At 41.3% G+C, this 72,089-nt stretch overlaps 3 protein-coding genes across 4 annotated transcripts; all 3 read left to right on the top strand.

Moving 5' to 3' along the window:
• Window positions 1-1,645: 1,645 nt before the first annotated feature.
• Window positions 1,646-7,301, top strand: zgc:153993 (uncharacterized protein LOC767645 homolog). 2 transcript variants are annotated; one of them, XM_038969650.1, is made up of 6 exons: window positions 1,648-1,986; window positions 2,721-2,769; window positions 2,859-3,020; window positions 4,772-4,904; window positions 5,468-5,572; window positions 6,677-7,301. In XM_038969650.1, exons 1-6 carry the CDS (start codon window positions 1,920-1,922, stop codon window positions 6,773-6,775), a joined length of 615 nt encoding a protein of 204 aa, XP_038825578.1. In that variant the 5' UTR covers window positions 1,648-1,919; the 3' UTR covers window positions 6,776-7,301. The 2 variants fall into 2 exon arrangements, with proteins under 2 accessions (XP_038825579.1, XP_038825578.1); XM_038969651.1 differs by lacking the exon at window positions 5,468-5,572 and having other exon boundaries at window positions 1,646-1,986.
• Window positions 7,302-46,356: 39,055 nt separating this feature from the next.
• On the top strand, window positions 46,357-49,212 carry LOC120025076 (fibroblast growth factor 3-like). Its single transcript, XM_038969512.1, has 3 exons — window positions 46,357-46,636; window positions 48,031-48,134; window positions 48,832-49,212. Exons 1-3 carry the CDS (start codon window positions 46,360-46,362, stop codon window positions 49,210-49,212), a joined length of 762 nt encoding a protein of 253 aa, XP_038825440.1. The 5' UTR covers window positions 46,357-46,359.
• An 8,364-nt stretch (window positions 49,213-57,576) lies between these two features.
• On the top strand, window positions 57,577-61,625 carry LOC120024689 (fibroblast growth factor 4B-like). The gene is made up of 3 exons (XM_038968930.1): window positions 57,577-57,871; window positions 60,650-60,753; window positions 61,449-61,625. The coding sequence occupies exons 1-3, from the start codon at window positions 57,577-57,579 to the stop codon at window positions 61,623-61,625; spliced, it is 576 nt and encodes a 191-aa protein (XP_038824858.1).
• The last annotated feature ends 10,464 nt before the right edge of the window (window positions 61,626-72,089 follow it).

Here is a 72,089-nt window from a genome sequence, read left to right as displayed (position 1 = left end):
GAAAAGGGCAAATTAATCCCAGAACAACAGCAAAGGACCTTGTGAAGATGCTGGAGGAAACAGATACAAAAGTATCTATATCCACAGTGAAACAAGTCCTATATCGACATAACCTGAAAGGCCGCTCAGCAAGGAAGAAGCCACTGCTCCAAAACCGGCATAAAAAAGTCAGAGAACGGTTTGCAACTGCACATGGGGACAAAGATCGTACTTTTTGGAGAAATGTCCTCTGGTCTGATGAAACAAAAATAGAACTGTTTGGCCATAATGACCATCGTTATGTTTGGAGGAAAAAGGGGGAGGCTTGCAAGCCGAAGAACACCATCCCAACCGTGAAGCACGGGGGTGGCAGCATCATGTTGTGGGGGTGCTTTGCTGCAGGAGGGACTGGTGCACTTCACAAAATAGATGGCATCATGATGCAGGAAAATTATGTTGATATATTGAAGCAACATCTCAAGACATCAGTCAGGAAGTTAAAGCTTGGTCTCAAATGGGTCTTCCAAATGGACAATGACCCCAAGCATACTTCCAAAGTTGTGGCAAAATGGCTTAAGGACAACAAAGTCAAGGTATTGGAGTGCCCATCACAAAGCCCTGACCTCAATCCTATAGAAGATTTCTGGGCAGAACTGAAAAAGCGTGTGCGAGCAAGGAGGCCTACAAACCTGACTCAGTTACACCAGCTCTGTCAGGAGGAATGGGCCAAAATTTACCCAACTTATTGTGGGAAGCTTGTGGAAGGCTACCCGGAACGTTTGACCCAAGTTCAACAATTTTAAAGGCAATGCTATCAAATACTAATTGAGTGTATGTAAACTTCTGACCCACTTGGAATGTGATGAAATAAATAAAAGCTGAAATAAATCATTCTCTCTACTATTATTCTGACATTTCACATTCTTAAAATAAAGTGGGGATCCTAACTGACCTAAAACAGGGAATTTTTACTAGGATTAAATGTCAGGAATTGTGAAAAACTGAGTTTAAATGTATTTGGCTAAGGTGTATGTAAACGTCCGACTTCAACTGTATGTCCTGGAAAGAGCAGGTGTCCTTAATGTTTTGTACACTCAGTGTAAATACCACTATCCCCAACACACCCCGCCACCCCTTCCCACTACTTTGACCCAAACAGATCCTACACCAGGCCGTCGGCCTGGGAGGCTGGACACCCTTCTCTCAAAACCCCCTGTAGTTCTTTCGCACTAAAAAATGAGGACATATAGACTGACCAGGTGAATCCAGGAAAAAGCTATGATCCCTTATCAATGTCAATTTTTAAATCAACTCAATATTAGGAAGATGTTCTTAATGTTTTGTACACTCAGATCAGGTCCTCAGGGGCCGGAGTGGTGTCACACGTTTTCCCCATCCCTAGCAAACACAGCTGATTAAACAAATTGCATTCTAAACTGAAGATCATGACTAGTTGAGTATTGGAGTCTGGTGTGTTAGCTGGGTCTGGGGCAAAAGTGTGACACCAATCAGGTCCCCGAGGACTAGAGTTGCCCATCCCTGGGTTAGATGGTGGTGCAACACATTTTCTTTGAGAACGAATGTGCAATGCACTTTCCAAACTGTGAAAGGCAGCAATACGCAACATATTGTCTAGTCTGCCGGAAAAACACACGAAGAAGAGGCGCAGTTTAGACACACAACAAGCAGCCCAGGGCACGTACACAACCCACTGTGTATTTCCGTGTTACTTCCTTGTTCTGTTTTATCTCTGGTATTTTTCTGGAGAGAAATGTGTAGACAGCGGTAATTTTTTATTTATTCGGATACTTATCAATGCGAGCGACACATACGTCTAATAACTGTTTTCTTTAGATCCCCGCCTTGCGGTTACTGATTCGTCAAGACCCGCTGAGGTGATCAGGAGCTGTAGGACTTCTTCACCCCAGTACTTCTCGTCGATGGCAGACTCCCGAGAAAGAAGGAAAACAGGCGAAGATGAGCCTCAGGGTGCAGTTGGGGGTGAAGGTAAATATTAATATGCGCTTGAGACTTTGCAAGATCGTCACCTGAATTTTTTAAATCTAAAATATTGTCAACTAACACAAAGTATAGGGTCCCGTCAGAATCCTTGGTTGTGGTCGAAGCTAGACTTTGTTTTCCCCCGATCTTTCAGCATGTAGGCGTAGTTAGACTAATTAGCGAAATGGTGAAAACAGTATTAGTGAGGTCGGCTATTTCAACATGTAAAAATCTAGCACTAAAAATCTACAACTATTTTGGGCTACACACTTTGAGCTTGGAAGGCCATAGGAATGTCCTCTGACGTCACTTCACTGTAACAATGAAACAAAAAGTGTAATACAAGGTCAAATCAACATCATAAGGTCGGAAAGTCTAGAAAGAGGCCCGAGTCCCCGAGTTGGATGACTGTTCAAGTCGATTTTTCCCAGTCGGGGGTCGTTTTTTTCCCGAGTTCCCAGTTGTTTTGATCGCACTGAAGTTGGAGGTTAAAGATTTCCGAGTTCCCGAGCTTCCAGTTGTTTTGAACGCGGCATAACTCTAACCCCCAAGTAAAGTGGCATACAAAGTCTACATCATAAAGGAAACATGCAGGTCCTGGGAGTGAGAAAAAGTCTCTGCCAATTTGAATTGGAGCGCAATGCGTGATTAACACATCTATCTTATCACCACAATAAACTGTCATGTCATTAAACATTGATAATACAAACATAAAATCACTAACAACATTTTTGTAACAGATGTCATCGACGACAGAATTATGGAACAAGGAGCTGTTGTTTTAAGAGGGTAAATAAACTTAGCACTACCATAAGTATCCATCCTGATGATCACATTATCCATTTTCACAAAATATTTGTACATTTTTATCCATGAAGGTATGTCATAGAGAGGGTCAGTGCAGAAAACCCAGAGAGGCGTTTGACTCCAGAGGACCTTGGTGGCAGACCCAACGAACTAGAGGACCACCAAGTCAAAGACGTGGTTCACCAGCTGCTGCTGATCGCTGATGACCTGAACAAAAATGCTGAGCTACAACAGTATGACATTATTTTCTTCTGAATTAGCATATTAGATACAGTGCCTTCAGAAAGTATTCATACCCCTTGACTTATTCAAAATGTTGTTGTGTTTCAGTCTGAATTCAAAATGGGTTAAATTGTTGTTTTTCTCACCCATCTACACACAATATCCCACTTGACAAAAGTTTTTATTTACATTTTCTATGTTTGCAAATTGATTGAAAATGAAATACAGAAATGGCTCATTTACATAACTATTCACACCCTGAGTCAATACTTTGTACAATCACCTTTGGCAGCGATTACAGCTGTGAGTCTCTCTTGGTAAGTCAAAAAGCGCTTTCCACACCTGGACATTTCCCCTTAATTATTTTCAAAATTCTTCAAGCTCTGTCAAATTGGTTGTTGATCATTGCTAGACAACCATTTTCAGGCATCGCCGTAGATTTAAGTCAAAACTGTACCTCGGCCACTCAGGAACATTCACTGTCTTCTTGGTAAGCAGCTCTAGGTGTTTTAGGTTATTGTCCTGCTGAAAGGTGTATTCATCTCACAGTGTCTGGTGGAAAGTAGACTGAACCAGGTTTTCCTCTATGATTTTGCCTGTGCTTAGCTCTATTCCATTTCTGTTTTATCCTGACAAACTCCCCAGTCCTTAACGATTACAAGCATACCCATAACATGATGCAGCCACAACTATGCTTGGAAATATGGAGAGTGGTACTCAGTAATGTGGTGTATTGGATTTGCCTTAAAAATAACACCTTGTATTCAGGACAAAAAGTTAATTGTTTCGCCACATTTGTTTCAATATTACTTTAGTGCCTTGTTGAAAACAGGATGCATATTTTGGAATATTTTTATTCTGTACAGGCTTCCTCTTCCAAAGTCACCATTGGCCTCATGGGGAAGTGGTTTCCTTCCTCTCCGGTAACTGAGTTAGGAAGGACGTCTGTATATTTGTAGTGACTGGGTGTATTGATACACCATCCAAAGTGTAATTTATAACTTCACCATGCTCAAAGGGATATTCAATGTCTTGTTTAGTTTTTTACCCATCTACCCTTCTTTGCGAAGCATTGGAAAACCTCCTTGGTCTTTGTGGTTGAATCTGTGTTTGAAATTCACTGCTCCACTGCAGGTCCTTACAATTATCTGTACGTGTGGGGTACAGAGATGAGGTAGTTATTCAAAAATCATGTTAAACACTATTATTCCACACAGAGTGAGTTCATGCAACTTCTTATGTAACTTGTTAAGCAAATTTTTACCTCCTGAACTTACAGTATTTTGGCTTCCTATAACAAAGAGGTGAATACGGACTCATGACATCAGCTTTTCATTTTTAATTAATTTGTAAACATAAAAAATAAAAAAAACATAATTCTACTTTGGCATTATGGGATATTGTGTGTAGGCCAGTGACAAAAAACATCAATTTAATCCATTTTAAATTCACACTGTAATGCAACAAAATGTGGAATTAGTCAAGAGGTGTGAATATTTTCTGAAGGCACTGTATTTGGCTGGTCTATGTGATTGTGGTGGTTTTATGTACTATTTCACTCAACCAACAAAGAATATAAGCCTGGATGTGAACACAAATGAGTATATTCCCATATCCTATTGTAGTGGTTTGGCAAATTGGCATCAAATTAAGAACTTTATTATTTTATCATTGTTTCGTTTCCTTGACAACAAGAAACATGGAAAGATAAACTCTTACTTTTCCTCAGTTTCTAATTATTTGTCTTTCCTTCCTCTGACAGCCTAATAAGCACAGTCCAGGTAAACTGTGCCCAGGATGTGTTCTTCTCAGTGGCCAGGGAAATCTTTGCAGATGGTATCAACTGGGGCAGAGTGGTCTCCCTGTTTCACTTGGCCTACAAGCTCATTTACAAGGTAACACTTGGAATGTGCCTGTTACTGAATATGAAATCATTGAAACTTACAAATGTAAAGTTTTTAAATGCCAGCAGCATACAAGCCTGCATCCCACTGCTGGCTTGCTTCTAAAGCTAAGCAGGGTTGGTCCTGGTTTGTCCCTGGATGGGAGACCAGATGCTGCTGGAAGTGGTGTTGGAGGCCCCCCTTTACTCTGGTCTAAAAAAAATATCCCAATGCAGTGATTGGAGACATTGCCCTGTGTAGGGTGCCGTTTTTCGGATGGGACGATAAACGGGTGTCCTGACTCTTTGGTAACTAAAGATCCCATGGCACATAACCCCGGTGTCCTGGCTAAATTCCCAATCTGGCCTTCATACCATCACGGTCACCTAATCATCCCCAGTTTACAATTGGCTCATTCATCCCCCCTCCTCTCCCCTGTAACTATTCCCCAGGTCGTTGCTGTAAATGAGAATGTGTTCTCAGTCAACTTACCTGGTTAAATAAAACATGAGTAAAATAAAGCAGAATGAATCTCCCCTCACACTATATGTATATTTGTTATCCCCCTTTCCAAGGCACTGACACAGAACCACTTAGAAATCATCAAGAAGGTTATTAGCTGGGTATTACAGTTCATCAGGGAAAATGTCTCCTCTTGGATCCGACAGCAAGGAGGATGGGTGAGTACCCTGCTGGAGTATACCAACATGCCCACCCTAGAAGACCACCGCCAGATGTACAATGAGACTATATTTTACTTCAAAATACCACAAGAGCAGAGACCCTATCACAATCAGTACATGCATGCAGTAAAGAGATTAATTGAAAACAGACAGTGGGGGGATAGAGGACTGACGTTGTCAGTGGTGCCCATTTTTTAAAAAAAAAAAAAAAAGCTGATCTAACAAAGTGGATATTTGTCAAATCTGTCAGGATGTATGTTTTCGAAAAGGCCCACAATGTGCTTACTAAAATCTGATTTGGTGCATAATATTTAATGTCCTTTTTGCATGTCTGCTAAATGTCAACCACCGTTCGGATAAGCTGATAGAGTAGCTAGCCATATAGCAATTAGTGGTGGTATTTTTAAGTTGTTTTTAAGTGTAATGCAATTGATTGGTAAAGATGACGTGAACATGTATTGCGGGTGACATACATATAAGCGTTGTACACTTTTCTTTTTTTTTACACCGACATGGTGTCAAATACACATGTAAACAATAGCTTAAATGTAGGCCAACTTTGATGGGCGGTAATGAGGAGATTCTGGACCTATCCCCCACAGCGTTTCCATGGCCTGTCCATTGTTTTGGACAAACTCTTATTAACTGATCTATTCAAGAATGCACATCTGACAAGTATAGCCTTAAGTCGCACGCCCGTCTGACCAACCAAAATGTAAACGATGCTAGTTGATAAGTTCTTGTACATACTACGTATGGTGACTCACACATGCATGCACATCAAGAGGAGGAAGCGCTCACTCCTACTCAAATACGACCATGCACATGTGTGTACTCGATGGCCAATGCAGGCAGGCAGTTCCGATGTGGGCAACACCGAGTTCAACTACCTGTGCCACGTCGCAGTACTGTCAGTTCATAAAGCTAAGCTTGTTTGATGATGAGTAACCTTGCCTCACGCCTATAGATCCCAGAACTAGCACTAAGGCTTTAGCTCAGCAGGCTGAATGGTATTGAGTCCAACCTACGACTATGGTTAGTACGGACAATTGTGATGGTTCCACTGTTGTGTGATTTTAACTTTTTGCTTTTTGCTTCCAGGAGGCGGTTGTTAGCACCGTGTCACATTGGCGTACTGTGTCGCTTGTGGCTGCAGTGGCTTTCGTGACGGCCATGGTTTACTGGAGGAAAACACGCTGACATCATCTCAGGAAGTGCCCTTGGTGAAATCAAAGTGCCCTTAAAATGTGGACAGTTCTCTAGGAAGACGGGTTAATGTGTTATGTCCTGTGCAGTTGATTTGACTTTGGGGCAAAGGTGACCTAGTAATCTTTTTTTTTTTTTTTTACATATATATATATATATATATATATATGAATGAATGATGAATTGATCTGAAAATGGAGAGTCTAGAGGCTTTTTGGTACTGTACTCCACACTGAGCAAGTATTTATTAGTACCAATGTGAAATGGAATTTTTCAAACATATTTTTCTATTGCTCAAAAAAGAACCTTGTAAGGTGTTTTATTAAATGATGTTTTATTGGACATTAGATGTTTTATTGAATCCCTAATCTATTGATTTTGGAATTAAAAGTAAACCACTACTATTTTTTTCACAGCTCTAAATATGTATTATTTCTATGTATCTGAATGGACCAAATGTCTTTTTAAATCGTGGCAAACATGCACGCATGTTTAATAAAAATACCTTTGCCAAAGCTAAGTAATATTGAATTTGTAATTTACTTTTAAGTGTTTGCTCGTTAACTCCACTTCCTGAGTAAACTTTAGTTTGGGACCATACTAACTCTATCATGGTTTGACCAGATCCCTCATTCACTAATATGTTTTAAGACAGACGTTTATGGTTCTTTCTCCTCAAACCTGAAAGAATTGCCCCATCCCAAGGGTGGGCAATCTTACCCAGCAAAGCCTGGTGTGGGTGTACTCTTTTGTTCCGGGTTTACTCTTTTGTTCCGGGTGTACTCTTTTGTTCCGGGTGTACTCTTTTGTTCCAGCCTAGAGGTAACACACCTGATTCCACTAATCAATCTTGTATAATAGAATGACATGCAGTACTATGCTTAAACCTCAAGATGTCGTAGTACTCTTATGAGAAATATGTTGGCGTATTGTCAACAAAATTGGAATTGTACATAGTTTAGACTATTTCACAAACTGAATTTAGTCTGCGGTATAAATGATAGAAGCCTTTCACCCAATCCTTTCTTACTTCTTATAACCAAGGCCATGATGACCATTGTGGATATTTCTTATTCTAACAAGTTTACCTGAGCTGTAAACCCAGACACTAAAAGCAAATTGACATTCGGGTGGGATTACAGATTTTTTACCCCCCAAATTTTTCCACCTCATCATTTATTGTATTAATATTACCATGAATATGGTATTATGTCATTGGGAAACTGCCATCATACAAGATGAATCATTAACATCACATCTGCCAACCACAGAACTGTACCTTTTCAGGATCTATTGAGTGTCACCTACCTTGGCCGGGCCCTAGAATGTATTTTATTCTGCTCTCTGCAGTGTTTATGCACAGTTAGTGATTCTGTTGTTAGTCCTTCACCTTTCTGACAAGATGAACATGCTGGGTTATATAGACACGATCAATGATATTACATAACACATGCCTCTCAATTAACCTTATTAGACTGCTCTGATTGCAAAAATGATGAACATGTATTATTAATCATGTATTAATTGTCTCAGTGTAAGTGTAATTAACTCTATTCTCAACCAAGGGCCGGATTCAATCAAGACCGCAGGAAACGGACACTAATGAAACATTCTGTTCCCTGCGCAAGGGAAGGTTTTTGTTTCATTGTGTAAACACTCACCAATAAGTGTGTAAAAATCTTATTTTATGCCACTGGCGCAATGTGATTTTTATTCAATGCAGGTTCCCACAGTGTGAGTCTGATTGAATTCTTCAACGCCAGTATTTTCCATTGCGTCACATTGACAGTGTCCCTTGCACGTGACGATTTGCCACTGTCTTCACCTGTGTACTGCTTTGCCTGGCCCATCTCCAACAGACACAGCTGTGCAAATTGCACCTGTCTTAGCACAACATACAGACAAAAAAAGCGTGGGGATATGATAGAGCACCCAAATGTTGTTCAGCAGCACAAAGAGGAACTCCTCCGCGGTGGTTACACAATGTGTGAGTCCCAGACATGTGCGTGGCATCCTCTTCTACAGAATTAATTATTTGGGCAGTATTATTTACAAGTATGCAGCATCCAATTATTTTTGAAGAATATTGGGTGTGCACATTTTTTTCTACCTCATGATTCCTATTTTTACAATTAGTCATTGAATGTCCAACGGTAACTGGGGTTGCCGATTTCTGGGCCTGGGGAAAGATTTAACTTTAATTTCCCCCTCCCTATTGGTAACATACATTCTGAATCAAACCACAAAACGCCTGCTAGATCACATGCTCAACAGGCGTCTGGCATCTCACTCTAGTCAGCTGACATCTTTAGCCAATCTGCTGAACATGGCTGTCACTGCCGCGAGGTAAACACAGGGCTAATAACCAGTGATCCACGCGACCTCTAAAAAGTGAAGGCAACCAAATATCACTCAGTGGTGCAGTAGATACAGAGGAGAAACCCTGAGTGACATCAGCCCAGTCCTCACTGTGTCGTCAGAGAGGCTAACAAACTGACAGTGGACTGGTCTCTGCACTTTACTAGATCTCACAAAACATCCTGCTGTACATGCGTATTGCCATTTGTAAATGGATGGTTGTTTACAATTTAGGTCATTTCTGTAAAATATCCTTTAATAGTACATGTGAACTTTAAACCACAGTTACCCCCTCATGTGACATCAGCCCTCTCCTATGACAGAGAGTTAATAGTTATGATGTGGTGATAGCTAAAGCAAATTTAAAACTTCTAAAGACTGCAATAGGCGAGGATTGCTCCATGACACGGAACAAAAGCCGGTGTGATCCCACGTGGTCCTCAGTAGCTCAGTTGGTAGTGCATGGCTCTTGCAATGCCAGGATAGCGTTGGGACCACTTAAACGTCAAACATGTATGCACGCATGACTGTAAGTTGCTTTGAATAAAGGTGTCTGCTAAATGGCATATATTATCATGGTAGCTAATGGCATCCTAAAGTAGGTAAAGAAACAATAACCATTTCATGAAGTGACGTACTTCAAGCTTCAAGGTCCCCAACTCAAAGGTGAATGGCATTGCTGTGATAGTCAAAGCAAACCGAAATGGGCCAATTCTAAACTTAATTCTAAGTTTCTCTGACTTTTAGAGCAGATACAAACCTTATTTAGGACTACTTAGTCATCTCGGTGAGAGTCAACCACCTATGTGTTCCCTTCTGCACCTGTTCAAACCCCAGGGTCTCCTGACCACAGTGGATGCCAGGGGGGAAGAACACAACGCAAACCACTGGCACGTAGTGAGGGCTGGAAGAAAACAAACACAGAAAAGGAGAAAAAAAGCTGAGCACATGTTTATAATTGTATTATCAGAAAAGTTGCTTTACTATGAACAAATAGGCCAACTTTGCCTAAATTCCAACTGGACAATGTAATTAGCACATTTCACACTGCAATAGTCTTCATGTGGACATATTACATTAAAGCAGTGTCCTTGATCATCTGAATGTATAGCTAAACAACATTGAAACAAGTTTGGCGATGGAAGTGTACATTGGGAATAGCTACCCTCTCCATTAGGAAAAACTCAAATAGAATGAGATTATGCAATTTAGTAACAGATAGTATTCGAGCATCATAATGAGCGTCTACATCAGAGAATGTTGTAAGACTGTTGATAAGGTGATATTTTGTGCAAAGAGAGAAGACTTTTGGTCTGAAGCCCAGTATGTACCCTGTGTTTGTGTCACAGCACCTGGGCATTAATTTACCCTTTTTCAATGGATAAAATACTTTTTTGTGTTCAATACTTTTTTTAAATTATATTTCTCCAAACTTACACAAAGGTAAAAGTAAATTAGGTCCCACTTTAAACAAACAACAGCACCAGGCTTAATGAAGCATTCATAAACAGTTTAAGGCCTATGCATCATATAATTTATAAGCATATATCATACTATATAGAGGGTAAGTGAATGAGACTATAAAGGGTGGCGGGCAGTGGTCTAGGGCACTGCATCGCAGTGCTAGCTGCGCCACCAGAGTCTCTGGGTTCGCTCCCAGGCTGGGCTGGGTTCGCGCCCAGGCTCTGTCGCAGCCGGCCGCAACCGGGAGGTCCGTGGGGCGACGCACAATTGGCATAGCATCGTCCGGTTTAGGGAGGGTTTGGCCGGTAGGGATATCCTTGTCTCAGTATGTAAAATGTAATATGTAATATGTAAAACAAATAAAAAATAAAATGTAATAAAATGTATGCACTCTACTGTAAGTCGCTCTGGATAAGAGCGTCTGCTAAATGACTAAAATGTTTTTAAAAAAATGGGTGGCAAAGGGCTGATGTCACTTTTGGAAAGCACCAAATGTAAGCACCTTTAATCCCCCATTATGCTCTATGACTTATAAATGATTTGCGAGGCATATATATATATATATATATATATATAGTGCTAATGAACACTTTATGAATCTACTGTAATGGACATTAGAGTTCTTGGCAGTAGAAGGGCAAAAGTTTGAGAATAAAAATAGTTGCCCTCTGACGTTTCTATGTAGTTAGATTCTACCCCACCAGATGTCAGTATTCTTTGTTTGTAGCTTAACTGTTCAGTGTTCCTATTTTTCACAAGAGACTATTAATTTACCATGCATGATAGCATTGTTGCAATTATAAACACTCTATTGTCACATTTAAGAATAAATATGTTTTAATCAGTGGAGAACACAGCTTGGAAAGAATCTCAGCACCAATACTTGGCAGTATCTTAGTTCTCTTCTTGAGATTTAAACTCTTTGCAACTTTTCAATCCCCACCATTTTAATATGTTTGATTACCACTGACATTGCATGTATACCTGATAAATATTTCATCAGTGACAGTATCATGGTAGATAGATATATTATATGAAATCTTATTGTGCACACCAGGAATATATTATTATATCATTGCAAGGAGAACATGTCCACCTGGACAGAGAAAAAAGAGACAATGCCATTGTAACAAATTTCCATGTGCGGCTTTCTGAAACATTTAGAAACACAAAAATGGTGCGCTATATATGACAATGTATAAATACCCCTCTTATCTTTATTAATAGGGAACCAGTGAATGGTTGTGCCACTGTTCCATGGTCACTTCAAATTCCATTCTGACAGCGAGGGCACTTAAAGCACTCTCCAGTGCTCATTCATGATCAACCTACAGCAATGTGAGGTTCAGCCAAAGCTTTTTTTAAGTTGAGCGGTTCACGGCAGTTATTCTAGACAAATTATCAACACTGAGGGATCCTTCAACTCCGATGTCGTCTAAGGAGGAACCTTTAACCCATTGTGTGCCTTTAATCCTCAACTCCCACCCCCGTGACCCCCGTTCACATCTCTGCTGCAGGGGAGGCCAACGACAGGGCAGCCAGACTCTACACTCATTAGATAAATCCTCATCACTCATTGTGATTATATTTTACGATGTAGACATGTGTACTGAGCAAGACAACACCAATAAAAACATTGTCCAAACATTAGGCCCTAAAGGAAGAAAGGCATCAGACCACTGCATGGCCCAGGCTGCTGTGCAGTGCTGTTCAGCATCACCTAGTGTTTCTGTGGCTGGTTGGGTTAAAGCTTAGAGGGAGTTAATGCTCCTCCTGTGTGACCTATAATCCGCTGCTCCCTCTCTCTGGCTCTCCTGTTCAACTGAATGGAGAACTTGGGAGGTGGGTGAAAGGGAACAATTGTTATAGCTGGGGTGAACCTGCCTTTCAGACACTGTCTGTCTGCCCCTTGCCAGCTGTGCAGTTAGTGTTAGGGGATTTGTGATAATTTTCCCCACAGGGCCGTGTCCTCAACTCTGGTGAGGGAGTACTAACGGCTAGACTATGGGGAAAATGACCCCCTGCCTCTTGCAATAGGCCTCCATGGGGCTAGATGGGAGGCAACACTCTGCTCAGTGGTCTTACCCAACCCAAGGCCCCTCTTAAGGAATGCCTGAGAGAAGAGCCTTCATTGGTGATACAACTTACTTTTTAAATGAGTGTATTTACAATTTTATTTGACCTTTATTGAACTAGGCAAGTCAGTTAAGAACAAATTCTTATTTACAATGATGGCTTACTAGGGAACAGTGGGTTAACTGCCTTGTTCAGGGGCAGAATGACAGATTTTTAACTTGTCAGCTCGGGTATTCAATCCAGCAACCTTTCGGTTACTGGCCCAACGTTCTATCCACTAGGCTACCTGCCGCCCCAAATACAAACCATAATTGAATGACCTTTTCCAAAATTGTAAAACTATTGACTGCCATATTAGAACCCATCTGTTAAATAAAGATTTTGTCTAAAATTAACTAACCTGGGAATGTAAAAGGGAAATCATTACATTATCCCAGTTTGAACATATAAATAGATGTGATGTCAGATGCCTTGTCTAGGAAAGCTGACCAATCTACCCTCTGTGACTATATAGTTTTGCTGTGATTCTCTGTTGCAGCCGGTTTGTCTGGGAAAGGTTGACTTGCATCAACCACCTCAAATAGGATAAATGTCGGTGTGGTAGGGTTCTTAACCCGTTGTTTCTAGTTCCCATCTATATGATCCTAGGCTCTAGATCCACCTGTCTCACATCTGGTCAGTTTCATCTCCAGTGACTGACCAGGTCAAGGACTGGCCTCTTGTCCCACAACGCCAGACTAAGATAACTTTGTTTTCCCTGGTGGTAAAATTAGTATTTATAGAAATGCCAGCTTCACACGTTAAAACACTATAGGCCTTCTGACAGGACGGGACAGGGCCTGTAAAAGCATCTGTCTTATTTATTTTAACACTGCTGGCCGGCCGCCCTGCATGCTGTCAGTCTGTCCTGCAGCAGGCAGCACACAGGACAGTTTTCAGGATTACAGAGGGAACTTAAGGTGTCCCACAGATATTTTCTCAGCTAAGGGATCACTGGAGCTGGCATCAGACTGAGTGTAGGTATGTCATGACTGTGGTTGACATTATAGGAGGCTCCATGAAGGAGAGAGATTGATTATCGCCCCAGATTGTGGAGTGAGCATTCGGATTTCCATGAAGAGGGGCACTAATGTTTTATTCCTCCTTATTGAACTGTTGGTCATAAAAACAGTCACATATTTCATCACGGGATATTCATTGCTGGGATATTTATGGAGTTTAAATTTAGAGAGGGCTGTGAAAAAATGCCTCCCTCTGAGCACTGGCAGACAGTATATCACTGAACCCCAGCGTTTGTGGCCCTCAGATCTCTGTAACAAACTGACGCTGATCCTCCCATGAACATTTATAACATGTCAAGTCAGCAACCTAACATTAAACAACTAAAATGTCTTCAGAGAACAAGACACAGACAGAGGTACAAACATGGTAAGCTGACGTTCTTGTGGGATCATTTGCAGCATCCCTCCTCCTCCCCTGAACCACCACTACCAACCAACAGCTTACTTACGTATCTGTGAGTGACAACACTGCATGGTTCACTGATATAATAATGTAAGCCGTGGTGATGGATTGGATTTTGTTCACCGGATATGTTTATCTTGTTGCTTTCAAAGCATCCGCCTGACCCGCTGACATGGATGAAGGTGGCACCGCGTGCACCGGCTACCACCAAATACTAACAGGTCACGACCTTGACAAGATCCGACGAGAGACTGAGAGTTCAGATCACAACCCTTACTCACCAAGGTACTAACCCCCCCCGACAAAGACTCGCCGCTCAACAAAGACGACACAATTGGAAAACAGGAATGCAGGGGGTAAAAAGAGGGGGGGGGGGGGGGGGGGGGGGTAAGAAACAAATCCCATTTGATGCAAAGTTGGTCAATGGCTATTTAACTCAGAGCATGCTTTGAGGAGTATATGGACTGTGACTTTCAGGCCCTGTTTGCACAGAAGTGATGCACCTTTGAAAAGGCTCTGAATTGACAGCTTTTTCTCGCTCTGTGTGGTTCAGGCCAGCCCTGAGACACTCATATCACTCGGGTGTGACGGTAGAGAGAGGAGTTACACTTTGAAAACACACACAGGGTCCTCGGCCCTGGCTTTTGTTCCTGGTTGCGGTCCACTGTTCCTGCTCGTCGCAAAAAGACAATAAGGGGGCAGCCATTGGATTGGCTGCCTTCGAATCAAATAGCGAACAGCCGTCGATGCAGAACTAATCTGTGAAGAGGTCTTTCCTGTGTGATAACCATTCAACCCTCCGTCCTCAAACCAGAAACCTAATCTTTGATGGGAAATGACAAAAAAAGTAACCAGCTTTAAGCATAGCTAGATTTTTTTCATTAGTTTCGAAGGCTCTCATTTGGGATGTTCCTACTTATTTGATGTGGCAGCAATTAGTGAGAGACTTTTGTGCTCTGTGAAGATGGAGCGGCCCACTTCAATGATCACATTTATGCTCTGAATAGAAAACAAAAAACCAAAGAGGACAGATAACATGTTCACATCAAACAGCAAACCGCTTACACTGTTACTGTTATGGTTCTCTTGTCCTTTATGATGACAAGAAGAAGTGTTACTTTTCCCATGAGAAAGCTTGTCGGTGGTCTGCGCCCACCTCCAGACAGTAGGGTGCTCCCATTTCTGTGTGCACCTAAGTCCATCACTGCCTGCTGCTTTGATTTCGCCTCGCTTTAATGGACCCATTGAGCAATAACAGCCATTAGGAGCCCTGTTGGAGGCCATGCTTTCACTGGCTCAAACTGGGAGGTGATCTTTCATATAGCCAAAGGCACAAGTTGCACCTCTGCCCACGATCTACTGGACACAAATTCATAAAATAGGCCAACTAACTCTGATACTTGTAGCCTACATGTGAAAATGTATCTCAAACTCTGCATCTATTGACTGATACTTGATGACCAAAAATGTAATATTAAGTATCCATATTATATCAAAGCGTCCTAACTCCTATTTAGCTGGTCTAAGTTTCTAAAAATGTGACAGTAGTTGTTTTCCGTGAGTTATGTTAAACACATCCCAGTTGTTCAATCACTCTGGATCCAATTACAGCCACAGAGGCACATGCTGAAAGATTCATTTGGCTCCTGAGAATTCACAACACACAGAACATGTTCCCTGTCTTTGTTTTAGCTGTCAGAAGTGTGTGTGTTCTCTTACCACTGGGTGTTCTGCTCGTTGTAAAACTGATTTGTTAATGGACACACAATGTAATAGCGGGTGATTATGAGAGTGAAAGACGTTGGTGTAATAAGAAAGTAATCACACCCCTTGACTTTTTCACATTTTGTTGTGTTGCAGCCTGAATTTAAAATGTATTAAATTAAACATTTTGGGTCACTGGCATACACAGAATACCATATAATGTCAATGTAGAATTGTTTTTCAAAATTGTTACAAATGAATTAACAATGAAAAACTGAAAGTCTTGAGTCAATAAGTATTCAACCCCTCTGTTATGGCAAGCCTAAATAAGTTCAGGAGTAAAAATTTGCGGAACAAGTCCCATAATAAGTTTAACATGATTTTGGAAGGACTACCTCATCTCTGTAGCCTATACATGCAATTATCTGTATGGTCCCTCAGTCGAGCAGTGAATTTCAAACACACATTCAATCACAAAGACCAGGGAGGTTTTCCAATGCCTCGCAAAGGGCACCTATTGATAGATGGGGGGAAATGAAAAAAGCAGAAATGTAATATCTCTTTGAGCATGGTGAAGTTTTTAATTACACTTTGGATGGTGTAAGAATACACCCAGTCAATACAAAGATACAGGCGTCCTTCCTAACTCAGTTCCCTGAGAGGAAGGAAACCGCTCAGGGATTTCACCATGAGGCCAATGGTGACTTTAAAACAGTTACAGAGTTGAATGGCTGTGATAGGAGAAAACTAAGGATGGATCAATAACATGAGAGTTATTTCACAATACTAACCTAATTGACAGAGTGAAAGGAATGAAGCCTGTACAGAATACAAATATTCCAAAACATGCATCTTGTTTGCATCAAGGCACTAAAGAAATACTGCAAAAAATGTGTTATGTTTGGGGCAGATCCAATACAACACATTACTGAGTACCACTCTAGATATTTTCAAGCATCATGTTAGGGGTATGCTTGTAATCGTTAAGGACTGGGGAGTTTTTCCGGATAAGAAATAGATGGAATGGAGCTAAACACAAGCAAAATCTTAGAGGAAAACCTGGTTCAGTCTGCTTTCCACCAGACACTGGGAGATGAATTCACCTTTCAGCAGGACAATAACCTAAAACACAAGGCCAAATCTACACTGGAGTTGCTTACCAAGAAGACAGTGAATGTTCCTGAGTGGCCGAATTACAGTTTTGACATAAATCTACTTGAAAATTGATGGCAAGACCGGAAAACTGTTGTCGATCAATGATCAACACCCAATTTGACAGAGCTAGAATTATTTTGAAAAGAATAATGGGCAAATGTTGCACAATCCAGGTGTGGAAAGCTCTTAGAGACTTACCCAGAAAGACTGACACCTGTAATCGCTGCCAAAGGTGCTTCTACAAACTCAGGGGTGTGAATACTTATGAAAATTAGATATTTCTGTATTTCATTTTCACTACATTTGCAAAAATCTCTAAAAACATGTTTTCACTTTGTCATTATGGGGTATTGTGTGTAGATGGGTGAGAAAACATGAGTTTCCATTTTGAATTCAGGCTGTAACACAAGTCAAGTGGTATGAATACTTTCTGAAGGCACTTGTAGCTCTAACAACACTATTTCTAATGTTCTTGTTGACAGAGGACATTATCACTGCTTCAATACCAGTATAATTTACAATAAGTAGGCAATCCTTTATTTGGAATTTATTAGCATCTACTGTGCATAATACCTCGAAATCTGATGAATGTCCTTGCATGGTTTTCATGAAACTGCCTGGTGATTTGTACAAAGTAAGTAGTTTGAACCATTTCATATGGATGTTTAGAGTATAACAGCAAACACCTCAAAGGCCCATTGCAGCCGGTTTATATCAATATCAAATATTTTCTCTGTAACATTTAAGTACCTTACTGTTTTCCATTAAATGGAAAATTAAGTACCTTACTGTTTTCCATTTGTTTTCCATTCAAATGGACAAAAATATACAGTACCAGTCAAAAGTTTGGACACACCTGCTCATTCAAGTGGTTTTCTTTCTTTTTACTATTTTCTACGTTGTAGAATAATAATGAAGACATCAAAACTATGAAATAACACATATGGAAACATGTAGTAACCAAAAAAGTGCTAAACAAATCAAAATATATTTTATATTTGAGATTCTTCAAAGTAGCCACCCTGCTTTGATGACAGCTTTGCACACTCTTGGCATTCTCTCAGCCAGCTTAATGAGGTAGTCACCTGGAATGCATTTCAATTAACAGGTGTGCCTTGTTAAAAGTTTGTTTGTGGAATTTCTTTCCTTCTTAATGCGTTTGAGTCAATCAGTTGTGTTGTGACAAGGTGGGTGGTATACAGAAAATAGCCCTATTTGGTAAAATACCAAGTACATATTATGGCAAATATAATTCATGCAAACAGGCTGATTAGAAGGTACTGTGTAGATTGTACTTATTTCTTTTCATATTTTTACAGTGTTAGTTTCATCAGCTGTTGTACAATATGATACAAAACACAGGAAAACATAATTTTTACTGCACTGGGCCTTTAAAGAACCTGTTGATAGATGCTTTCATTGAATCCACCTCCTTCCTATGGAGATTCATTCAGAAATGTTGACCTACTGTAAGTGAGGAAAACACAGACACTGTCAGTTATTAGCCCAATAAAGAGGAGAAACACAAGTCTTCAAAACACTTCAGGGAAATGGAAAGTCAGTGAAAACTTGTCCTAGTTGATCAATAAAGTGGGTTGCAGCATTGTTGTTTTACAGTTAGCAGGGGGTTAGGGAGTGGGGCAGGGCCTTTAACACCTTCATTGACAAGGAGATATCTGCAGGGAGCCTCTCCAGCGTGATTTAGAACAGCAATTTGCCACCTCATTACCAGCTGGATTCACATAGACAGTGTGTGACTGACTCTATACTGCTCTATGTCTGTCACTTTGGGCCTGGCTGTCCAGCGGTCTTATCCCTCTCTCTGGCTCCCATGATGGATGACTGAAAAGGAGGGATAATACAATGCTTAACAATGGGCCCTGAGGCTTATCCTGCTGTTTCTCCTGAAAATAGATGGAAACATCACATTTCTCAATGAGAAAGTTAAACGCGAACATATTTATGATAGCCTATAACTACAGGGTTGAATATCATGATGATGTAAGACCTCACCTGCAGTACTTTGTGTTCATAACACATAGCATACGTTGAACATTCAACACATAGCATACATTCAACTTTTTAGCAGTAATAATGCTCACTAGGGTTTTGAGCCAAGCAATTTGCATCTACAGTCTACATTGTTGATTCATTTTCCTTTTTGCTGTACAGGAAACGTATGAAAGCACTTCTCAGCAGCCACCCCCTTGCAAAATGCAAAAATACAATAGGAATTTGGTGCAAAATAGGTACAATATAGTTCAGTGAATTCAATAGAATTTTGCAACAATGGCAGCCACAGAGCATGTGGAGGGTCTGGACACAAACAATAGCACTGTTCTCAGTGGCAGAAAGTGTTATTATTTTTGAACAAACTGTACTGTATTTTTCTGCTCACGAATCATAATGTGAGATCTGCATGTGTATCTAAGACTTTTCTGTAAATAATGCCTTGATTTCAATGGTAGTGTTGCTGTCACGGCCTGACCGTAGAGAGCTTTTTATAATCTCTATTTTGGTTTGGTCAGGGTGTGATTTGGGTGGCCATTCTATGTTCATTTTCTATGTTTTGTATTTCTTTGTGTTTGGCCGGGTGTGGTTCTCAATCAGAGGCAGCTGTCTATCGTTGTCTCTGATTGAGAACCATACTTAGGTAGCTTTTTGTGGGTAGTTGTTTTCTGTTTTGTGTTTCTGCACCTGACAGGACTGTTTCGGTTTCGTTCATTCTCTTTGTTATTTTGTTATTTAGTGTTCAGTTTTAATAAAAAGCATGAACACTTACCACGCTGAGCTTTGGTCCGATTCCTGTTCTTCAGACGACAAAAACTGTTACAGTTGCGCTGTAATAATGTATGGTCACAAGAATAGTGGACCACTTGCAGCCACAATACAGCCGTCGTCTCAATGCACTAGCAGTAGCCAGCAGACGCCAAAGTCTGTCCATCATCAGTACGAATTAAGCATGGCGGTCTCTACATTTTCAACATAGAGTCAGCACTCCACTAAAAGTGGCTGGCATTCTTCTATGGCAGGATACAAGAGCAAATGAAGGACTGGAAGAATAAGAACATGATTGAGCCTATCAGAGCATCTGTAATGAGGGCCATATGATCCCAAGTTTACCCCTAAGTGTTTTCTCAACAGCTACAACAGCAGAGGCTCTATGGGCATGGCAAAACACACGTGGATCAGAAAATGTGCACAGCACACTGGGAAATGACATGAAACAGATTTTGCAATGAGCTTTAACTTAAATCAAATCAGTAATGATTTGGCCTTTGGCTTGTTATGGATACAGTGTAAATATTAAACATGATAAGGTTAGACGACGGCTATAATTATATTATTGCTGCTGAGATGTCGAAAGAAAAGGATCCTCAATTGGGAGTCACTGGGAGTTTCACATGAAATGATGCACACATAAATCAAGACCGAGCTCTCGTGGCTGCACTACGGACGTCCTTAGATGTAACAGGATATTGACATAATGGGGTTGACAGGACAACATACTGAAGTTTCTAATTATAGTCCTCTATAGCAACCAACGCACTGCCATCAGTATGACAGCTTCCTCAAATTATGAGATGGACGAGTACATAGACTGAGGGGGCCTGGTGGCTGCTCACATCAAACGAGTGCTGAACACACACACACACATGAGATATCTGAATCTTGGCTGTTTTGTTTGGTCCCCGTGATGCATGTTTGGTTCTGAGGTTTAAGTTGCTTTACATCTGAGGTCAGTTAAGGACAGCTGGAAACGCGTTATAGAGGCATTGATTCCATCAAGTTAGTCCGTCTTACTGTTCCTCCCCCTTAACAACAGAAGCTGCTGATTATAGGGCCAAGGGAGAACTGTGGGAGTATCTCCCATGTTTCTATATTTTCATTGTCTTCAGTTCATATTTTGCTATAGTCACTGAATTATCGGCTGTAGGATACTATCTGTTTGTTCATGTCATGTCAATAGCCAACATTTAACAGAGGAGCTACATGTCAAAAGAGGACTTTACCGGGGTAATAGTCAAAGCAGATAAATCCATCTCCACGTGACCCACATTAGGAGTCCTTTGTGTTCTTAATTTCTGTACATTTCAGTATTCAAAATGTGGCCTCTGTCTCCAATAAAGAAGTGTGAGGTCATTCAGTATGTTCTAGTACTGCTTGAATAATCCCACCAGGTCTTTCTACAGCAGACAATGGAAGTTTGGGAAAAAATGGCATTGAGTTACAGGTGGTCGTATCTAAACTCCTTTGATGAACAGTAAGTATAGGGCTACCTTTGAACGCAGATAAAAGGAGAAGAGATATCTGGCTGGGTGCCAAAAAGGGACACACTCATTTCTCCATTGGCAGTAGTGCATGAAAATGGGAAGCTATGTCAGGAATCTCCTACTTTGTTGTCCCCTTTTTCTTTCTTCCATTGATGTGGAGAGAGGACCCTTCGTGGGCTGCAACGGTCACTCTCCCATGCTAGCTGGGTGTGAGGCATCTTGTAGGACAAGACTGATGACACGGCGAGGGGCACCAGGGTGGGTGGGGGAGAGGATATGGGGTGCACCATGACCATTCCATTCAGCCCATTTCAATGCAATCTGCTGATCGATTAGTGAAACAAGAGGCACACCAACTCAACTGTCTATAGGACCCTTCGCCCACCACACACACACACACACACACACAATCTCATCCTTCTCACACATACAAACCAATCCCACATGAAATAAACATCCTTAAATCATAAAGACCAGACATAAAGCTGCACTCAATTACCATTGCAGCTTAACATTTCTCTCCATCAGTACTACTTAAGTAGTTTTTGGGGGTATCTGTACTTTACATTACTATTTATATTTTTGACTACTTTTACTTCACTACATTCTTTAAGAAAAAATTGTATTTTTTACTCTTTACTATATTTACTTTTTTACTCTATTTACCTTGACACCCAAAAGTACTCGTTACATTTTGAATGCTTAGCAGGACAGGAAAATGGTCCAATTTACACACTTATCAACAGAACATCCCTGGTCATCACTACTGCCTCTGATCTGGCGGTCTCACTAAACACACAGGCTTCGTTTGTAAATCATGTCAAATCAAATCAAATGACATGTGTTTAGCAGATGTTATTGCGGGTGTAGCGAAATGCTTGTGTTTCTAGCTCCAACAGTGCAGTAATATCTAACAAGTAATATCTAACAATTTCACAACAATACACACAATACACACAAATCTAAAGTAAAGGAATGGAATTAAGAATATATCATATTTGCATGAGCAATGTTGGAGCGGCATAGACTAAGATACAGTAGAATAGAATAGAATAGAATACAGAATATATGAGATGAATAATGCAAAATATGTAAACGTCATTAAAGTGACTAGTGTTCCATTATTAAAGTAGCCAGTGATTTCAAGTCTATGTACGTAGGGCTGCAGCCTCTAAGGTGCTACTGATGACTATTTAACAGTCTGATGGGCTTGAGATAGAAGGCCTTTTGTCTGAATGTGGAGTGTGCCCCTGGCTATCCGTAATTAATTTTTTTTAAACAAGAAAATGGTGCCATCTGGTTTGCTTAATGTAAGGAATTTGAAATTATTTTTAATTTGACTTTTGATACTTAACTATATTTTAGCAATTACACTTTATTTTATACTGAAGTATATTTTAAACCAAATACTTTTAGACTTTTACTCAAGTAGAATTTCACTGGGTGACTTTTACTTTTACTTGAGCCATTTTCTATTAAGGTATCTTTACTTTTAAGTATGAAAATTGGGTACTTTTTCCACCACTGATTATCATAATGAAAATGTGTGAGGGCTTTGTAATAAAATTATATGATGGGAAAAATAAAATATTAGCTACTCCCTGCACTATACTCCACTCTAACAAATCAATATACTTAAACAGATACAATAGTCAATATCCAATGCTCACCATAATGATGAATTATTAAAAACTACTTTTTTTTCAAGTACTACTAATGTCCTTAAAATCAAATATTAGCAAGGCCTATGGACTAATAAGCATTGATTGGTCATTACTATGCAGTACAGAGAAGCAAACGTATGTTTTAAACGTTTTTCTAAGCTTGTGTACAGAATGCCACCCCTTTTGATCTTGTTTTTTTGCAGGCTGTGGTCTCGGGCTGCAAAGCAGATCAAGTTTGCGTTCCCAGGCTCGGCTGGTTAGCATTGCTTAGCGCTCGCTCATCGCTAAAACTGTAACACGGCGACATCAAACACATGCCGCAAAATTGCAACGCGATACCAAACTGCCTCCCTGCAAATGACCTCTCTCCACAGAAGTTAGGAGCACATAGCAGAATGTGCTCCTCTGTGCTCCACTGGGAGAGGGAGAGGGGAAAATAGAAAGAGTGGGACCCTGGGATATACTGTTGGCTAGGGTACTGTGTGTGTGAACATGTTTTATAAATCAGTGGTGCTTACTTCCAGGCCTTTGGTCTTGGAGATTTTGACTGCATCCATGGCTTGGTTGCGTGCAGCATTTCCAACAACATTAGAGGTGATAACTGTGGGTACGATACTCATGGGTTAAAAGGAATATAACCAATTACCACTTATAGTGCATTGACATTTGTGCACACAAGCTGAGCATGGGATCTCCCTGCCAATCCCACCCCCTCTTCGTTGGCTTCCCTTGCTGACTGCGTTCAAGCAGAATACTGCCTTGTTTTCGTAGAGGCTGGATGTCACAAGGGAGGCCAACGCAGGTTAGCGTTTTTCGTCATGAATCTTGTTCTGGAGGCAGCTCTGCAGTGGTCACTAGCTGGCACAGCCACAAAGTCATAAAATTGGATTTTAAATCTAACCTTAACCCTAACCTTAACCACACTGCTAACCCTAACCTTAAATTAAGAACAAAAAGCTAATTTTACAATATAGCCAATTTTGACTTTACAGCTTGCCTGGCTAAGGCCAATCACTCAATTCTGCCTACAGAACAAGACTCATGACAATAAACGTCAACCTGCAAGGCCAACAGAAGAGAAAAAAGGCCTTGTTCTCTGCCTTGGTCTTTAACTGTGTACTTGTGAAGGAGGTCGGGTTATGTGGTCTATACATTTAAAAGCTAAACAGACGGATACCACCCCATTGTTGCATGGTGAAGTGGGGGGCGCTTAGCGCCTGGCCACAGGCGTGGGACACATGGGCTCCCGAGTGGCCAAGCTGTCTAAGGCACTGCATCTCAGTGCAAGAGGTGTCACCACAGTCCCTGGTTTGAATCCAGGCTGTATCACATCCAGCCGTCATTGGGAGTCCCATAGGGCAGCGCGTAATTGGCCCAGCGTCGTCCGGTTTTGGCTGGGGTAGGCCGCCATTGTAAATAAGAATTTGTTCTTAACTGACTTGCCTGGTTAAATAAAAATAAATTACCTCAGTACGCTGCCAGGGAGAAACAAAACCCTGCTGGTTGGAGAAGCCCGTCTGTCACAGTGGGGAGATGATGATCCTCTTAAACGATGTGCTCTGATCCCCAGATGAGACAAAGATGTGCAGAGCAGACACCAATAGGGGACGGAAATGAATCTCCCTATAGTATCTCGCATCTTGTGACACTCACAGAAATCAGTCAGTGATCCAACTTTGTTTTAACTATTCACGACCTTTGAAAGTGATTTTTTTTATGTCAGAGTACAATTGGATGAAAAGCTAAATGATCTATAGCTGACACAATCCATCAGTAAACAGATCCAATCAATTGTCTTTCCATGAACAATTCTCTGTCCTTCCCTCACCTCGAAACAGAGCAAGAGCTGTGCGACAGAGCAGTTAAGGGCATGTCACTGAAGGGTGTCCCACACTGTGTCTTTCTCGTCTTTCTCTCTGTAAGATAACACAGTGTCCCAGTGATGGAGTACTCTCCATGTTGGCGGCCTTTGTTCCTTTGTGTATTTGTTCACTTCTCTGTAGATGTTTATACAAAGATCTCGGATCCCTCACTTTCAAAGAGCCGTGTCAGTTTGTTGCCACGGTAAATAGGTAACCGAAACACAGGGAGGAAGACGGATTTTCAGTCAAGCAACACGTTTGTGGACACATGACCCCAAAGTCTGAGTGGATGAATAAATTCCTGGATACATTCCTAGATGGCTTTCTGTTAGAGGTCAGGCTTTCTGGATGGATTTTCTAGGTGGTCATAGAGAAAAAATGATGGAGATTCTAGGGGTCACGAAGGATATCAAAGATCGGGATTCTGTATGGAGGAATGATCTAATGGACTAACTCATAAAACATTTCAGAAAAAGGCTTAGTGACGGAATCCTCGCAAAGTGAGGTGTTGAAACGCATTGAAAACAGGGGTTTCTTTCTCTGAGCAATAATATCATTTCCAAACTATTTTATTGCATACAATATAGATCAGAATTGTAATTATTTATTTTATACAGTCATTTTTGCTTATCTTTATCAGGGTTGTCAATAATTTCGCACCCCACTGTATATTATGCAAAGCTTAGAATACTCAATGAAACTTCCATGAGCAAATTATACTCCAACTACCAGCTCAACTGATCGTGAACAACACATCCCAAGCAAACTGATATGGCAGAAGGAGCATACTATTTGTCAACAGGAAAGAGGCACCTTTCAATATGAATAATAATGAAACTAAGGAACACCTTATACTCCCTGTTCAACCACCCACAGAGAGAAAGAGTGTGAGGGAGGAAGGGAGCGAGAGGCAGAGAGAGAGAGAGAGAGAGAGAGAGAGAGAGAGAGAGAGAGAGAGAGAGAGAGAGAGAGAGAGAGAGAGAGAGAGAGAGAGAGAGAGAGAGAGAGAGAGAGAGAGAGAGAGAGAGAGAGAGAGAGAGAGAGAGAGAGTAGTGTTTACTGTTCATTTTGTATTGTTTATTTCACTTTCGTTTATTATCTATTTCACTTGCTAAAATCTATTTGTTTACTGTCGATGTATGACACCTCCCCCCCCCCCCCCCCCCTCCCCGCTGACAAACACAGTCTCGGCAGAAATGTTTGGCAGCGGGAGGAGCAGGTAGGGAGGGTCCATCTTTGGATCAGGGCCTTGTGATTTAAGCGGCGGGCTGGCGGGCGGCTGCCAGAAAGACTTCTGCCCTCAGTAGGCTGGCCAGCGTCCAGGGCCGAGTCAGAAGTTGTTTTATATCACATTACACAGCGCCTAAACGCAGCAGGCAGGGCCCGCTGCTCATCCTGCCAGGGATGTTGCTTTGAGGAGTGCTGCCTAAGAGCCCCCCTCAATGTCTAACAGGAAAACGTATTTTGTCTGGGGATGTAGCAGGATTAGCATTATCAAACGTGTTGGGTATTAGAAGTAACGGAGACCAAAGAGGGATGTGTTAGGGCATATCAGAAAGATTGTGTGGTGATGATAAAAAAAAGTTGTGTCACACTTGAAAAACCCACATGGTAGACTTCAACCATTCTGCATGTGGGTCGGCAAAAGGATTTTAAAAACAGCCCCTACCGCCACTTTTCTTCCTCTAAGATTGCCTTCATACGTGTGACTTCAAATGTCATGTACCTCTCTTCAGTGACGCGGGGATTTCCTGTGAAGTGATGACGTCTGAGTGCATTTCTAACTCCATAAAGAGACCATAAAGAGCGCTCCCAAGCCCAAACGCCTTTTACAATCAGCCAAGTGTGGCCATTCTTTACAGTACAGAGCATGTTGGAACATCTAAAATGACCAAATAAAACAGATGAAGAAACAATAGGGATGAAAGATGTTTTGGAGACGATTTCTATGAGTGTGTGTGTGTGTGTGTGTGTGTGTGTGTGTGTGTGTGTGTGTGTGTGTGTGTGTGTGTGTGTGCGTGTGCGTGTGCGTGCGTGCGTGCGTGCGTGCGTGCGTGCGTGCGTGCGTGCGTGCGTGCGCGTGTGTGTGTGTGTCAGATTGGCACCAGCCCAAGCAATTCCCAACATTCTTGTTGACATTTTAAAAATACACCCTTATGCCTCCAGTGTGAGCCATTTGTGGAATCTACGGCACTGGGAAAGAAAACACTACACACTTGAACCACAGAGCCAGCGACCTAGACAAACTGTTGTGAAGAGTGGTTTCCTTTCAAAAGCACACGTTTGGCATAAATAGAATCAGTAAATGTCCCTACTGAGAGTGGCCAAGTGAGGCGTTTTTTCTCCTAACTGTTTGAGCAAGGAAACGCAGGGGAGACTCGTTGATTGAGCTATTGAGCAAAGTCTGGCTGCAAAAAAACAAGAACATGTAACTTCTCTGTAACTGTAGCCACCCTGTAGGTGGCATAGTGGGTTTACAGTGAGGCTCCACCTCTTACACTAAAACTCTCCCATAAAGTCTCCACACAACCTACCAATATAGAATATATATATACATATTATAATGTATTTTATAATGTATTTTATAACATCTTGTACATTATGAAATCATTAATTTAATAGTATGCCAGCAAGGGTTGGCACATTGCTGTTATAAATATACTTTTCAGATCATTCTATGTCCCGTTAAAGCAGAATCCAGAATCATAAACATCTCCCATCCTAAATATTTGCAATTTGTAGAATGAGGTGGAATTTTATTCAATTGAAGATAATGGGACCAGGTTGATCCACTAACAATATGCCAACTAACCGTCAACCAACAACATCTGTCCTGGGAAATGTGAATGACTGGCATGGGAATGTTTATGTCTGAAAAAAGTTGATTACTTTGGAGGAGAAGCATGACTCAGTACATACAGTAACAGTGACTGCTCTCCTGATGTAGGGAAACTCCATCCCCTGTGTCTTATTTACTGCAGTCTGGACCCAACCAGGTCTGATGATGTCTAGACCATGCAGTCTGTCACTGCTACTACTATGACTTGTAACAATAATGATATAAACCGTGTTTGTGGTAAGAATAACTAAAGCTTAACCAGAGTCTAAGCCCACTCACAAAATATATTATATCTAGTTGTTATAGCGCCACCATTTAGCTTAATGTAGCCTGCGGTGAACTACTGCCTAACCCCTGTACATGGCTACCAAAGTTCACAAAGTTATAGTGCCACTATCAGGTCAAACTATTTGAAATTCAATTAGTTATTGCTATAACCCTTGGGAGAAGAATCGTGGGAGTTTGCTATTTCAGAAACTTGGTATAGCGCCACCATCGGGCCAAATTAATCAATATTTGCTAAGGAGGTGGTGTTTTTATTATTTTTTTATTTTATTTATTTCACCTTTATTTAACTAGGTAGGCTAGTTGAGAACAAGTTCTCATTTGCAACTGCGACCTGGCCAAGATAAAGCATAGCAATTCGACACATACAACAACACAGAGTTACACATGGAATAAAAAAAACATACAGTCAATAATACAGTAGGAAAAAAAGTCTATATACAATGTGAGCAAATGAGGTGAGATAAGGGAGGTAAAGGCAAAAAAGGCCATGGTGGCGAGGTAAATACAAGATAGCAAGTAAAACACTGGAATGGTAGATTTGCAGTGGGAGAATGTACAAAGTCGAAATATAAATAATGGGGTGCAAAGAAGCCAAATAAATAAATACAGTAGGGGAAGAGGAAGTTGTTTGGGCTAAATTATAGATGGGCTATGTACAGGTGCAGTAATCTGTGAGCTGCTCTGACAGCTGGTGCTTAAAGCTAGTGAGGGAGATAAGTGTTTCCAGCTTCAGAGATTTTTGCAGTTCGTTCCAGTCATTGGCAGCAGAGAACTGGAAGGAAAGACGACCAAATGAGGAATTGGCTTTGGGGGTGACCAGTGAAATATACCTGCTGGAGCGTGTGCTACGCGTGGGTGCTGCTATGGTGACCAGTGAGCTGAGATAAGGCGGGGCTTTACCTAGCAGAGACTTGTAGATAACCTGTAGCCAGTGGGTTTGGCGACGAGTATGAAGCGAGGGCCAACCAACGAGAGCGTACACGTCTCAACTCTTGTGAGACTGGAAGGAGAGTTTACAGTCTAACCAGACACCTAGGTATTTGTAGTTGTCCACGTATTCTAAGCCAGAGCCGTCCAGAGTAGTGATGCTGGACGGGCGAGCAGGTGCGGGCAGCGATCGGTTGAATAGCATGCATTTAGTTTTACTTGCGTTTAAGAACAGTTGGAGGCCACGGAAGGAGAGTTGTATGGCATTGAAGCTCGTCTGGAGGTTAGTTAACACAGTGTCCAAAGAGCGGCCAGAAGTATACAGAATGGTGTCGTCTGCGTAGAGGTGTATCAGAGAATCACCAGCAGCAAGAGCAACATCATTGATGCATACAGAGAAGAGAGTTGGCCCGAGGATTGAACCCTGTGGCACCCCCATAGAGACTGCCAGAGGTCCGGACAACAGGCCCTCCAATTTGACACACTGAACTCTATCAGAGAAGTAATTGGTAAACCAGGCAAGGCAATCATTTGAGAAACCAAGGCTGTCGAGTCTGCCAATAAGAATGTGGTGATTGACAGAGTTGAAAGCCTTGGCCAGGTCGATGAATACCCCTACAAATTACCAACCATGAATACGGCTGCGCAGTAATGTCTCTTATCGATGGCGGTTATGATGTTGTTTAGGACCTTGAGCGTGGCTGAGGTGCACCCATGACCAGCTCGGACACCAGATTGCATAGCGGAGAAAGTTCAGTGGGATTCGAAATGGTTGGTAATCTGTTTGTTAACTTGGCTTTCGAAGACCTTAGAAAGGCAGGGTAGGATAGATATAGGTCTGTAGCAGTTTGGGTCTAGAGTGTCACCCATTTTGAAGAGGGGGATGACCGCGGCAGCTTTCCAATCTTTGGGAATCTCAGACGATACGAAAGAGAGGTTGAACAGGCTAGTAATAGGGGTTGCAACAATTTCGGCAGATCATTTTAGAAAGAGAGGGCCCAGATTGTCTAGCCCGGCTGATTTGTAGGGGTCCAGATTTTGCAGCTCTTTCAGAACATCAGCTATCTGGATTTGGGTGAAGGAGAAATGGTGGGGGCTTTGGCGGGTTGCTGTGGAGGGGGCCGGGCAGTTGACCGGGGTAGAGGTAGCCAGGTGGAAATCATGGCCAGCCGTAGAGAAATGCTGATTGAAATTCTCAATTATAGTGGATTTATCGGTGGTGACAGTGTTTCCTAGCCTCAGAGCAGTGGGCAGCTGGGAGGAGGTGTTCTTATACTCCATGGACTTTACAGTGTTCCAGAACTTTTTTGAGTTAGTACTACAGGATGCAAATTTCTGTTTGAAACAGCTAACCTTAGCTTTCCTAACTGCCTGTGTATGTTTGTTCCTAACTTCCCTGAAAAGCTGCATATCACGGGGGCTATTCGATGCTAATGCAGAACGCCACAGGATGTTTTTGTGCCGGTCAAGGGCAGACAGGTCTGGAGTGAACCAAGGACTATATCTATTCCTAGTTCTACATTTTTTGAATGGGGCATGCTTATTTAAGATGGTGAGGAAGGCACTTTTAAAGAACCGGTGTGGTCTTTGACCCTATACATTCATGCAGTTTTAACCTCTTAAAGTAAAGATTCACCCATTTTTTATGTTTTATTGTTTTTGTGCATCTCTGAGCAATGTTATATTGATTCCCTGGGTCAATTCATGTTTTCATGTGTATCTGAGATATTGCCGTCCGAGCAGGAAGAAATTTGTCCGGTAGGACGTAGCATTGTGATAAAGTCTCTCTCACTACACTGGAAGTTAACAGGAATACGACTTTTAGATCGCGAAAACATCGATCATACATATCAGATTTCAATACCGGCTGATGTCATAACGTGGTAGGTTGTCTTTCTCTCGAATGAGCCATTGATCTTATTTTTGAGATATTGCTACCCCATGAAATGTGTAATTTAACAGAGGGTTTAACACATTTCCCCTATTTGTCTGCCTCTTCAGTCCAAGATGCATTGCATGGTGCCATTGCGAGTGTCAGAATCCACTCTTTGAGGCACATCGATCTGCAGGTTGAACATGATGAGACTGTAGACTCCTAAATTGATAGTGCAGTTTGTTCAGGCGATTTTACAACTAACTCGCTACTTCACATGCTGATATTGACTTTGGTAATATTGTGTGTAGCCACGTTTGCTAACTAGCTAAAACACTACACACTTTTACAAAGCATAGATTGCCAGCCAGCCCATAGAGAGAGCATTGCATTGTGGGGTTTGTAGTCGACTTGAGTTACAACAGATTTCCACAACAATGTTCACGTTGCTACCAACCTTTATTATAATGACGAAGTTAAACATTTGTTCACAAAAAATATTGTTCTCACATATTAGTGTTATGAAACACTGTAAATTATATGAATTAGTGGTTTTGGGAGGATTTATTCCTTTAAGTGTGTAACCTCAACAGCGACTGCCGGAAATATCAATAATAACAGATACTGTTGTAGCTCTATAGGAACTGTTATAGCCCGACCATGAATACCCAAAAGTCATTCCAGAGCATAAACTTCAGCCCACCTTCTAATCAAACTGTCTCATCGTCTGGTTAAAAAACCCTGTGTGGTGTAGCAATATGGGATGACTGCTAGCGGCAGACCAAACTTAAAAACAGTAACACCTGCTATAAACCACAAAGCTCAGGCCCAAGGACAAGACACAAACAAAAGGTAGAGAGAGAGGGAGAGGCTGTCTCCTGGAGATGAAAGACGCCACCGAGAAGGCTTTTCTTCTTTTGATGGAAACAAGAATCAGACAATTGAGAGCAAAGAGAACCTGCCTTATCGTGGCTACGTTCAAAAGCCACACCTGCTGTTTGCAGTGGTTGTCTCTTCACTCCTGGTGCACAGACGAAACAGCACACACAAAAAGTTCACTTCAAACAGTCCACTGTGTCCTGCACCCAGTGCCACACCCACAAAAAGAGAAGCCATATCGTTTTACAAAGCATAGAAATCAATCGTTTTCTATTTCCATGTTACGTATAGTAAGGGTTGAAACAAGTATTTAGCAAGTTAGATTATTCATGGCATCTGTAGTGTCATAAACATTTGAACATCAACAACAACAATGGCAACCACAGGAGATCTATGAGTTGGAATAACTTTGAAACCAACGGGACAGCACAAGGGTGATAACAGGGTGTAGACCTTAGGTTATCTACAACTGGAGGGGCACTAAAAGTAGGGGTGAGGGGCCAAACACCTTGCTAAGTGAGGTTCATATGATTATATTTAGCTGGCCACGTCCTGTCCCGTTTGAGGTGTCACAGCACACAATCAGGCCAATTAGCATGCACACACCAACTCCACAGTGAGGCCACAAAGCCATGTATACCTGAAAAACCTACTTGATGCACTTATTATGAGGTTGTCTACAGTCTTTAGTTGACAGCACTCACCTTGTAAGATTCATCCCATCAAGTCACTTTACATGAGAGAACAAATTAAACAGTATTCTTCAACTGGGGGAAAAACTCTAATTTCAACAGGAAGTCATTGGGGAGGAAAACACAAACAGACACCACATATACACACCCAAACACACATGAAGAGTAAGGTCACGTTGCAGACATCAGAACACACATTCTTACAGCGCTGCGGTGACCACATCAAGAGGCCAACAGACAGCCAACTCCAAACAAAGTGCTGCCGCAAAGGGAGTCGAGACAACAGTGATTAACGCTCCACAAGGTGCCCCAGTAACACAGCAGGTTCACAACAACCGTGTCTATATACAGTACAGTATGCCTCTATCTACAGTATCTACAGACTGCTGGAGTCCACACAAATACAGGAGAACGTTTTGAATCATGTTCACCTAGAACACCTTAGAACACTGGTCACCTACAGGCCAAGATTCAAATCAGAACAGATTAGTAGGTCATATCTTTTCCCAAAAGTAATACTTCCTATAAAATGTATTACATCCAAACAAACACCTATACTATTTTGTTTCTGAATGACTTAGGGTAAGATTCTCTGAAATACTAATTCTCTGTTACTTCTCCAGTGCATAGGCGTGCTGTCTAACACAAGCAACAGGTAAGCTTGGGACGGTCTCCCGACATGTTCCTCACCATCCTCTCATTATATATGTGCCCATGTCAAGCCTACAATAGTAGCACACAGATCCCTCCCCCTCCAGCCCTGATGTAATTGTTTGTGTGTGTACCCAGCAGGCGAGGGGACCAATTTGGGAGGGATGTCGTGCTCTTTCTTTTGAGTTGTGGTGTCTGTAGGGGTTCCGTTTGCCTTCGGGGAGGGAAATTAATTTGTCGACTGCACACACTCCTGCACACTTTGAAACAAGAGTGGGCCTGACACTGTGAATGGCCTGAGGCCTTCACCGGTCTCCCCCAGCCCACTGCAGCTTTGCTCAACCCCGGTCTGGTCAGTCTAAACGGAAATGGCTGGCCAATCCAGTCCACATAGCTCATCTCCCAATGGTTACCAGAGCAGGAAGTAGAAAATGGTTGTATTCTGGGTATGCCGTGATTCAACAATCTCTCTGGCTCCATTCCCTCTGTTTGGGCGCTTCCGATTTTTTTTTCTACTACAAAGCTTTCCTTTTTGTTCTGCCTAAACCATGTCAGCCATTGATGTCCCACCCAAAGTTTTTTTTTTCTTCTTTTGATTCCTCTTTTTATCCAGGGATACCTGCATAGAGCTCTGTGAAGAGTGGGAGCGAGAGAGGGAGGGAGGGGACTCTGCGTTGACACATAAAACCTGAGTTTCTCCGTTTTCAAATGTTTCATTGAGCCTCTCGCTGCTTTGATATTTTAAGTAGGTATCACAACAAAGGAGTAACAAATGGCTGGAAAGGTAATTCAGAATATTAAGGCTGCTAATGGCTCAGGCCCTCTGGAGCAGATCTGCCCCGAAAGGAGAGCCCTGTCCCATGGGTCCTATTTGGTTTCCAAGGGGAGGGCCATCCTTCCTCCCGGTTACACCGGGCTACCCTCTGCATGACAAACATTAAGGCATTTTTCCTGTGTTGTGAGGGGCCGCTGACTAACATAGCAACCAACCAAACCTCACATACTTAGCTAATTTGACAGGTTATGTTCTGCAAATGTTACGCCTTCAATAACCAGTTCAAGGTTATTCTATGTGTATCTTTCCTATTTCCTGAGAAAAAACCTTGCATTTGAAAGTTGCCCTCTAACACAATGTCTCATTAAAATATTATTGTACCACCGAGACATTGCTCAGGGAAGGGTGTCATTTTTTCTTTGTTTATTAAATCTATAATAAGATTGATCATCTCTGACTCGTGTATACCTGTATACCAAGCCTTAACCATTACTAAGGCCACTTCTGAATATCTAAAATGTATATCTAAAATATATACAATTTGAAGGTGGGGCATGCTCTCTCAAAAGGCATTTGATCAGAAAATGTACGCACAAACCTCTGAGGTTCAGCTCATCAAACAAACCACAAAACATACTGCACCACCAAACATATCCCAAAACACAGATGAGGAGCAGAGGACTACCGTCATCCTGGGACTTAGTACCTCTCTTCAACAAATCAGTCTGATCTAGACTGACCTGGAAGCCTGCCAATTTGCCACCTCAACTCACACCAGGGATTAGAAGAGGAATCTGTAGAGCAAGTCAAGGGGAGCCTGTGCTTTAGATTCCCCTCCCAACTCACCAAGGTTGCCAACTGGATCATGTTTAAAAGATTAACTTCTGGTGTCATTTCCCAATGGAGGATCCCCCAATTAGTCAATGTATCAATCTGATAACAATTTTGAGACGGTGTGTTACATTTTTGTTGTTGTAAAATGTCTGTTTGGGAGAAACTAGAGATTAACACAACATTTTTCACATACCACAAAAGTTATCAATTTCCAGAAGGTCTGGGTGCCATATTGGCCTCATGAATGTTATGTCTGGATACCCCTCTAGGTGTGCTTATAGCACACTCACAATAAAAAATGGGTGAATATCCATATATGGTGAATAACACTGAACATTGTGCATCGATGATTACCTCTGCCTGGGCTGTCTTCATGCAGGTGGAAACACACTATGGAACTGGGAAGAGAGTCTTCCAACAGGATGTCTTTGGCTTTATTGGGGTATGCTAAGCGTTGTAGCATCACACTTCCTAACTGAAGCACACTGAGCGGAGCTTTGCTTTTCATTAAGCAGCCGGCCACCCTCCTCTGCTGCACCCATTCAGTTCTGAGACTAGCACTCCTGCATGATTAGTGTGTTTGAGTGTGTGTTTGGGTGAGAAGTGTTCTAAAGCTAACCTGTGAGTCCATCTCACATTTTAATTTCACACCACTCAGTCTGGAAGCCACTCGATTGAGTCGGGATTTATCAAAGTATACGAGAGGGAAATGTGTAGCCAAGATACAATGAGCGGGGTTAGCAATTACTGAGATTGGGCATTCCATGCTTAGTTTCAGGACAGAACTGTAAATTCAGTCAATAACATGATGATACATCTGCTCTCTAATTCATGCATAAGGAACAGCAAAATAGCATTCATACAGTACCAGTCAAAAGTTTGGACACACCTACTCATTCAAGGGCTTTTCTTTATTTTTTTACTATCTTCTACATTGTAGAATAATCGTGAAGACATCAAAACTATGAAATAACAGATGGAATCATGTAGTAACCAAAAAAGTGTTAAAAGTGTAGTCCCCCTTTGCCTTGGTGACAGCTGTGCACACGCTTGGCATTCTCTCAACCAGCTTCACCTGGAATGCTTTTCCAACAGCCTTGAAGGAGTATGCTGACATATGCTGAGAACTTGTTGGCTGCTTTTCCTTCACTCTGCGGTCTAACTCATCCCAGGTCATCTGATGCAGCACTCCATCACTCTCCTTCTTTGTCAAATAGCCATTACACAGCCTGGAGGTGTGTTGGGTCATTTGTCCTGCTGAAAAACAAATGACAACAAATCCCACTAAGCACAAACCAGATGGGATGGCGTATCGCTGCGGAATGTTGTGGTAGCCATGCTGGTTAAGTGTGCCTTGAATTCTAAATAAATCCCCAACAGTGTCACCAGCAAAGCACCCCCACACCATCACACATCCTCCTCCATGCTTCACGGTGGAAACCACACATGTGGAGATCATCCGTTCACCTACTCTGCGTCTCACAAAGACACGGCTGTTGGAACAAAATATCTCAAATTTGGACTCATCTGACCACTGGTCTAATGACGATTGCTCATGTTTCTTGGCCTAAGCAAGTCTCTTCTTCTTATTGGTGTCCTTTAGTAGTGGTTTCTTTGCAGCAATGCAACCATGAAGGCCTGATTCATGCAGTCTCTTCTGAACAGCTGATGTTGAGATGTATCTGTTACTTGAACTTTAATTTGGCTGCAATTTCTGAGGCTGGTAACTCTAATGAACTTATCCTCTGCAGCAGAGGTAACTCTGGGTCTTCCTTTCCTGTGGTGGTCCTCATGAGAGCCAGTTTCATCATAGTGCTTGATGGTTTTTGTGACTGCACTTTTCAAAATTGACTGACCTTCATGTCTTAAAGTAATGATGGACTGTCATTTCTCTTTGCTTATTTGAGCTGTTCTTGACATAATATGGACTTGGTCTTTTACCAAATAGGGCTATCGTTTGTATACCACCCTACCTTGTCACAACACAACTGATTGACTCAAACGCATTAAGAACAAAAACAATTCCACAAATTAAGTTTTGACAAGGCACACCTGTTAATTGAAATGCATTTCAGGTGACAACCTCATGAAGCTGGTTGAGAGAATGCCAAGAGTGTGCAAAGCTGTCATCAATTAAAAATAAAGAAAAACCCTTCAATATGTAGGTTATTCCAAACTTTTGAATGGTACTGTATATAATTTGCCATCACTTGTCAGTGGACCATTTGTGATCATTTCTACAAGCAACAAGCAAGCTTTGGATGTCAACATCTACATTCTCAAGGAAACGGTGTTCAAGGAAACGTCTCTCATCTCAGTATCTATTTATGGGAGAAACAACCATACTTAACCCAGCGGTTCCAAAACTAGGGGTCACAACCCCCTGATATGAAAATGGGGTCGCTGGAGAATTTCCAAAATCCCACCAAACCTTAAAAATCTAAATGAAAATGATTGAAATCTAAAAGATATAATTCGACCAGAGAATGCCCATAGATCAGGGGTTCCCCAACTTTTTTCGTCCACGACCCCATTTAGATATCTGAAAATTCTTGAGAACCCAACCATGTGAAAAAAATTATGTAATTAACAGTCAATGTTAACTTTTTTATTTTGGGCTATGGCAGTCAATTGCAAAACATTCTAACAGTATTTCTGATTGTCTTCTTAAATCACGATCACATACTTTTAATGTGGGGCTATGACAGTCAATTTCAAATTAGTCTCACATAATTTCTCTAATGCCAACTGAGAACTTGGAAATCGCCGACTACAACCCCTTCACCAGTGCAAATTACTATTTTGATGGATTGGCTACCGTTAGCACCGACAATTCCACAACGTCACCTCATGTCATTACAAAGCACATTATTCTCTGCCTGGGAAAAAATCTATCTAGAATCAATGATGATGTAGTCTGGGCAGTGCGAGATTGATAAATCATGAAGTGTTTTCAGTGACAAATATCTAGAAGAACAACCTGGTCTCAGAGCATTTCGTATTGTTCTGTATGTAAATCTGAGACACTCCATTTAGTACATGTTACGTTTGGTATGGTTACATAAGAAAGATAATTACTTAACGCAAAAACGAAAGGAGGATGGTTGGCCGGGGTGGATTACGTGAATGTCTAGCAACCAAAAGGTTGCGAGTTCGAATCTCATCCCGGACAACTTTAGTATTTTAGCTAATTAGCAACTTTTGTTCTACTTACTACATTTTGCTACTTTGCAACTATTTAGCATGTTAGATAACCTTTCCCCTAACCCTAGCCTTAACCCTTTTTGCTAACACTTTGGCTAACCCTAACCTTAACCTTTTTAGCTAACCATTTCCCTAACCTTAACCCTTTAACCAAACTCCTCAACTTAACCCTAACCTTAACTCTAACTCCAACCCCTAGCATAGCTAACGTTAGTGAGCTAGCTAACGTTAGCCACCTAGCTGCCTAGCTAGAATTCGTAACATATCATACGTTTTGAAAATTCGTAATATTTTGTACATTTTGAAAATTCATAAAATATTGTACTTGTTGCAAATTTGTAACATATAATATGAATTGTAATTCGTAACATATCATACGAAATGGGTGATGGACATCCACAAATTAATACCTACCATACGAAACATAACATATCATACAAAATGGCGCATCTCGGATTTACATACAGAATAATATGAAATGCTCTGAGACCAGGTTGAGGAGAAGGCTGTAAATGGAAAATGTTAGCATTGCCGTGGTTTCCAGCTGTACTCTCTAATATCATCTGCAAGCTTCCTGCAACCAGCTACAGCTTTTTAACTCTTTGTTTGATGTGTGCATCCTCAGTAAATATAAGCACTCTTTAACTATCGTTATGGCAAAACTATACACATCTGTGACATTTCCATGAAACATTGGTAGAACGTTGAAATAGAAACCAAGAACCCTTTTTTGCTCCTAATACAAATGGTTGTTATTCCCTAAGGGGGTGGATACAAGCTGGGTAGCTTCTCTGACCACGAAGGAAGAATGTGTGTGCGCACATACGTATTCTAGAGTTACCACCCAGTATGTCAGAAGTAGTGACAGTCTCCGCATTCAGACAGGCAATGCACTCTCAGTGGCCATAGGCTGTGCCGGGCCACATAATAGGAACCCCCCCCTCTTCTGTCCCCTGAAATCAGAGAGCAAGACCACTGGCCTCTAGCTTTACAGTCTGCAGCTCCGTAACACCTGTTCTCAGTCTGACTGACAAACAATTGTGTCTTTATTCATCACTAAAGAAGCCAGGCCAACCGGCTAGGCCAACCGGCTAGGCCGACCGGCCGCACCCCCCTCAACCAGTCTTGCCCCTAACCCCAATCTTGCATTGAATTTACATGATCCTTTCTATAACGATTCCTGCAAAATCGGGTGCCAGGAATGCTTTTACGACTCTGTAAATTGACGTAGCACGCTCCAGGTTGTAATTTTTGTCCAGACGTCTAAACAGGTTGTAAGGTGCCTCATCACTAAAACCTTGTGTTTGTGTTGTTTGTTTGATACATACCATTCTATATTTTATGGAGAATCATAGTCGTTTTCTTTTCACACTGAACAAAAGATCCAAGGCCAAACCCTGCAATAAGCGTTTCATTTAGGACCATCACAATACTGCATAAGCTATAATATACTACTACACAAACCCATTTTAAGTTACGTATTCATACATGTTGTCAGTGCATTATTGCAGAAACGCTAATTCCATTGCTTTTGACAAGAGTTTACGCTCCCTCTAAGAGCTCTAGGTTAAATCTTTGTTGTATGGTGAATTCAATGATAATCCTAATCCCCTCTTCACAAACAAGAGTTAAGAGGGGGAGAGAGAGAGAGCAAAAGCCAGGCCCTTACCGCATGCTTCAGTGTTATCACTAATTGCAATGTTGTATGATGTCCTTTATAATGGCCTCAACATTTACATCAATTGCAAAGCATACAATTGGAAGTATGCAAGGAATATGTGACACTTCCCCTCGTTTGGCAGTCTTTCCCACAACCACTTCTAATAGAGGATCAACTTCAGTCCCTGAGTTGGTATGCTTCTACATTTTATTCAGAATTTTGACTCATCAAAATCAAATTATTGGTTGCATACACATACATAGCAGATGTTATTGCGGTGTAGTGAATTGCTTGTATGTGGCAGTTTTTTTTCCTGATGTATACTATGACTGTGAGTACAGAGAAGAGTAATCATCCACTTGTGTCCATGTATGCTGTAACTATTGTCTGATTCCTAGGAACAGCACCACATAACCTCTCCCCTTCTTAAAGGTACTATATCCAGCAGGGTGGTGAATTATGTGGAACCACTTCACACACGAGGTGCTATTTTGGGAGAGTTACTCAGAACCCTTTAGAAAGAATGGTATTAACATAGCTCAGGCTTGTCGGCTGAAAGACATCAGCAAACAGCGCAGTGGTGTTAAGTACCTGCAGGACAGAGATCTGTCAGTGGGCCAATTTGCTCAAATAGTGACAGTCAGAGCTGTCTGAGGAGAGAGAATGTGGCCAGGGAGACACACTCTAGGAAGATGGCCCAGTTCTAGGGCAGAAGCCTACTGTACATATGGGTATACTCATTGAAAGAAGGGTTCTTTGGCTGTCCCCATAGGATAACTATTTTGGGTTCCATATAGAAACCTCTTCGGAAATTGAATTGGATAGCGTGAAGACAAAAATCACAACCATCATCAATCCTTGAGTCATGTCATAGGTCATCCTGGTCTCTTCCTTGGATCAGCCAGGTGTTGATGGATACCAGTCCACCCAGAAACCGTGCAACACGTGGCCCTCCACAGGTCAATGCAAACTCCACAGACCCGCCAGCCAACTGCTCTATGTTGCCATCACCTTCACACTTGGGTTGATTCGTTGCCAACACCGATTATCAAAATTCCCATCCATAAAAAACCACACAGAAACATGATCAAGCCTCATCAAGGTCCTTCCATCCTCAAATACAAACACAAACATTTTTTAAATCATTTCATATATCTAAAATGTAATGATGCATACATCAATTTAATGACGTACAACAGCTTAACCATCTAAGCATGAAGCTAGGGCTATACTCATGTAGCCTCTGTGGTATTTTCTTGGGTTTCTATCGTGTGTCTCTCTGGAGGGGGGCACAAAAGAAGCCCAGAGTAAAAGTCCACCTAGGGTCCATATAAATGTCACTGTGACGCTTTGAAAAGGAGACCTGAGAACAATACACCATGCTGTAAACAATCCTCTGCCATCCGTCTTTTACACTATAAACATGCAGCTTTCTTATGCAGCGGCCCCTGTGGAGCACCCCACCCCTTGTTTCAATGGCCTTATATTAAAGGGAAATTAGGTGACATTGACTTTTAAATGAGTTTCCGACATCTGCTCCGTCGCTGTCACTCCAAACCATTCGTCTCGCTGCGACAAGGCGACGGCATTGCCCACCTCCCAAGCCCTGATGGTAAGTTCAGCCACTTGAGGGGGAGCAAAGGGTGGCAACCACAGGGGAACTTATCTAGAACCGTTGAGAGGAGCGCTGTTTGACAGATAAACTAAATCCGATCATCATCTAGTTGTATTTGCAAAAGGAATGGGTTTGAATGGAGAAATGGTTGTGGGTGTGTTATGACCGTTGGCTGAATTTTTCATCGAACAACTGATACCGTTTGAGTGAGTTTAATGATTTTAGGACATCTGTATTGGAGTACTTGTTATCAACCTGTGACAAGAAATGGGCTAATGTTTTTGTCCCTCCCACAAGCTAACCCTTGCCCAGTGACTGTTTGGTGTGTGACAGCCATTGATGGCTTATAGAGTTACAACCCACCACAATCATTTTACTGTTGGAAGGTGCAGTGCACTCCACTGTCCCACCGAAAGGTATTTGAGATCTGCAGGTAGGAATCAAAGGGCTAGAAGTTTAGGACAGCCCTATCCGGTTTCAAGGGGAGCAGAGTGAAAGAGCGAGAGAGTGAGAGAAAGAGAGAGAGAGAGAACCCTCTTACCAGGACACAACTTGAAGTAGTGCTGTTTAATCAGGTACAGCATACAGATCTGTACCTGTCTCTCACAAAAGGTCCATGGATGAAGTCTGCTCACCCTTCAAGCCATCCATGCTCACATAGTGCAAACATATCCAGTGCACTATATCAGAGCTATCCTGCACAAGGGAAAATGTGCATGAAGTTGACATGATATTATGATTTTACATCTCCAAAGTGCTTGCTCCTTGCTTGAGTGCTCCAGCGGTTGTACCTTCAGTTTGAAGTGACTTTGTAATAGACCTTCTTCTCATAATAAAAAGAACATCCCTTTTGTTGTCCTTCAAATAAACAAATACATGTCAAAGGTGCACCGCTGAACCTGAGCACCAATATGACATAGATACAGAGATTGTCAGAGCTTTACCTGTAGTAAGTCAATAGAAAACACGGAAAACATAGATATTGAGAGAGAGGTTGATATCCACATGCAAAACTCCAGCACAGATGCTGTGGCTACCATACGTGCAGTGTGTCTTGTTACAGTGCGCCAGGTACTATTTTTGTATTTTTTTTTCTTCTAAGGGGCCAGGTACTATTTTAGATCAAATGATTTTGATAATTCTGTGGTTAAAAAATATGTTTATACTGCTATAATATCTGGCCATATACATGACAGCAATTGGGCACCCTAAAAGACGTGATGTCATTTCTATGCTGTCTAACATTCACATTCAATTTCAAATGGAGCCAGTTAATACAAATAGGCGACAACCATACTATCTAAATACACTGCTCAAAAAAATAAAGGGAACACTTAAACAACACAATGTAACTCCAAGTCAATCACACTTCTGTGAAATCAAACTGTCCACTTAGGAAGCAACACTGATTGACAATAAATTGCACATGCTGTTGTGCAAATGGAATAGACAAAAGGTGGAAATTATAGGCAATTAGCAAGACACCCCCAATAAAGGAGTGATTCTGCAGGTGGTGACCACAGACCACTTCTCAGTTCCTATGCTTCCTGGCTGATGTTTTGGTCACTTTTGAATGCTGGCGGTGCTCTCACTCTAGTGGTAGCATGAGACGGAGTCTACAACCCACACAAGTGGCTCAGGTAGTGCAGCTCATCCAGGATGGCACATCAATGCGAGCTGTGGCAAGAAGGTTTGCTGTGTCTGTCAGCGTAGTGTCCAGAGCATGGAGGCGCTACCAGGAGACAGGCCAGTATCACTAACAATCACTAAAAGTGTTGCAGAAAATCAATGTGGATGCGAAACTAGGGTTAATATTTTCAAACCAACTTGGGTTAAAGGGGTATGAGAGAAGAAAATTGTTGCCAATTTGTTTGCAATGCATTCGAACTGCACGGGAGTTCTTTCTTAGTCTCTGACAAGCAGGTGAGATCAAAGTAAAAGTGGACAAAAGAGGCTCAGCGGTGATTTGTCAGGGGACGAGAGGCATTCCCGTCTGGGAAAGTGGCTGCAGCCTTGGCCAGACCCTCAGATCACTAGCTCACTAAAGAAACCATGCCATGAGAAAAAGTACAGCAAAAAAGGTTCAAAGGTCACTTTGATTTGGTCTGGATTATTGGTAACTCCCTTTTTCTGCAAAGAGGCCAAGCAAAGGACCTGTGGCTAATAACCTTTGTAATGTCAGAAAATACCCTATTGTGCACTTTTGGGGGGAATTTGGGGTCAATTAAAAAAGAAGCCCTGAAATTCTTGCTTTCATTCTTCAAGTAAAAAGGTTCATATGTATGTGTTGGTTGCACTTGATATAGCATAGTTTTTAATCATTTGTCAAATGAATGATAACACACTTGGCTGCAATAGTTGGGTGTACACTTTCAGAAAAAAAGGTTCTGGATAGAACCAAAAAGGGTTTAGTTGCTTGCTTCATATATGGCACCTCTAAAGGTTCTATATAAAACCTTTTTGCAGGGTTCTTTGATCAGAACCCAAGGGGTTCTTCTTCACTGACCCAAAATTTGTTCCATTTAGAGCCCTTGGGTTCCATATAGGGTTCTATATGCAACCAATTTCAGTTCTACGCATATATAGTACCTTAAGGGATGCCACATATGAAGCAAGAATATAATGATTTTTGGTTCTATCCGGAACCTTTTCTTCTAAGAGTGTGGTATATAATGAAGCAGTCTTTCTAACCCATTTAACCAAATGGTTAATGGAGATGACACGTGGTTTAAAGGAATAATCCACTCATAAAAACTATATATATATATTTTTTAAATTAGTCCATTGTTGACACACTCTCAACATGTCTTGCATGTCATGTTTTGCATCATATGATGCAAAACAGTTGTTAAAACCTGATTATGCCCAACTTAAAGGGGTCTTTATTCCAAAAGGTTTGATGAAAGATAGGTCAAACACTGTGAAAGTTACAGTAGGTCGTATAAAATCAATAGTGAGTTTGTCACTAAGTTTGATAACAGTTTTATTAAATTTTCAAACCATTTAATCATTTATAATCAAAAAATATTTGAAAGAATATTCAACCATTCAGTCTATCTCATCCTTCCTCTCCCTATGTGTGTGTGTGTGTGTGTGTGTGTGTGTGTGTGTGTGTGTGTGTGTGTGTGTGTGTGGGGGGGGGGGGGGGGGGGGCAAATCAGACTGTTCATACTGATTATTACTGAGATGCTTTGTGGGCTGCTATAGGCCATAATTAAAATACTTGCTGAAAGAAACAGCAGACCACATCTTAAGTGCCAGCAACCCACCGTCTGTCAGAATCAAGCCACATCAAGACAGTCTCTCAGAAAGGGTCACCAGCACAACGTATGACATACATTGGTTGGCTAATGTTTTGGGATGTTGTCTGACTCGCTGGCGTCTAGGATGCGCAATGCTGAGTATGTTATGGTCACCTTTCTATTGATTCAAGTAAACCTCTTATATTTGACAGACAGAGGTACCACAGTACGTATGGGAAGGGAAGACAAATGAACAGTTCACTCCTTAGGGAGTTTTTAACCATGGCCTTCATCGCATTCTCTGGAGTAGCGCCAAAGGGCAGAGATATGTGTAGATGGTGCTAATTACGAGAATGGTAACCATAATGTGACCAAGATGGAAGCAATTTAGGCAGTAGTAATTTCCGTGTTACTCTTCCGCCCACCGGCTGCAACATAGCCTGAGCCTTAATATTAGGAATAGAATAGCCTAGGACTTCACAATCTCAGACAGAGGAATGAATGCGCATATTGTGCAGGAGGAGACAATACAATTGTGGAGCACTGGGACTCAAACATTGGCTTAATGCCAATAATGGTGCTTCTCTGCTTGTTCAAATATGCTGGAAATGTATCATGGCGAATAAACTTTTCATCTTTTGATTATAGAAAAACAAGTCGATAGTTTGAGGTCAGTAGTGAATTTAACGGTTTGCTCTCCGGGATGGTAATGATTTGAAGTTCTGAGGATACCCGTCTGTGACAAAAGGAAGATTCCCTAAAGTTGTTCTGTGGCTTGCCACGCTCCGTCCCCGTGCGTTTCATGCCTTATTGGAGATAGGCGATGCTCTCCATCAGAGGCACATTGCTTGAAGATTCCGTTGTGAAACGATCTCACCAAAAGAAAGATTCGGGCAAATTAAAAAAATACTAAAGCTTATAATAATATATTTATTTCGTAATCTTTAATGACACCTGCTAGCGTTAATAAATTGGTAGGACAGTCACTCTGAGATATTTGGACCACCCTAAAAATGACTGAAATTAATATTTAAATAAATACATTTCAACTATTTGAGAGTGTGATAGTGGAAACACCTCATATATGTTAGGCTGGTTAGATTATCTGATCAAAATCAAATAGGAAAAAGTCTGAAATGTAACATAATTATGAAAATAATTTACACAAACCGATGGCCTGGGCAAACAAATGAAATGCTCTGAAATGCTCAGTTACATGTAATCTATCAAACCACTTAGACAACCCGTAGCCTAATTTATAATATTATGTGAGACACTATTTTAATATGGACCTAATAGGCGAAAGAAACTAAACCCTAACAGTTGGTTTACTGATCCCTGGGAGTGCTTGGTTAGGATAATTTAAATTATATAAAAGTTTGCAGATGTTTCAAATAACCCTATCTTTGAGCCACGACCCACATGTTTTGTTTTGTTTAAGACTCCTACCTTAACCTGTTAAACTGAATTGATAGGGCACTTGGATAGGCGCACATGTCTTAAACCACAGTGTATAATTTGGTCTTTGGGATATTTCAAAAGAGGAGTTCAGAGGGAAACTGCCATCAGATGGCTCGTTCTTTGTGATGCGGTTTTCCGCAATAAGCCACTGTGTGTAATGCTGTGTAATTTTATCCACGCTGCACTCTCTTGATTCACGCAAGGCTGATACCTTGCCTCCCCCTTTCCTTTGTATCAATTGGTCGGAGTTCAGGCTATTGTCACTGGAAGGTTCTTTTAGATCTGTGCACGCTGTCGATCAGCGAAATCTCACGATAGGCTCCTTGTAGTATCCAGAAGTTTTTACAGTCCACTGTAGAGGAGAGCAAAGGAGACGACAACCGCCAGGACGAGACCACACTGTTGTCAACGCACCGGCCCTAATCGACCACGGCTTCACCAGATCACTTCAGATAAAGAGACGGCAGAGGAACACATCTGCGTGCCAATGTTTCGTGGGCAGGATCATTACGTTTTGCCAACACTACGGCAAAGGCATACGCCAACTCTTTAATGGGACCCCGGAGGCCATTTCTATCCATTCTTGTCAGAATCATACGATATACAGCCATGCCACAATGGTTATAATTCAGCTCCTGTTGTTGCTGAGTTTCTTGGACCAAAGCAAGCAGGATTATCTGTCTCCGAGGCTTGCTAGGACTTCAGGGGCGCCTTGTGCCAGGGGCCAGGCGTGTGACCCAAGGCAGCGGAGAGATGCTGGGGGACGCGGTGGAGTCTACGAGCACCTCGGAGGAGCACCAAGATGCAGAAAACTTTACTGTGCAACTAAATATCATTTGCAAATACATCCAAGCGGGAAAATAGACGGTTCTCTTGAGGAAAACAACCAATTTAGTAAGTATAGGCTATAATAAATGTTGTATTTCCTTTATATGTGTAGCCTACACGTAGAAAAAAAGGTTATGGGTAGAACCAAACATGGTTATATGCTTGCTTTATATATGGCACCCCTTAAGGTTCTTCCAAGAACCAAGGGTTCTATATCGAACCAATTTTGTTTGAGTGAAGACCCTCCGGGGTTCTGATCAAAGAACCCTATAAAAGGGTTCTATATAGAATCTTTAGGGTACCATAATATATGACGTACGCAATATAACCCTTCTTGTTTCTATACAGAACCTTTTTTTTCTAAGAGCGTATATATTTTGTTTTATATTGAAGATTTCATGTGGTTAAAGAACACTGTTTCATAAGCATTTGAAAAACTTATTTATAACGGAAATATCTGTTGAATTTAATAATTTATGTTTTAATTGTGTGGCGCTGGAATTATCATTCCATGCGATTTGGACTATATTTTCATTCATAGCTGCATTAGGTCAGGCATGCTCTTTATAAAACGGTATTCGCCTATGGGGTACAGTAGATCATATAGACGACAACACCGGTAAGTAAGCTGTCATACATGTGATGCAATATATACCAAACGGATCACTTCCCACTGTTCCCCACATAAACTGCCCCCCAGGCTACTTCATCAGGGTCACAATTACGGTGTTCACAGATAATTGGTATACTGAATGGTTTCCTCTTGCACATTTGACTTGGGCAGTGTAATCATGTTTGTATATCTTTGAAAACGTGACCAGAGGACACGTATTAACTGTTGTATTTAAACACTTAGGCATAGTCACTTATCAGGCAATAGAGCGCCCATTAGCCAAACCCAAACACTAAAATGAGGCCTATTTTACATATGAACATCATAATTAACAGACTATGAGAGACACAAAAGCTGGGTCGTAGCGGATGTATTTATCCAATCAATGACGATTATCTGAAACCACTGAATACCCTACATAGACTAATCAATGGGTGACGATAGAGCAAATAAACCCAAATGTAATATTTTTTAATCTTACAACTTCTAAACATCCAATTAGATTTTAATTTATCCAAGTTATTCGTGAGGAAATGGACTTTTGTGATGACATTGCAACCAACAATGAAAAAAAGATACACAGTAAAGCTATTTTTATTAACATTTCATAGACGTTGTGTTTCTACATCCGACACTTAACCAAAACGCATAACGTTTATTATCATGATAAAGCCCAACGTGTTTCTGTGCGTAATGGAGCCCGAGAACCGCGAAGCCTCTCCACGTCATCCAAATGATAGCGTCATGAAGGACAGCACTACTACTACTACTCCTATAGTCTACTATAGCTCGATGTAAACGTTCTTCAGAATGCATTAATGCATAACATTTGGTCTCATCTTCTCAGGCATCATGGAGATCACAGCAGTGGATGTTGGAGTGGTAGCGATAAAGGGGATATTTTCCGGGAGGTATCTGGCCATGAATGATAAAGGACGTCTATACGCCTCGGTAAGTGTTGTCACATTTGCCAAGATACCTAGATATGCATTAAGAGGATTCGGGTAACAAGGAGCGCTATTTGATTCCATCTATCCATTGGGGTGTTTATCTTGCTAAAACTGCACCAGACTGTAGGGATTTCCCGAAACAACATATCTTATATGAGGCTTGTGCGACTTCTCCAACTAATTGGTCACTGCTCTAGTTCTCAAGAGTTTGAAGCAACCTATCATCAATGCAATGCATTATGATCAATCACATGGAATGTGTTTGTGTGGGTGTCTGTGTTTGGTTTTACTATCTTTGTGGGGCCTTAAAGTCCTCACATTTCGCTGGTACCCACAAGGAAAACTGCTATGTTAGGCTTAGGGGTTTGGGTTAGAATTAGGGTTAGGGGTTAGGGAAAAAAGTATTTTGAATGGGAATAAATTGTTTGGTCCTCACAAGGATAGCAAAACAAAGGTGTGTGTGTGTGTGTGTGTGTGTGTGTGTGTGTGTGTGTGTGTGTGTGTGTGTGTGTGTGTGTGTGTGTGTGTGTGTGTGTGTGTGTGTGTGTGTGTGTGTGGATGGATGTAGATGTCAGTGAATCAAGGAGGCCTAATTGAATAGCTTTCATGTGAAATTGTGATCTCGTAGATTCAGGTCTATTTGAGTATTGGTCCAATGCCATTAATGAAAGGTTGATTGACATTGTGTTATCTTTCAGGATGTGTTCAACCAGGAGTGTGAGTTCCTGGAGCGGATTCATGAGCTGGGCTACAACACATATGCTTCTCGACACCACTCCACCCTGCAGCCCCCTGCAGTGGGTGGCAGTGGCAAACGACGAGCCAGTGCCAAGAGGCAGTGGTATGTGTCCATCAATGGGAAAGGCCGGCCAAGGAGGGGCTTTAAGACACGCAGCACTGACAAAGCCTCCCTTTTCCTGCCTCGGGTGCTAGGCAATAAGGACCATGAGATGGTGCGAAAGCTTCATGACAGCCAGAGGCCTCCAGCTGGACAGCAGAGTCCCACTATGGGCCGGGCTGAGCACCGGAGACGGAGACACCGGGGCAGAAAGGGCAGAACCAAGAGGCCTGGTGACTGACTGACACTCGCCACTGCCTGAGAGCAGTAGGCCCTATTTCCCCGCTGAGGAGCACCAGTTCACGGCACATGAAACTGACCAAAAACGGACTTACTGAAATATCTATCTTAGAAGGAGAAAATTTCACTTGGATCAGTCAGTGGCAGCAAGCTATACTTCGTTGTACAAGCTCCCGCCATAATCCTTGCTTGAGATAGATGCAACTCGAACCATCCCCCACAACTATTGCAATACCAACACAAGATTTGCCTGGGAATTCGAGTCAGGCACATACATCTAAAGTTAGATCTACCACTACACAAGTATGAAAGGATGATAGGTTTTGTGTTTGTTTTGTACATACACGTGTGAATGTGACTAAAGTCAACACAGCTGGATCTCTTCCTGCTGTTGTTTTTGTGTTCTTGTGGAACTTTTTAAAGATCATAAATAACGTATGTATATATGTGTACAGTTATTTTTCATGTCCGTTTCATTTATCAGCAGCTTCAAGTTCGAGTAAGAACTGGACATCCTTCAAGTGCTTACAGATACCAAGCAGGTGGTATGCTCCATCATTCAAGTGCTTACAGATACCAAGCAGGTGGTATGCTCCATCATTCAAGTGCTTACAGATACCAAGCAGGTGGTATGCTCCATCATTCAAGTGCTTACAGATACCAAGCAGGTGGTATGCTCCATCATTCAAGTGCTTACAGATACCAAGCAGGTGGTATGCTCCATCATTCAAGTGCTTACAGATACCAAGCAGGTGGTATGCTCCATCATTCAAGTGCTTACAGATACCAAGCAGGTGGTATGCTCCATCATTCAAGTGCTTACAGATACCAAGCAGGTGGTATACTCCATCATTCAAGTTCTTACATATACCAAGGTGGTGGTATGCTCCATCATTCAAGTTCTTACAAATACCAAGGAGGTGGTATGCTCCAGAGAAATATAAATACAGCAAAGCACTTTTTCAAACTAACATAAAAAGAAAACAAATAAAAACATGGGAACACATTTATTTTGAAATGTACTTATGATGTGATAGTGCACTGTCTGTAAACTGCGAGAAGTACTTTGTATATTGCTAATGATATGAATATTTATTTGGTACCTGTGTTTTTTAAATTATTGATGAGATTGTTTCTACATTTACCAATGTTATTATTTTTTACTTTGTTGTAACCAAACAGGCGTACCCCTCACTCAAATGTATGGTAACAAGAGATATTGTCAAAACAAATGGTCAATCTGGCTTGTCAAACATTACTTTGTTTTGTTAATTGGTGTAACTAGTTAGTGCAACTGAACAGACAAAATACATCAAATTTTCTTATCAAATCCTCTTTGTCCATTTTTGGACATGAGATCACACTCAACTGACTCCATTTTGTCCTGCCCATGACCATGTTTTGTACTTCAACCCAGGTGGGGATAATCTCTGTCAGTTCTGACACCACTGTTCCTACACCAATTAGGCCTAGCTTTGGCCTTCCATGTTGCTCATAGATTGCCGTTCTGTTCAGAGCATGGGGGATACAGCTTTCTTCCACTCTATGTTAACACAAATATGTAATTGTCATGATTTTTTTCACCACCAATCAATTATTTTATGGTGAATGTTGAGTCATGAGGCTATAGTGAACACTGTAACATGTAAACAATAAACTATCAAGTATTTGTTTTAATGTCATACGGACATTTTTAACCTGTGGACGTTGTGTTTAAAAAGGCTTCTTGGGGTTAAGAGGAAGGTCTAATGTTAGCATCTGAGTTACCTCTGTTAAGATGAGGTGATTATTACACAGTTTCGAAATAATATAGGCTAAGATGTACATTTTAAAAGCTGAATGGTTGTTTCTTTATTTCCAAGTACCATGACTTTGTGCTAGCCTTCATCAACCCCAATATTGTAATCCCACGGTCCTGAAGTAAAATGGCTCTCACGGCCTTCCAGCAGAATGGAACTCTCTCAGGGGAACCAATCCCTTCTCTGCTGTACTGTACCCTTCTCGCTCATTCAGAGTGACTGCACCTGTTTTAATGACAGAGAAAGTGTTAGGGATACAATAGATGTTTTTAATTGCAAGCACTGTCATTGAATGTTTAATTCAAGTTTATATGAAAAACTGAACCTAGCAACCAACCACTAACGGTGTATTGCTAAATCTATAGGAGCATATAAAGAAGTGTTATCCTATACCTTGAGGGTCTGAAAGCTTCCTGAGCATGACAATAGAGCGTCTCTGGGGGAACCTGGGAAGCTGTGTTGCCCGAGACATTCTGCTTTTTTTCAAAAACGACCAAAGCCTCAGATCCAATAAACAAGGCAATCCCTCCTGAAAAAGAAACTGTGTCATAGAAAGTGTAACATGTTGCTATAGTTTGTTATGAATGCCAAACTCTAATATTACTTAACCGGAATGTGTGACTTTTGATAAGTGGAAGTATTGAATTAGCCTTTGTGTTTCCCCGCCCGCTGTCTTATTTTCAACAATCAGCTAGCTGCATCTCATCTAATCTCACGTCAAATAGCCCTTACACAGCTTGGAGTTGTTTTGGATCATTGTCCTGCTGAAACAGATGATAGTCCCACTAAGCGCAAACCAGATGGGATGGAGTATTGCTGCAGAAGGCTGTGGTAGCCTTGCTGGTTAAGTGTGCCTTGAACTCTAAATAAATCACAGACAGTGTCACCAGCAAAGCACCCTCACACCATCACACCTCCTCCTCCATGCTTCACGGTGGGAACTACACATGCGGTAATCATCCATTCACCTACTCTGTGTCTCACAAAGACACGGCAGTTGGAACCAAAAATCTCAAATTTGGACTCATCAGACCAAAGGACAGATTTACACCGGTCTAATGTCCATTTCTCGTCTTTCTTGGCCCAAGCAAGTCTCTTCTTATTATTGGGGTCCTTTAGTAGTGGCTTCTTTGCAGCAATTCGACCATGAAGGCCTGATTCATGCAGTCTCCTCTCAACAGATGATGTTGAGATGTGTCTGTTATTTGAACTCTATGGAACATTTCTGGGATCTTAACCCATCATCAATGTGTGACCACCCGGCATTTTTGAAGAGGAAAATAAATAGACAGGATCAATTTAACTTGCGTGTAAAGGTTGTAGCCTAGTCTGACATGATAACTGTAGCTGGGTTATTCACTAGGCCTCTATTTTATACCCACAATTACATCCAGCTTAGAAACAAGGTATGAAAATTACAATTTTGATAAAGCGATATCAATATTTAATTGGGGGTTATGGGACATGTACATTCAACTTAATAGGAAGCATACAGAAATCAGGAGTTAAAACTGATTTAAATTGTAGAAATTGAGGCTACCATGCAGCTTGGCCCCTTCTGCATATTCCCACACAGATCATGTTGTTCTCCTGTTCCCCTCCGTGCTCCCGCAGAACATCTATTCAGGCACATGACACTCTTATTAGTTCAGTGGCACTAAGCAAGTAAACAAAAGGTCAGTAGTTAGAGTTTGCGTCTCGACATGGCGACTTCTGTTGACCCGCACAACACAATGACGTGTCTGGCTGTCGCCATGTCAAGGGGAGATGCTCATTAGTGCACTAGCAAACTTCCCCTCCCACAGTCGACGCGGTAAAACCTGTAATGACATCCAGTGATTGAAGGCATTTATTCCACAACTACGTCAGATGGCGGGATCAACCATAGGCTATCACAGGTAAGCAAGCGCAGATTCTCTTTTCCCATCTATGGAAAGCATCTCTTGTGTTAACTTGTAGACACTGCACCCTAGGGGTAGGGCGTTAGGCTAGTGGTTTTCTAATAAGACAAACGCTTTACAGAAAATTACAAAATAGGCCAAAAGTTTATAACGTGAAACATTAACATTAAACGTTTTACACTTTTCTGCCAAACAACGACTGTAATAATGAAACAATGCACATCAATGTGGCACCAAATTGGATTTTTCAGCAAATGTATGGAGATACTTTTTCTTTGAAACGTCAAACGCTTATATACGCATATATGACACGGAATGTGACCTATATAAATCAATAATGAGCTTATGAACAGCAAGTCATAATTTGAGCAAATTCAATATAATACCAAGCAATCATCAGAATAATGCTAAAAAGAAGAGGAGTGATGATGGAAAGATGATGAAATCGAAGAATTTGAATAAGCTACTATTATTGTTGCTGCTATTTTAGTTTGAACATGTAATCTTAACAATCAGTGAAATGTGTCCCACCAAATTAAAACCGCAGGTATTGAGTGTCTCTCCAAAAGGAGACAGGCCCTCATGCCTGCCGAATTGGTGTGGCCAGGAATTCCGCCTTCACAGAACCTTGGAGGCTTTTGTGTCTGTCCTGTGCAGGCCGTCTGCACTGCTTACCATGACCTCTCAGCCAAATTGACACTTCACTGTTTTGGTTTTCAAATATTTTATTTGTTGAGCATCTTCCCCTAATGGTCAAATAACAACTTGCCTGAGAAGTGATATATTGATGTGATCTAAATTGTGCTTATATAAATATAAATATAGACACAATTTCCAAATTGTGAGACTCTTTGTCTCAAATAATATTTGGTGCACATCAGACAGTATTTATAAGATGCCATAAAATAATAAGCAACAGTGTTAAAATCACGACTTCTATCCCACAAGAGTGAGAGGCCTACTTAAAAGGCCTATTGATCTATTAACTTTAAAATAAAAGTGACGTCGCCTACCTCTGAGTCTATACCAAAATGATGTTATATAATTGTTTTCGGAAATACATTTTACACAATTTGTGAATTTCACGTTCAATTTCATTTTCTTTCACCAGCAGAAATAAAAATATAGAGAAATTATAGTCACTGAAATGGCTACTGCCAGTTACCCTGGCTGACGCAACCCACGTGATATAGGAGGTCTTCGAGTTTGGTATCAGCAGTAACTGCCAGTAGCAAGCATCAAAGAAGATCAAACCAGGATGATTTCTCTATTTATAGGCAAAAAGATTGACACTGTCCAAATCAAACTTGAAAATCGAAGTGGGTGGTATTCAAATTAACAATTGGGAAAATTCTCAACGTTTCAGCACTGAGGAAATATTAAACAATACTAATACAGATTTGAATAATTTTACTTATAAAATACATAGTCGAGTATGACTTTAGGTCATGGGTGCACTATGCAAAATGCATAATCTTAGACCTAGAGCATGCTAAAATGTTGTCATCATGTTCCTTTTTACAAAACAGATTTCAAATAGGGCTATCGAGTGTACGGGTTGTATCTGTTTGTTTTACGACTAATGTGCGGTTATTATGGTTAACAGCAACACCTAAACTCAAAACACGGAAGTGTGACTATCACAGTTTATCAACGCATAGCCTACAATTTGAGTGTATAGATCACAGTTGCATGCAGTTGGGTCAATGTCCTTTAAAGCGCGCACATTTCTATGTATAAATACCGATTAATACCGATTAATAACAAAAACAGAAGGTTTAAAGTTGAGGGAATGGAACTGTGAACAGTACCTTGCACAATACACTATAGGTCTCTGCCAGCTGTCTTTTGTAAGGGGACAAGGGGTGGGTTTTCACGTGCAGACTTGAGGGCAATTTAAGTTTATGGTGTCCCTCGATTTCGTCAGGTAAAGGGCGAAAGCAGAGGACATCACAGACACTTGTCGATTGCCTTGCTGACCAGGGGAGATTGAGCCAAGGGAACAATAGATTTGGACCAAAACAGGCTACAACCACCTGCCATATGATGAAAGTGCTGCCTGATTCAAGGTCTGACGCAAACATCCTCTTTACATATTAATGTTGTCCTTATTTAACAAGTTTAAAGACATGCTCAAAAGTTACAGACTTAAACGTGGAGTAATCTCAAGCAATCAAGACAGCAACGTCGAAAATGTATTCAGTCAAATATGTGAGTGAAAAGTTATTGAGCAACCGAACACAGTTAAAAAGTAAAACAAAACGTTACCCTTTGATAGTGAATCGCTATGCAGCGCGATGTGTAGCCTACTTAAAAATGCGGAGACAAATTACAGTACCATGGAGAGCGGCACCCCAGGACTACGTGAAAGGAAAAACGTCACTTGTTGAAGTATGGGCTAATACCGTGCATCTTTAAAGGACAGTTATAAACCGTGTAAGTCCATTATCTTTGCTTGAAAAGTCAGCAAGTTATTAAATAAATGTGTTTGTTGTTCGATTTTCGATTTTCGTCCAGAAAAAGCTTTTTGATGTATACCTGTTTCATCTACACAATAGTTTATTTCCTATCAGTTATAAGGAATTGATCCAAAACGAAACCAGGGGAAAGTATAGGCCTGAAGCTCAGTTGACATGGGGGAAACCTCCATAGTCGATGCTCAAACGTGTACAACTAGACCAAAGTTGTACTGGATGTGTACAATGGTAATGAATGATAATCCATGGAGTACCTCAGTGATCGCTGCCAACGCAACAAAAAATGTCACTCCCGATCTATTTGATTATCCATAAGGCAGAAAACAAACAATCCACTTGTGAGACACAGAAAAAGATCAAATGAACCGACTGAAAAAGACGCGTCTTCTGTGTCATCAGTAGGCAGCGTTTACTGAACTAGCGAACCCAGGAGAGAGGGGTCGCCAAGCTAAAGGTTGAGCAACTCGGGGTACGGCTCCAAGATCTGACTGCATTCAAAGTTCAACTTTGCAGCATAGAGTGGGGAAATTTTATTAGCCTATACATTAAGGATTACCCAAACGTGAACATGAGAAAACGTTTTCATGAGAATCATCAGCTTGTGACTGGGAGGTTCAGGGTCCACAAAAGGGCGCCTGTAAACCCACCAATGAGATACACGAAAAGGCAAAAAAACATTTTTTTATCAGAGATGAAGTAGAGTACTTACTGTTGACAACCCTATATGGCACCAGTGCCATTCAAGTTGAAACATATTTTACCTAACCGTTTTGACTAGCCTAATGAAAATGTTGTTTCCCCAATCAATTTCACCAACGTGTAGAGATGTAAGTAACTTAAGTCTTGTAGAAGCAAATTGGTGGCTTATAGTAGACAGTTCATGCATGTCACTGATGGGATTTGGCCATTATTTGGACACAGACGAACGCAGTAACTGAAAATAAGAAAACCACACTTTCATTGCTTTAGGATACTCTGATATTGACTATGTAACACCACATTAAACCACATTGAACCCTCCCAAAAATTCTGCATTGTCCACATTCTCAAAATGATCTTTCTCCCAATGAAGCATTGGCACTGCAAATTAATTCGTAAATTGAGTAATAATTGTTTATCATTATCAGTGATGTTATGTTATAGTCTACTACTTTATTGATGTTATTATAACTTCAGAACATTGACCGAGTTAGAGCCAGCAATAGCTTAATGACATTGTCGCGATATCCTCCACAAGGTAGGCAATAAAAACTGAAATAGTCGTGAATGGCTTTTCTGTGCCACTATCTTCACTGTGCAGATTATCAGCCGGAGCGTCTACTTATCATGCTTTTTCATATTATATTTAGTCTCACCATTGTTCTCTTTAAGAACCGGGGTCATTTTTTGTGTGTGTCAGTCTTAAATTAGTGTTTCCAACTCGTTGAATTCAACTTTTGTTTTTTCCTGTTATTGTTCATTTATAGAACTGTCTCCTGTCTGACACCGCAGTCTGTAAACTTGGCTATTTCCTATTTTACATCCTCCCATACATAAATTATTTCATTTCAGTCCGATAATGAAGGAAGCTTTACACAAATAAACCCTATTACAAAGTCTTTATTCTAATTTACACTATTTGATAAGGGCATTATTTGTATAGACAACTTCCCGCAGTCTTGCTCGTTTCAATATGAGTGTACACTGGCAAATGTTGTTTTGTTATCTGGGCAAGTCTAGTTTTGACATTTGTTAAACTCCCCCCCCCCCCCCCCCCCCCCCCCCTCGGCACAGCATGTACATTATGAGGGATCCGTCTGTTTAGAGTGGCTTAGAATACTGTCCCGTGATGCAGTAGGTAGTGCGTGATGTAATTTCGCAGAAGATATAAATATCGTCGTCGAGGGAAAAGCGGCATGGCTGAGCCGCGCTTGCCTAGACGGCCAACGCTTCTCAACTTATCCTTGGACAAGTTCAACTCGAATCTATACACGTTACCTCGGAGAGGACAGTCAAACCAAGCAAGAATTGATGTCGCACCAAAGGGTACTCGTCATCTTTGTCTTGGAATGAGCTTCTTTCGTTGCTTTTTGTCATTCGTTCATTTTGTCTTATTCGGAGTTCAACGTAAAGGCCGGCACAGGGGTGATATTTATAGTCCCTTAAACTCCCTCAACAAACACTGTAGGCTACTGCAGTGTTGGTAAGGATGGCCTTTCAATCGGCCTTCTTACCAATATTGGTCTTGGGACTGATGACTAGTTTGGTGCGTTGTGCCCCCTTCACTGGCAGGCTGAATGGCACGGTGGAACGACGCTGGGAGACACTGTACTCGCGGTCCTTGGCTCGGATCCCTGGGGAGAAAAGAGAGATAAACCGGGACAGCGACTATCTTATGGGCATTAAACGGCTACGACGCCTTTATTGCAATGTAGGAATTGGGTTTCACATTCAAGTTTCACCCGATGGGAGAATAACAGGAGTGCACAATGAAAACCGTTACAGTAAGTTCAAAATTATTATTTGCACTTTTATGCATAAGATTGCCTTCTCGCATTAGTTGCATGCGCCTCTTGTGCTGGCATTCCCAACCTGATCTCTGGCCTGCCTGGTCATTCCATGCACTTATCCCGTTCCCGTGCGAGCCATTAGTTTGAGAATAGGCCTAGGCTATTCATAAAATGAAGGGAAAAAATCATATATTATAACATATTTCATGCAATCAATTCTAAAGAACTTTAGTGACTTACGCAAATGTATTTTTGTTAGATGTATAAAAACACGTTTTTATGTGCCACTTGTGTATTCCAATTAGCCTATACTTATCTGAAGAGACTGCTAGATCGTGTCTTCATAAACATATTATCGCGATATGAATATATGGCATATTATGTGATAGTGTCAGTGTCGGGGCAGGGGTCTCTTGGAACTGTTTGAAATGCCTCACCAATCTGCTTAATTTGAACGTGGAATAGATATGACTTGATTGGAGGATTAGAATGTGCCTCTTATTTCACTGCTGATGAAACACGTTGTCTGTGTGGCATCCGTGACATGCAGTGCTATGCTAGCTAGCTAAAAAGCGATGCTCCTATTAAATAAATAGGCATAAGTGTCTTGTGTCAAAGGAGCGAATAAGGTGGGCATGCGTTGGAACATCTGGAGGCTAAAAATGACGTGTGGGTGCTTTCCACTCTGAAACCAGTGTCTGAAATCAGAGATTTCTAGGAACCAAGCCAATATCCAATACGTCCTAACGTCAGGACGGAGATAAACCCATCTGTTACGGTAAATTAACCTCTTGGCCTTGCGTGTCAAATGAATGTCCGCTGGAGACAAAGTCATATTCAATTACATTTGCAGACACCAAGAATAACAAGCATTTATTTGTCTAACAGTTGTCATTGCAAATATGAACCTGTATCTTCAACGATATAATGTGACAAATACGCCCCTATCGCCTATATCGACAAGGTCTGCCTGTGAACTTAAAGGTTGTTTTGTGTTCCCTTGGCCTATTTTGAGACATGACATAACATTCAAGGGAGATACATTACATAGGTTCTGTTTGAACAGCTCTAGTCGTCATACATATATTTTTTTTAAATGGGAGTCAGACATTCTGGACTCAAAAGTCCAAGGAACTAAAGTTCAAGTGAGGACTTAAATTGGACATAAGGTGACATTATGATGGTTCAGTTAGGACACTTTTAATAAAAAAGCACAAGAACAGCATCAGAGGTCCCCATAGGCTGCTTGATTGACCTTATCTGTAACAAATTATGTCAATGTTTGTTAATGCACTGTCAAACATTTCCTGTAAAATGTACAGTAACTTACTGGCAGCAATTGGCCAGTAGGTTACTCTAATTTATTTTACAGTACAGCTACTGTTATCAATTTTATGGTAATCCATTTTACGGTACCACAAATGTTAGTGTAATATACTTTACAGTATATTTACAGCATATCACTTGCACTTTACAGTATATTACTGTAAGTACCAATGCAGCGACACAGTGTTCTTTGCAAGTTTTTATTTTTACATTTACATTTTGTTAATTTAGCGGTGCTTTTGTCCTTAACAACTTACAGTGCATTCAACCAAGGTTGATAACAAGTAAAAAGTCATAGCAAGTAAAACGTTTCTGTAACCATTACTGAAAATGTTGTTGTAGTTGAGGATACATTGGTCTTCAGAATAATTGTAATTACATCAAGATATCTTATGATAATTCTCGGACTATCTCTGGATAGTGCCAATACAACTTTGTATTTTTTTTAAAACCTTTATTTAACTAGGCAAGTCAGTTAAGAACAAATTCTTATTTACAATGACGGCCTAGGAACAGCGGGTTAACTGCCTTGTTCAGGGGCAGAACGACAGATTTTTACCTTGTCAGCTCGGGGATTCGATCTAGCAACCTTTCGTTTACTGGCCCAACTCTCTAACCACCAGGCTACCTGCCGCCCCAATACTGAGATATTCATGGTAACTTGTTGCCAGAGCAATGCATCACAATGCAATACGTTAAAAGTGACTATTAAACTGCAAGACAAGTATTTAGACAGTATTTTACAAGGGATTAGAGCAAGCAAGTTGGCTGTAAGCATTTGCATATTAATGAACACTTGGTGTTTTCTATCACTTGCACTTCTAGAGGCCTAAACAAAGGCTTCCAAACTGGCCGTGATTAGAGGGCAAAACAGGTCAAATGGACATGGGTAAATATTCAACCATTAAAAGGTTTAAGACCCGTTACCACTCTGATCTGTTCCCTATATACATTTCATTGTTAGGGATCTACTACCACATATCACTTAAATTGGTACACGACTCTTGCTATCAGATGCAACACATATAGCCACAACAGCCTTAAAATATGTTAATGAGCCAGCGATTCTTTTTCCTCCCACAATATTTCTCCACAATGCACAATAATTTATAGTATGCTGCAGTAAATACATAGCAAAACAGCAATACAGTACTTTATTGTTGAATTGCATTGAATATTTAATATTCACAATTGCTAATAGTGAATATTTCATTATATATTACACTATACCAACTGATATTTGGTGTTTTATATCACTTGCACTTTAGGCCTTAACAAAGGCTTCTAAATTGACAGTGAGTACAAGCCTCTTTCTTGGAGGATGCATGCTTGCGCAACTTGAACCTTTGTTTCTGTCTCCAGACATGAGTGAAATCAACTGACGACGTGATATGAAGTTAGTTGCATGTGAACCACATACAAGACTATTTGTTTTCTTCTTTCCAGGTCTCCTTGAGATATCTCCAGTAGAGAGAGGAGTTGTGACAATCTTTGGCGTCCAACGCGGTCTATTCGTGGCCATGAACAGCAAAGGGAAGCTGTACGGATCTGTGAGTGCACGAGAGGATTTACGGTTGATTTCCGCCGGTAGATGTTCTTATCCGTAGCCTACTCGATGACATGCTACCACTTGAGCTGTAGCGACCACTTCCTCTGCTACATACACCACAGCACCCCCGACAGCTCCTTTCCGCGTCACATTGTTGGGCTGGGTTATGGCATGTTTCCAGTGCCTGGCCGTGTTTTCATTGTGGGCCGGATAAACCCAGGAACGGTAGCGCAGTAGATCATTCAGACTGCACATTCCATTCTTAGCATTGCCAGCCACCACATGCACCTACTGTCCTTCCCAGAGTAAAGATGAACTGGCCAAAAAGACGACGCACACACACTGCCTATAGACCCCACAACACAGCACATTCATGAATGTTCTTGATGGGATAGTTAAATAGTTGGATTGCGGCTCTTACAGAATCGGTTTTATCACCTGCCCCGGTTATCCCTACCACACAAATGCATCAACATCAAAGACAAAACCAAGCAGTCAAATGGACTAGCCTACCCCTATGTCATTCATTAAGGATATATGGAATATAACTGTTAGATACATAATCAAATATTTTGTCAAGTTTCAATATCCACAAAGTGGGTCACGTCTAGGTCACGTCTATGCCATTATACTGCTCACACTAAACATATAGCCTATAATTATAATTAAACATCTTTCTAATCTTCTCTGTTTTAGGTTCATTACAACAACGACTGCAAATTCAAAGAAACTCTCCTGGCAAATAATTACAATGCTTACGAATCGGTGGCATACCCGACGATGTACATTGGACTAAGCAAGACTGGTAAAACAAAAAGAGGAAACCGAGTGTCACCAGCCATGACGGTGACGCATTTCTTGCCAAGAATCTGAGTCACTCAGAAATAGACTTAACCTCAATGTGGGGTGAGGGGGACTCAAAATGATGCACTTTCAACTGGAGTTTTATGCAAGACTAAGTGTATCATCCCGTTGAAATTGTATGTATACATTTGTATATCAGTTTATTTATTATGAAAAACGATTTTGTATTTGGGGGAAACAGGTCCTCACTTCAGGGGGAATTTCAGAAATCAACACATTTATTTATGTTTTTTTAATTTATCAGAAGTCTGCTGCTATTAAGTGTTTGGGTAAGTGAGATTCCTTTGTTGAATTATGCTTTTCTTTGAACTGTTTATAGACAAAATATTCTACAGCGACAGAGCAAAGGATACTTTTATATTCTTTTTCTTCTATGGAAATAACTTTAAAGTCTTAGACCGAAGTTCAAACAAGTGAAATTAGATCAAATTATTGGTTTTAGAAGCAGAAGCAATTGTCCAATGGCAGGACTCTTTGTATGGCTTTGGAGTCTAATTGAAACAGTATCAGCTTGCTACTGGTTACAGAAAGAGCCACGGTGAAGTCCTACCCTCTCAAATCTGTTTTTAGCTCTGCCAGGGGGTTGAACTTTGAACTTTTCTGCACTCAATCTTTGTCACATCTATAAGACTCTGGACAGAGAGAGGCATCTTCTTGACATTGTATAAGCAGAGAATTTGAGAGTTTAAAGGCAAGGTCAGTGTGCTGACACACAAGGCAGAAACCATAGCCATGGCTCTTTAACATACAGCTTTTATGATGGGAAGTAAAAAATCAAAGTCCTCAGCAGTATGGAGGATATATGGATCTCAAAAGGATTCATTGAAATCATCACAAGTTCAGCATCAGAGCTCCTCACTGAGTGCAAAAAAAGAAGGCAAGATAATGTAAAGATTCTCAAAGGTTATGTTTTCCCCCAGTTGGTACACCGAAAAGCTATACATTATTTTTGGGGGGAGACATGTATCGCCGCCCATTTCTTCCCATTGCCAAACTTTCCTTGTTATCTATCCTCTACCTCACATAATCAACAAACCCCACCCCCCAAAAAAAATTCTAGAGTTTGTCCTGAAGTAATTTTATTGAACCAGTTTGAGATTAGCCCCAATCTCTTCTCGGAGCACCATGCCATAGGCAGAAGTTCAGGCAGTCATTTCGTCCCAGTTGCGCCTTGTCACGTTTGAGCTATCTTTACCCTGTGATTTACTTTTAGAAAGGATGATCATGGTGGGAATATTTACAGACAGCTGTTAGACTGCACTATATGTTTAACCAGTAACCCTATATTTTTCTTTATATATTTTGTAAATATAACCCCCGGTAACTGGCAGAGCATAGCGATGCTGCTTCAAAGTCTGTTTTTCCGCCTTTGGGAACATTCATTCACAGACAAAGGGGTTTGACCAGGAGATGGCCCATGCTAGAGGGTCTCTCTCTTTCTCTCTATAGTCCCAGTCGGTATTCACATAATAATAAGGATTTCCCTCAACCACGCCCACATATTGGGGAAAACCCTCATTCTTTCCTATTGACCCCCATTGTAAAAGAGGCAACTTTTTTTTGTCATACAGAAATAACGAAACATTGCTGAAAAGCTGCTGTGTTGTTCAATGTAACCAGGTCAAAAGCCCTGACCTATGGTTTGCAATGCTCCCATGTAGGGAAATAGAGCCGGCGAGAAGAGCCCTGTGCTGTGGCTTCAGGCTATTTGGCGTTGGAGAGTGGGAAATGTGGGGACCTGTTGTCCAGGTAGGCTACACGTAGCTATATGTGTGGAAAACATATCATCACAGGTAAGATTTAACTTGCTTAGTATAGTTCGTTTGTAACTCCACTCACTACTTGTAGCTGTATAGTCCGTTTGTTTGTGTTGTTGGTCTTGGCTAACGTACGCTAGCTAGCACTCACTCACGTGGCTGCAAGCACTGTCATGAAAAGTGTCATGAGGGAAGAACTACAATATTACATTTTTCTAAGTATTGAGTGTTGAAAAGTTATCTTGAGGCATGTTGTACTTTTCTTAAATGCAGTTTTGTAATTGACTAAAACAAGCAGACAAGAAAATTGCGTTTGAAAATGTAAAGTTTTTAATCTGAGCCAATAGGGTAACCTATGTAACCACCGGTTGTTTTTCCCACAAGCGGACAGGGCTGCAACGTTCTATCTAGTACCGACTGGGACTATTAGAATAGTTCTAGATTGTACGATGGTGTTCATTCTCTTCTGAGAGGGTTCCATCTCAGGTTCAACATTCCACATACCATGGCAGTTTACAATGTACAGTACTGATTTTAGACAACTCAAACTGGAAGCGATGGCCCATTGTTCTATATTCAATAGAACAATAGTAACAATAGCGTCCAAATCCTGAGAAATCTAATGAGGCGTAACTTTGACAAGGCAAATAGCTTTGCTAAATGCAGTCAAGGGAAAACACATCACTGGGTAGTAGTAAATAATAGAATGGCTGGAGCGCCAGCAAATATCTCAGGGTGTTGTTGGTGAACTCTCTGTGTCCATGTCTAAACACCTGCTGTGGAAGTCTGTCTCCCGTAAAACAATCCTATCCTGGATCCCGTCTTCCCCTTCAAAAAGACACGAGCACATGGCAGCCAAAATGAGTCAAGACTATGATGCTCTTGCATACCATCCAGCTCCTGAGACTGACTAGTCAGAGAGCTAGCCAATGCTGTACCTGACTTAATATTGTCACATATGACCTGGATGCTCAAACACCTGTTGGGAATATTATTTAGTCACCCGAGACACCAGGCTGCACTGCCAATCTCATAACTATTTTCCTTTGCCACAGCTGTGCCAAACGTTCCCCAATAGACTGTTTTGCATGGCTCACCATAATGTTTACAAAAGACTGAGAAGCCACGGGCAAATATTCTGTGACCTCTCCCTTCAACCCTTTTCCAACCCCAGGAGAGTCACCTCATTTGCGTATACAGCAAGTGTACAAGCAACACGGCACAATGTTCTGAAATGTGCACCTTATCCCAGACAGTTTGAACAATTGTTCAGACATTTAAATCTATCCCTGATGCTACAGAGACAATAGCGTAAAATGCAGAATAACGAGCATGTTTCAGTGTGAAAATGTTCATTATCTATGGTCTTCTATGGGTGCTCATTTCTTCCATTGCTGTGCTGTTTCTGCATCCAGGGGAGGGCTCTTGGGTCTCAAGTAACAAGTGTCTTTGAGTCATGTGGTCTTGTTACTCTTGTTTCCATTGCCTTTTTTTAAATATTTACTAGATATTATCTGTAGTTTTATACAGGTCTTGTTGAATATCTTGATGTATGTGCTGTGCACATGACTAATGCCTAATTTAAATTTGAAGTTAATAAAACTCCCAATGTTGTTTTTTCATGTCTGAACCCTTGTTGGTACAAGTCTTCACAGATTAATACTGGTTTCTGACAACATCAATTGTACAATCATTTGACTGAACGGTTTGGAATGAAGTGTGATTACATAGGAGTTCAAAATTCCAGTGGTTCTCTAACTCACAGAATCTCAAACTGTTACATCAAATTCTATTTTAACTATCGTACTACAATACACATTATTCAATAGAGAAACCAGAAATATATTTGTCAAACTGAGGAGAGGAGAGCAAGTTGTGTAAATTCCAAGTTATTTCTTTGTTGAACTGTCCATTTTGATAAATACCTCAAAGAAAAATAGCCTTGGAAGAGTGAGACAGGTGTGGCCACTCAATACACATGTATTTCTGTCCACTGGGTAGCTCGAGCTAAATGGAGCCTTGTCTTTGCCTGAAAGAATGACAGCTTTCTGCTCAAGTAAACTGAGGCTGCAATGTTTATGGATTGTAAACTATCCCTAAAAATAGTGGCTACACTCCATCTATGTGCCTTGTCTCTATTGTCTGTCAACCAAATAATCAACCATCCACCCATGGGCCAACATTTCAGATGTGCCTTTCAAGTTCTGTAAAACACAAAGACTTCACAGAGACAGCCAGGGAAACTTGCAACGATGTGTTCGCTAACAGAGATGGGTAAGAAACTTGAGCTTGTAAGGGCCTGTAAAGTAAACATTTCACTGCAAGGTCTACCTGTTCTATTCGGCGCATGTGACAAATACAATTTGATTTGATTCGAATGGTTGTTCGATGGTCCTATGTAAATAGGCCGCAAGGTGTTAGAGGATTCCAGCGAGGTAGAATGAAAGCAGCCGTTCTACATTTCCAATGTGATTTCGTCACTCTGCCACACTGCCCTAACAGAGTTCAGTGAATACTAGGGGTTCAGCACTGGGGAACTGACACAAGGCATGTGATATGAGGTAGAGTATCAAAGTATTTGTTAAACAAACAGCAAAACTAAACATTTATTTTGCAGAAACACAAAATAAAAGTGAACATGCAGAATTGTGAACGGCACAGGCAATCTCCACAAATTATGTTTTTCACTGCCAAAACCTATTTAAGACTGACACCTGCACGCATGCACCCCCAACATACACATTATACACACAAATCAGTATTTTTAACTCCAAGATCATCAACAGTGTCCAAAGCCATCCGTGTAGATACCAGTTGTAAAGATTAAAACATGCTGCAGTGGGATGAGGCCAGGCGTGCTGCAGACTGGCAGGGGCACCTTGATCACTTAGTTATCTAGGCCCCCTCACAGAGTCCCTGGATTCCATGGGTATCGCACCTCCTAAGCCCCAGCTTATAGGGTTTTGCTGCTTTATCCTGCCGGCAAACACAACTGAAGCCTGAGTCTTTAACGCCAGCGAGGCTGGATCATCATCTCTGGGGAAAAGGGGAAATGAGAGGAGATGGATGAAGCGACTCGGGGCTCAATTGTTCCCTACTGTCAAAACAAAATTAGATTGTGTGGGGCTTGCCCTCATAAGCGCAGAACAGAGAGGATGCAATGGGGATGTTTCTGGTGGATGTTTTCATTTACTAAGGTTATTCCCTGCTATTCAACCACAATATAGATGCTTCAGATTTACTAACTTCTCCCAAGAAATAAATGCGTGGAGTTTTGATCTATGGCACTATGACACTTTTAATTGGCTCAGACAGAGCAAAACAAAACAGCAAGGCGCTGAAGCACATCAGCCAGGCAAGGATATTCAAATAGCCACACCTGGCCAAAACCACATGCAAACAACTGTTTGTGCTAATAAACACCTGGTGTACTATCAGGTGACTGGCTCCTCAGTGTTACCCTTGGTTTAGCTTTATTCAGCCATGATAGTAGGCGGCATCTTTGGCAAACCGAGTGTGTTTGGCAGAACTTGGCACACGGGAGGGCATCAGAGCTGAGGCGTGTCACACTGCTGCACATTTCAGAGACGTATTATTATATCACATAATATTACAGTGTAACACAGTTATTAAAACCTTGATAGTGTCTCACTTTAAATGTACTATGACACTGACTGAGTAATCTTTTTGTTCTAAATGGCTAAATCTATGGATTGAATTAGCCAAAACTCGACTTGAAGTTCAATACTTTTCTACAAGTCGAAATGCACTCCACCCATGTTTGCACCGCGGTGACGATATGGCTCGAAAACGTACTTCAATCTAGGGATGGAAGATGTCGCTGTACTCCTAATTATCCCATTATCCGAAATGACAAATCGAGAAGATTAAAATACTGCTCGTTTTTTTTATTAAACTGCTTTTTTCCATCCTACCTTAAGCATTTACTAGCATGAGGACGAAAAAGTCAGATTAATTACAAACAAGCAGTATTTAAATCTTCTTGATTTGTCATTTCAGATAATGGGATTGAGGTACGTTTTCCACTCATATCAGCTGATCTGCCTGGGGGTCTGGGCCAGAGGGAGTAAAGGGGTACTTAGAGAGGGTGTTTGTACCCCATACTCTCTTTGTAGGGCCAGCTGTGAGGTGTCTATTTGAGATACTCCAGATGTTTTCCTATAAAGACAAGTTACTTCAAAAGGTGCTGAAAAGACCCCCCCCCCCCCCCCCCCCCCCCCCCCCTTCACTTCCACGCTGTGTAATGCTTTCTGTACTGGGGCATTTAGGAAATGACATGGACCATTGCCCTGTAACCATGGAGCCTATGGTCACCATTTCAGCAGAAACAGTGGAGGCCATGGGCCAATTGCCTTAGTTCATGCACAAACACATTTCCCTGGAGCTCTAGAAAAGCCTACTTCTTGGAAACTAGAACTTGACTTTTAGTAACACCTATTATGCAGCCTATGACATCACTCTGTGTGTGTCAACATGTTTTGCAGTTTACGGAGGGACGATGGTATCTCTTATATGTTCTACTCTTTTCTCTCGGAATATTGTAAGACGGTCTATTTGAATGAGCCCCAAGAGGAGTGGCCTCAATAAATCTTGGGCAACAGGTGATCAACACTACGTTACACTATGTTATCCTATGCTACAATAAAACTACAATGTATGTATAATGACAGGTGGATGTTGCCTGCCAGTGAGTGCATTAGCAGAGCAATCAACTCTCATTTGATGGGACATCAGGATGACCACATAGGTCAATCGTACTGTACATCAGTAGGCCTATGAATGTCACATCCTCTGCACTGCATCACACAGAAGCCATGCATTCATTTTAGCATGACATAATTTTTCTAAAGTCTTTCACCAGACAGTTTGGCCTGGCAAGAGAGCCTAGTTTAACTGTGACTCAAGCAGTGCATGCCTTCATAACGCTCTGGTGACAAACAAACTTTGCTGCCCTGTTTCCAATTGTCCACATGGCTGGGAGAACCTATTCAAGTAAGTAAATGCATTTCGAAAATGTAAAAAAAAAAGTTTTTGTTATTAGCTAACTAGCTACAGTGCAGGCTAACTCAAATTATCTGCTAACATAGCTTGTTAACTATCTAGCCAACTTTACATACTGTATAAATAGCTAGCTAAGTGAATTAAATATCACTAGCTACCTAACTTAATATTAGCTAGCTATCTTGGTGTATTTATCACTGTAAAAAAAAAAATCCAAATGCATTGGTAGGTAGCTAGCTAACAGCCATGGAGGAGGGTGAAAGGATAGCAGCCCCAACTGTCAAAGTGAGAGTAGGCTATTCTGTATAGGGCAGGTACTTTTGTGTAGTTAAAGTCCCTAGAAGTGAGGACAGATATAAAAGTAACATAATATTCAGTGTGGTCTAATTTGAGTATACTGAAGTCTGTTTCTTGTGAGGTTTTCTGTCCTCAGATACAGAGAGCTGTGAAAGCTTGTCTGCAGATGAAGAGGTCCCAATGAAGAGCAGTGGTTCTCAGTCCTGGTCCTGGGGACTCAAAGGTATGCACATTTTTGCTTTTACTTTAGCACTGTACAGCTGATTCAAATGATCAACTCATCATCAAGCTTCAAGTGGTATTTATGTATACATTTGTGATGCTTTCCTTGATATGATCCTGCTATTGTCACATGCTACACATGCACATGTGTTTGCACATGCATCTTCCAATCCAATGTTATCATGATTTGTTATAAGGGATATTATACTTCAGTAATCCACAATGACCTCATGATGTAAGTCTAATAATGAAATTATCTTCCATATTCCTACAGATACCTTGTCACTGGAGATTTCCTTCAAAACGATTGCCTACAGTTACCGTGTAGGGCACTGCAAGGTTGGGTGACAGGGGCCATCTGGGACTGCCAGGCGTGTGAAGGCTACCTGTTTCCTGCATAACTTTATGAGGATGGACACGAGGACCAGGAGGGGATCTGCAGCTTGCCGCTGTGTGCCAGAGGAGAAGTCTGCTGCTCTGCAGGATGTTTCAAGGATGGGGTCCAACAATGCAGCAAGAGAGGCAATCCGTGTGCGGGAGATCTTCACCTCCTACTTCTTCGAAGAGGGTGCTGTTCCCTGGCAACCCCATAGACTACACTATGCACAACCAAAGGCTCTTTTAAGAGCCATCCACAATGCAATAAGAGTATTCTACCGTTTACTTAGCTATGTCAACTGCAGTTACTCAATTCCCAATTTCTCTCCCTTTGATTTCTACTTCTCAGGTGAGGGTGCTGTTTAGGTAAGGGTGTGATGTCTGTACAAAAACAAAACAGGCTATTTTAAGTCACCCACATTGAAAAAATGTAGAACTATTAGACATAACCCACACCTACACACTCATGTATCAATCTGATTGATGGATTTTGTTGTGCAGTAATAAGCAGGCTCAGGTGGGCAGGCTCAGGTGTATACGATGGCGCTGGAGAAGGCAGACGTTTTACGTGCCCCCAGCTGATTGTGTTTTTTGTTTGTTTATTTGCATTGTTTGTAACTTATTTGTTTATTTATTTTGTACATAATGTTGCCGCTACCGTCTTGTATGACCGAAAATAACTTCTAAACATCAGGACTGTGATTACTCACCACGAGCAGAATCCTTTTTTTCCTTTCACGACTCTGACAAGCCCGACACAAAGGATATACTGCTTCCTTGGGAACAGACCCCGATACCCGTGATCTGCGTAAAGAGGAGGCTGAGAAAGAGGGGCCGAAGAGCGGGCTGCCTTCTGAGAATTCGTAGGCGATTGAATAAACCCCCACTTCCCTCCATTCTGCTAGCAAATGTGCAATCCTTGGAGAATAAAGTTGACGAGTTACGCGGAAGATTAAACTACCAATGGGACATTAAATACTGTAACATCTTATGCTTCACAGAGTCGTGGATGAACGAAGACAATATCAACATACAGCTGGCTAGTTATACGATGTACCGGCAGCATAGATCAGCAGCGTCTGGTAAGACAAGGTGCGGCAGACTAGGTATTTCTGTAAATAACAGCTGGCGCACGATATCTAAGGAAGTCTCGAGCTATTGCTCGCCTGATGTAGAATATCTCATGATAAGCTGTAGACCACACTACCTACCGAGAGAGTTTTCATCTGTATTCTTCGTAGCTGTTTACATACCACCACAGTCAGAGGCTGGCACTAAGACAGCATTGAATGAGCTGTATTCCGCCATAAGCAATCAAGAAAACGCTCACCCAGAGGCGGCGCTCGTAGTAACCGGGGACTTTAATGCAGGGAAACTTAAATCCATTTTACCAAATATATATCAGCATGTCAAATGTGCAACCAGAGGAAAAAGAACTCTGGACCACCTATACTCCACACACAGTGTCACGCCCTGACCCTAGATTGCTTTGTATGTTTCTATTTTTTGTTTGGTCAGGGTGTGATGTATTCTATGTTGTATGTCTAGGTGTTGTTTTCTATGTTTAGGCCTGGTATGGTTCCCAATCAGAGGCAGCTGTCAATCGTTGTCTCTGATTGAGAACCATACTTAGGTAGCCTGTTTTCCCACTTTTGTTTGTGGGTGGTTGTTTTCTGTGTCTGTGTTTTCACCATACAGAACTGTTTCGATTTTCATTCCTTTCATTCTCTTTGTTATTTTGTATTTTTCGTGTTCTGATATAATAAATTATCATGGACACTTACAACGCTGCATTTTGGTCCGATCCTTCCTACTCCTACTCCTCATCCGATGAAGATGAAGATCGTTACACACAGAGATGCATACAAAGCTCCTCCTTGCCCTCCATTTGGCAAATTTTACCATAATTCTATCCTCCTGATTCCTGCTTACGAGCTAAAATTCAAGCAGGAAGCACCAGTGACAAGATCAATAAAAAAGTGGCCAGATGAAGCAGATGCTAAATTACAGGACTGTTTTGCTAGCACAGACTGGAATATGTTCCGGGATTCCTCCGATGGCATCGAGGAGTAGATCACATCAGTCATTGGCTTCATCAATAAGTGCATCGATGACGTCGTCCCCACAGTGACCGTACGTACATACCCCAACCAGAAGCCATAGATTACAGGCAGCATCCGCACTGAGCTAAAGGCTAGAATTGCCGCGTTCAAGGAGCGAGACTCTAACCCGGAAGCTTATAAGAAATCCCGCTATCCCCCCGACGAACCATCAAACAGGCAAAGCATCAATACAGGACTAAGATCGAATCGTACTACACCGGCTCTGACGCTCGTCGGATGTGGCAGGGCTTGCAAATCATTACAGACTACAAAGTAAGCACAGCCAAGAGCTGCCTAGTGACACAAGCTTACCAGACGAGCTAAACTACTTCTATGCTCGCTTCGAGGCAAATAACACTGAAACATGCATGCGAGCACCAGCTGTTCCGGAAGACTGTGTGATCACGCTCTCTGCAGCCGATGTGAGTAAGAACCTTGAAACAGGTCAACATTCACAAGGCCGCAGGGCCAGACGGATTACCAAGACGTGTACTCCGAGCATGCGCTGACCAACCTGAAAGTGTCTTCACTGACATTTTCAACCTCTCCCTGTCTGAGTCTGTAATACCAACATGTTTTAAGCAGACCACCATAGTGCCTGTGTCCAAGAACACTAAGGTAATCTGCCTAAATGACTACTGACCCGTAGAACTCACATCTGTAGACATGAAGTCCTTTGCAAGGCTGGTCATGGC

The sequence above is a fragment of the Salvelinus namaycush genome, chromosome 30 (genome assembly GCF_016432855.1).
Source record: "Salvelinus namaycush isolate Seneca chromosome 30, SaNama_1.0, whole genome shotgun sequence".
In the NCBI taxonomy this organism is placed as follows: domain Eukaryota; kingdom Metazoa; phylum Chordata; class Actinopteri; order Salmoniformes; family Salmonidae; genus Salvelinus; species Salvelinus namaycush.
The sequence above is the reverse complement of the archived record's forward strand: the minus strand, read 5'-3'. Positions and strand labels throughout refer to the sequence as shown.

Bases quoted from the DNA above. Each gene is read 5' to 3' on its own strand.
- zgc:153993 (XM_038969650.1), top strand. From the start codon at position 1,920: ATGGCAGACTCCCGAGAAAGAAGGAAAACAGGCGAAGATGAGCCTCAG. The intron at 2,770-2,858 runs GTAAATAAACTT...TTATCCATGAAG, and splicing joins GGAGCTGTTGTTTTAAGAGG to GTATGTCATAGAGAGGGTCA. The intron at 4,905-5,467 runs GTAACACTTGGA...CCCCTTTCCAAG, and splicing joins CCTACAAGCTCATTTACAAG to GCACTGACACAGAACCACTT.
- LOC120025076 (XM_038969512.1), top strand. From the start codon at position 46,360: ATGGTTATAATTCAGCTCCTGTTGTTGCTGAGTTTCTTGGACCAAAGC. The intron at 46,637-48,030 runs GTAAGTATAGGC...TCATCTTCTCAG, and splicing joins TGAGGAAAACAACCAATTTA to GCATCATGGAGATCACAGCA. The intron at 48,135-48,831 runs GTAAGTGTTGTC...GTTATCTTTCAG, and splicing joins AAGGACGTCTATACGCCTCG to GATGTGTTCAACCAGGAGTG.
- LOC120024689 (XM_038968930.1), top strand. From the start codon at position 57,577: ATGGCCTTTCAATCGGCCTTCTTACCAATATTGGTCTTGGGACTGATG. The intron at 57,872-60,649 runs GTAAGTTCAAAA...TCTTCTTTCCAG, and splicing joins GCACAATGAAAACCGTTACA to GTCTCCTTGAGATATCTCCA. The intron at 60,754-61,448 runs GTGAGTGCACGA...TCTCTGTTTTAG, and splicing joins AAGGGAAGCTGTACGGATCT to GTTCATTACAACAACGACTG.